The 70,581-nt window shown below is 43.5% G+C and overlaps 2 protein-coding genes across 3 annotated transcripts; both read right to left on the reverse strand.

Annotated features, from left to right (window-relative positions):
- Positions 1-16,678: 16,678 nt before the first annotated feature.
- MXD1 (MAX dimerization protein 1) lies at positions 16,679-34,883 on the reverse strand. Of its 2 annotated transcripts, none has more exons than XM_075273060.1 (6): positions 34,599-34,883; positions 31,223-31,319; positions 20,292-20,321; positions 18,046-18,160; positions 17,798-17,957; positions 16,679-17,446 (listed from the first exon to the last, which is right to left on the reverse strand). In XM_075273060.1, the coding sequence occupies exons 1-6, from the start codon at positions 34,669-34,671 to the stop codon at positions 17,256-17,258; spliced, it is 666 nt and encodes a 221-aa protein (XP_075129161.1). In that variant the 5' UTR covers positions 34,672-34,883; the 3' UTR covers positions 16,679-17,255. The 2 variants fall into 2 exon arrangements, with proteins under 2 accessions (XP_075129161.1, XP_075129160.1); XM_075273059.1 differs by having other exon boundaries at positions 16,679-17,449.
- Positions 34,884-45,938: 11,055 nt separating this feature from the next.
- SNRNP27 (small nuclear ribonucleoprotein U4/U6.U5 subunit 27) lies at positions 45,939-54,825 on the reverse strand. Its single transcript, XM_075273069.1, has 6 exons — positions 54,715-54,825; positions 52,481-52,595; positions 51,032-51,147; positions 50,856-50,935; positions 50,001-50,065; positions 45,939-46,392 (listed from the first exon to the last, which is right to left on the reverse strand). Exons 1-6 carry the CDS (start codon positions 54,752-54,754, stop codon positions 46,338-46,340), a joined length of 471 nt encoding a protein of 156 aa, XP_075129170.1. The 5' UTR covers positions 54,755-54,825; the 3' UTR covers positions 45,939-46,337.
- Positions 54,826-70,581: the final 15,756 nt, after the last annotated feature.

A 70,581-nucleotide genomic window follows, 5' to 3' on the forward strand; every position in this document is an offset into this window, starting at 1 on the left:
CTTGCCGTATACGCCGGCACTCCCCATTCACTTCAATGGGACTGCACGGAGTGAAAGAAGCAGCCCATTCATTTCTATGGGGAGCGCTCGTATCCCCGCTCCCATAGAAATGAATGGAGCTGCTTTAGACGCCGCTTATTCTGAACGTGTTTTACGTTCAGAATAAGCTAGCGTTTACTCAGTGTGAATTCACCCTTACATTGACTTCAATGGCTGAGTTCACACAGTTTTTTGATCAGGAATTTGGTCAGGAATCTGCCTCAAAATCAAGCCCCCCAATAGAGGCTTTTTGGAGGCTGATTTTGAGGCTGATTCCTGATCAAAAAACTCTGTGTGAACTCAGCCCAATGGGTTCCTTTTACTTCTAGCGGAGAAAGGAACCCATTGAAGCTTTTTTTTTTAGCACTGAAATTCCGCACTAAATTCCTCACCATTTTCCACCATGTGAACAGACCCTTAAGCTGAGTTTACATGGAGTTTTTTGGACCGGATTTTGATGCAGAATCCGGCTCCAAAAAACACCTCCCATTGACTTCAATGGGAGCCATGCACGTCTTTGATCTGCTAGCTTTTTTTTTTTTTTTCCTATCAGTATTTCTTTGTAGAATGGGAGGAAATCCACGCAAACATGAGGAGAACATACAAAATCCTTGCAAATGTTGTTCCTGGTGGGATTCAAACTCAGGACTCCAGCGCTGCAAGGCTGCAGTGCTAACCACTGAGCCACCACGTTGACCTTAGCTACAGTTTTTGTCCCATGGAAGACATAAGCGAGCTGCCCTATCTTGCCACTGATTCCACGGCACAACACTCCCTCCCAACTAGGCCAATTCATTTGGGCCTAATCCGGAGTGGAATGCCACGACTGGATGCTGGTGCAGTGCAGCTGCGGGAGGTGTTTTTTGGAGCCGGATTCTGAAGCGGCTGCCGTGTCAAAATCTGGTCCAAAAAAACTCTGTGTGATCTCAGCTTTAGGTCTGTGTAATTATGTAGATGCTACATCAATTCTTACCAGTAAAAATAAGCAAACCTGTTTGCAATGAGCCAGTTTCTGAATTTTCCCCAAATTTCAGGTTGGCCTGAAATTGCACTATTGTACTCCCTTCAGCCTTCTAAGCATAATAATTGGAGGCTTCTTGTTGTCTTCTTCTGACCTCTTCCAGGCTTCTGGCTGACCTCGGAGACCCCAATGAAGTCTGTAATTGTGTCAAAGTGTCATGACATTTGCACTTCCCAATTGACCTCCGAGGCCAGTGATTAGATCCCTCAAGGCATGTGACCTCCCTCAGGAGGCCAGACGATAAACATAGTGGACCACAATGGAGTGCCGAAAGCTGCAAGGGGAAGATGAGTATCAGTGTTTATTATGTTTCTGTATCTCCCCTAGGCCTCTGCTTATGTACTGCAGGGTCTCAATGAAATATTTGCAAAACAAGTCTTGTGAGGTTCGTTTATCTCTTCCTACCACCTACCCAAAGACCCTTCATGACAATGATATCCCCATGACAGTGGCCTCTTTCAGCAGGATACTGTGTCCTGCCACACTGCAAACATGACAAAGGGATCGGTACATTGTCTTAGCCTCCAAATTTCCCAGATCGCAATCCTATCAAGCTTCTGTGGGATCTGTTGGACAACCAAATCCAATCCATGGAATCCCACCTTGTAGCCTACAGGATTCATAGGATCTGCTGGGTGCCAGATATTACAGGACACCTTCTAAAGCCTTATAGAGTCCATGGCTGGATGGGTGCGAGCTAGTTGGTGGTATGAAGGAGACCTACACAATATTAGATTTAATGTTACGGCTGATCGGTGTGTGTATTTTTGTTACTTCATAGCAACAGCAAACATTAGACGTCTTGTGATAAGGAGACGCACATGCTGAAAATACATAGGTCAACAGACGTCTCTTATTACAGCAGGTAGGAAAGGCCAGACTGGGTGGGACAAGTTTGTTTTTCATCTATGCATACGTTTCATAATGGAAAAAAGATCTGTCCATATGCGGGGGAAGGAATTTGCCTGTCTCCTTCACCTTATATTACCTGACGTGCATATTTTTCACTTGTGACAGGTGTTATATAGATGTGTCACACAAGGCCAGATAAAGGAGGTGGTAAACAAGTGAAATATGGATTATATGACCACAGGAACCAAAGAAACATATGCACAATATAGGAGGAAGTAAAATAAAAAGAGAATATATAAAGTACTATGCTTGTGCCTATGGGGCCCACTAGTAAAGTATACCAAATCAGAGATCATCATATTGTACAGTATAAGGATATATAGGCATACAGTATGTATATATAATACTACAAGGTTTATAGAAGGTCTACGAACTGGTGCTGATCAGGACCTAATATTCTTAAAGGGTATGTCCACTGCTTTGTGTCTACAGCTCCTATGCAGAGTTAGGAGTCTCCCTGGTTGCATGATACAAACCAACCTTGTATACCGTAGTTTGTAGACTTGTACCCCATTATGATATAGGGTACAGTTGGAGGGGTAGTATAAGAAGCCAATAGACTCAAGTATAAGCCGAATTTTTCAGCACAGTTTTTGTGCTGAAAAAGCCCCCATCGGCTTACACGAGTCAGCAAAAAAAAAAAAAAAATTTGGGGGGGGGGGGGGGGGGTGGGAGTCTGTGACCAGCCACAATCTCCCATAAAATTGTGCAAAAAAAAAAAAAAAAAAAAAAATTAAAGAAAATAAAAGTTGTAAATCCCTCCTTTCCCTAGAATACATATAAAAGTAGAAAATTACTGTGAAACACATACACATTAGGTATCCCTGTGTCTGAAAGTGCCCGGTCTACTGAATATAGGGTATCTGCAGTGCTCCTGTTCCGTCGGGAAGGGGTTAATAGGAGCAGTGCAGATCCCCTATATTGAGCCAGACTGAATTCCAAGTGGGGGGAAAAAACCCAGTCCTCAAGCTCAGGGAAGGGGTAGACAGACAACCAAAACACCCCCTCCCCTTCCCCAGCACCTACTGCACCCAAAAACGCCGACCATTTTAATTTTTGAAATTTTCCAGTAGCTGCTGCATTCCCCCCCTCCTAGGCTTATACTCGAGTCAATAAGTTTCCCAGTTTTTTGTGGTAAAATTAGGGGCCTCGGCTTATATTCGGGTCGGCTTATACTTGAGTATATACGGTACTTCCTTTCTGAATAGCAGCAAAGTATGGGAAAAGAAATCATGCCAACCTTTCTAAATTTACCCCCCTGATATGTGCTGAGGTACAGGGGTGTTGTATGATATAAAAAGTAGCCACATCTACCTCTATCTTTTTGTCAGAGCACCTTGGAAGAGGTGGTAGAACTGATCATTGTGGGTTTGTATCCCCCCAAATATGATTCTTTTCCCTATCTGATTGGCGAGTGGGCTCCCATCTGCAGATAGTATATGGTATACGTACCTGTGATTAAGATATATGTCTAGGGTTAACATGGTATAGTTGGTAGATGGGCACTATTTATTTGCAGATCGATGGATGCCTCCATTTAGTGGTATTTATTTTTGTATTTTATGGTGTAAGAAAAAAGATATGTTCTGCGTTAGTTGATAAAATGGCTACCGTCATAATTCAATCCTGCGCATGTGTCTGAATATTCAGTGTATCAGTTGGTTAATGGAGACATCTCAGTCAAGGTATAAGTAATATTTGCATTGACCAGTAAGACATTCTTGGGAATTCTGTATATAGACTGTGAATTTGCAGTCTTGCACTATACATTTCCCCAGTATGCTAGTCCAGATTCTTTTTAGACATGACAGGAGGTGTGTTGGGCCTGACCCTACTTCACCTTCTTATTCTAGGGGTAGACCTTGACTAGTTGCTGACGGAAGACATATAGAAAGCAGACAGATCTAAACATAGCCTGTGTAACTTATCTGGCATGGTCTACAGGGGATACACGTAACACATCCTCACCATCCATAACTATCATAACAAGGGTCATAAACCCATCAAGGCTGTGAGTCTAACACGCCAATGACTCAGCCCCCCCGACAAGACTGTAAAAACTAGTGATTAACTGTATCTACTATCCGCCCACCATAGAAATAAAGGAGAGGTGTGTAGAGGACTTGTCTTATGTGGAGAGATTATGCAAGACAAACATTACTACACGCCATAAATGCAAAAAAACACAAGAGAATCCAGGTGCTTAAGACGACCATGAACTTCCTGGTGTGAGCAAGCTCAGCCAATGACTTATCAAGGGGTTTCCCTTCATCTGAAAACACCTATGCCCTAGGAGGAATCTACAGGGAATTGCCTGGGCAGCGCTCCATGGGTAATATAATTATGGGAAAAGTAAAAGTATCACATGTAATAGATATAAACGTGTAAAGATATAAATCTTGCAACAAAACAAGTTTGGTTTCATATTGGAGTTGTCATTTCCAGTTCCCTGTTCCATCATTTTAGCAGAAACAGAATATGATGGAGAGCCAAATCTATCACATGATGGTCACCAAAGACGCCGAACAGATCCCAGTGACTTATACTGGAACCCCTAAGGCTATAGGGTCTGTAATTTTACTAGAGAGCATGGCTGCAAATATGATGAAACCTGCAATAGCGGCGGTGAGCTTGGATTGAAACAGGCCAACAGGACAAGGGCATGAGTCTTGTGTTTCCATGAAGCTCTGTGACATTCGAGGAACACCAGTCATTTAAAGATTTATCCCTACGCTATAAACAAACACACCTTGAGGGTAAGTTTAGACAGGGTTTTTTGGACTGCCTCAGGTTCCGGTCAAAAGACTGATAGCCGCGGCTGAATGGCACTGCACGGCATCGGCATCCAGTCGTGCGCTCCGCTCCGGATTAGGCCGAATCAATGGGCCTGGTCAGGAGGAGGGAGTGTCTTCAGGCCGAATGGCGAGGCGAAACAGCCTGAAGAATGAGCATCTCGCTTCTTTTTCCGAGAGTTGGAACAAGCCGGCTCCCATAAAAAACACCTGAACGGCTCCCGTTGATTTCAATGGGAGCCGTCTTTTTGGTCAGGATTTTGAGGCGAATATGGCCTCAAAATCCTGACCAAAAATCTCCGTGTGAACTTACCCTTAGGCAGGGGTGAACCTAGCCTTTCTACTACCTGAGGCAAACTACAAAAAGGCAAAGGCTTGTATCAATATGGACATCATGGAGTCCTGCATGGCTAGCATTAATGGACAAAACCAGCCCAGGACAATCATGCTTCTCCAAGACATCACTGATGGAAAGATGCAGCCCATTAAATGTTATTTCAGGGTGAGAATACCCTAAAACAGGGGTAGGGAACCTTCGGCTCTCCAGCTGTTGTGAAACTGCAACTCCCAGCATGCTCCATTCACTGCCATAGGAGTTCCAAGAACAGCAGAGCAAGTGTGCATGCTGGGAGTTGTAGTTGTGTAACAGCTGGAGAGTCGAAGGTTCCCTACCCCTGCCCTAAAAGAAGGCTGAGAAGATTACTAGTTGCAACTCTTTCTTCCACGTGAATTGATAATTATGTATAATTAAGTTAGCCACATATATGAACATAAAAGATGTTGTCCAATTGTGGACACACTCACTATACTGTTGGGTACCCCAGCAATAAGCAGAATTGGGGACTTAAAGTCCACACATGCCTCCTCCTTGTGAATGGAGTACAGGTAAGCTTACATGATCGGCGCTCCATTTGCTACACTCTCCGGCCGCCCCATAGCAGTGAATGGAGTGCTGGTCATACAAGCGCACTGGCACGCCATTCAAAAGGAGGAGGCATAGAGGTCATCTAATTAACAATCTGACACCTATTCAATATCCTGTGGATAGGGAATAAGTGCCCTTAATAGAACATTCCCTTTAACCTTCCCATATACATAAGTGGTTACTAGACCAACAGCTTTCCTGCCCGACACTCCCATACACATCAACCCTCAGTCATGTCAAGTGCATGGGTAGTTAAGTCCCTAAGAACAAAAGGCACGTTGAAATACCACTGTCTGATCCTTGGATCTCCCAACAAGTGGAGAGGATCAGAAAACCCCCATAAAACATTCGATAGTGTGCTTAACCCATCTGGGTTTGGAAGATACAAATCTAATGTGGAAGGGCTGCTTTAGGGTGCCTTCACACGGCGTAGCACGCCGCTCCTTTAGACACTTATACACGTGTCCGAGCGCAACAAAACAGAGCAAAACAATGGGCTCTGTTTTGAAGCGCCGCGCTCGGACACGTGTATATGTGTCTAAAGGAGCGGCGCGCTACACTGTGTGAAGGCACCCTTACTCAGAAATATATGAGATCTGGCTTTTTTGGCCACATAGCTGGAAGCTTCAATTGTTTTATACAAAAAAATAAAATAAAAAATACTGCACATAAAGAGCGATAGCATAACTGAGGGTCCATTCAGAAATCTGAGAAACTATGAGCACCATGGCTGGATTGGTTGGAGAAGAGGTTTTGTATGTGCAAAGATTTTAAATGAAAACAATTTTAATTTAAAAAATAAATAAATAAAAAAATACTGATAGCAGAAGTTTGCAGACACCTATTCGCCACAACTTCCCTAATAGCCATCCTTTTGCAACAGGACATTAGTCGGAAGGGCTCACGTAGACTACACTCAAGTTACAGTATTTGGCCAATTGCCAAATATTACTGCAATGATTACAAAATGTGTAGTTGCCCATACTCTTCAGATAGCCATCAGCCTGCCTGTGTTCTTACTAGGGGAGAAAGCAGCTGCTGGACACCTCTGATGGCGGTATAGTTTACCAGAGGACAATCCTTGGCATGTGCCCTTGAGATTAAAGTAAGGACACCACCATACACATTCGATGCTTGGTCTGTCATGATGAATTTGGTCGGTTGAGCTAACATTTATCTATCATGTGTATGGACAGTCTCAAAACCGAGGAAGACACTTAGGTCAAGGACAGAACTTATGGGCACACATTAGCAATAATCTAAAATATCACGTCCACTTCTATAAAGGGGCAGCATCTGCCATCACTTTCTAATCAATGGGGGTCCAACTTCCAGGACTACAGACCTATTCTAGCACAGGTTTGTAGAATTTCAAAGAGGATTGCCTCGGAATTTACAGCCAATTGACAACCCTGTTCTAGCCCTGAGGCCATTCTGTACATTACCGCTCCTTGGCTATATTCAGTGAACGACAACATAGCTTCATTTACAAAAACTTGGATGTGCCACGTTATCCTTTACAAATGGTGGTGCCAATGTGTGGAGGAAAAAAAAATAAAATAAATTGTAGCTTTTAAAAACTGGCACTACAGCCTTCTGGGACACCCATCTATCTGCAGGTATTTATCCTAGTGATACATTGTCATTTAAAAAAAAAAAAAAAAAAAAAAAAAAAAAACAAACTTTAACGGAGGAGCCTTCACATGGAGTTTACGCTCCACTCATTCTGAACGTAAACTCGTTCAGAGTGAGTGGCGTAAAAAACAGATCCCATTGACTTCAATGAGTGCCGGCATACGTGCACTCCCCATTGAAATGAATGGGAGGCTTTTTTTTACCTATTGCTTTCAATGTGATACGTGCATATGCCAGCACCCATAGAAGTCAATGGGATCTGTTTTTTACGCCGCTCACTCTGAACGAGTTCACCTTCAGAATGAGCGAGCGTATACTCTGTGTGAAGGCTCCCTAAGGCTAAGACCCCATGTTGCTGAAACACAGCTCTTTTGTTGTTGCAGATTTTGTTGAAACAGTAACATTTAAAAAAATAAATAAACCGCCCCTTTTTCACAATGTGTGACCTCAGACTCTGCATAGACATCAGATAGCCGTCAGCTGAGGAAGTCTTTGACTATCTGCCATGTCTCCATACTCAGCTGTGTTGGTGGAGAAACAGTGAGAGATGAAGTTGTTGTTAGGCTGCGTTCACACAGAGTTTTTTTGGTCAGGAATAATCCAGCTCAGGAAAATTCTTGAGGCCTTTCCTGAAGTTTTTTTTTTTTTTTTTTTTTTTTTTAAAGAGGACCTTTCACCATTTTGCCCACAGGCAGTTCTATATACTGCCGGAAAGCTGACAGTGCGCTGAATTCAGTGCACTGTTGGCTTTCACGATTTGTGCCCGGTGTGAAGAGCTTACGGTCCGGTACCGTAGCTCTTCTATGGTCAGAAGGGCGTTTCTGACAGTTAGCCAGAGACGTCCTTCTTCACAGCACAGCCAATCGCGCTGTGCTGTGAGAGCACACTGTACCGCGCACACTGTACAGCGCGATTGGCTGTGCTGTGAAGAAGGACGTGTTTTGGGGTTTTTTCAGGCGTTTTTTGCCAAAAAAACGCCAGGTGTTTTTTTCCTCCTTCCATTGACTTGCATTGAATTTTTCAGGCGGAAAACGCCTGAAGAATGGACATGTTGCTTCTTTTTTTCCAGCTAGCAAAAAAAAAAAAAAAAAAAAGGTCGGTCACATCGGACCGCATGGGGAGGCGTTTTTGAAGGAGGATTTTGAGGCGGATCCCTGACCACATAACTCCGTGTGAAGGTAGCCTTTCACAAGGGGTTTTTAGGTCAGGATTTTGAGGCCGCATCCGCCTCAAAATCCTGACCTAAAAGACAGCTCCCATTGAAATCAATGAGAGCCGGAACAAACTGCTCCCGGAAAAGAAGGAACATGCTCATTCTTCCAGGCGGATTCGCCTCACGACATCCACCTGAAGACACTCCCTCCCAACTACGTCCATTCATTTGGGCCTAATCCGGAGTGGAGTGTACTGCACTGGCATCCAGTTGCAGCTACCCGTATTTTGGGCCAGAACCTGAGGCGACCTCCTCCTCAGGTTCCGGTCCAAAAAAATCCGGTGTGAACTTACCCTCAGACTCTATAGCAGTGGCTTAAACTTCTAGAGAACAAAAGGATGGGACATGACAAAATCTAAGTGCCTGATCCTTCTCTCTGCCAACCTTTTTCAGTCACTGGAGCGTCAAGTGGTCGCCTTACACATTTGATAGCGGGTCCCACCAAAATTGTCGTCATGTTCAACTGACTTACCGGTACATCCAATGTCTATAGCCAGCTTGAGCTACGTTTGGTATGGTTTCAGATGAATAAAAGGCACACAAAGCCTGGTGTCAGGACTAGAACCTCCTGTGAGCTACTGGGAATTCTAGATGATATGGTTTCCGATGATCATAGAGATGTTCACACAGAACTACATGACAAGACATGTCCAGTTCCTGATAATGTAAAACACACACGCACCTAAAAACCATAAAACTGTAGCATCACAAGAGTCACCGTAGTAATTAAATATTTTTATTTCATTTTTGAACAGTTTAACAGTACAGAAGTATTTCCATATACACAGCAAGTTTTTATGTATTTTTTCTTTTTATCTTCTAAAACGTAGATTCTAAAAATGAATGTGCTGAATGCAGTAAAAAGCACCATAATGTGATCTCAACACAGCGCTCAAAATAAAAACAGAAAAAAAAAATAAAACCAAAAGAGGAACAAAAAAGAAAAGGATTAATACAGACATGTGGGAAACAACCAAAGGAGATTCTCTATACGCTTATTCCTGTGCCTGCTGCTTCTTGAAACGTGCAAGTTGTTGGAAGACTGGCGAAACGACTGTGAAGGTGACGTTTTGTAGGTAGGATAGAGGAGCGGATAATAAATATGGCGGCCTAACAAAGTGAGTGAACATGGCAAATAAATATTTGGATCTAGCGAGCTGCAGAATTCACACGACTGTCACTTTTTCATAGCCTACTGGTAGGACATTCGGCAACCTGTTCTACAACCCCGGAACAGATTACGGTCTACTACGGATATAATATTGCACTGCTTTCTTGGACAACAGAACGTTTCAATACAGGGACGATTACGGTAATACCGCCTAAAACATAGTATACTGCTATAGAAATGCATTCATTATATATACAGTTTTTTTCCCTTTTTTTTTTTTTTTTTTTTTTTTTTTTTAAAACCCTCCGAACGCTTTAAAATCTCTATAAAAAGGGTTTCATAAATCTTTGCGTACACAGAATAAGCAGCAATGGATTTCCACCAATACATTGAGCATACAGGAATAGGCAACCCATGGTTACAAGCTAGTTGGACTAGAACATGAAGAACCACCGGTATATCTATACCAGCCATTTAGACTCAATGGGGCAGATTTATGAAGTCCGTCTTGGTTTTCATAAATCTGCCCCAATATAGGGTCTAGAGGGGGTGGGGGTGGGGGGTGGGGGTCTGGAATTTGATTGCATTTATTGAGAAGCTTGCTCTACCACCCAGGCACGGCAATTCACATTTATTCATGGAGAACAGCTTTGCAGAGGTCATCACAAACTTTGTGTTTCAAGAAATACGTTTTGGTAGAAAATGCGCTTTTTATCGAGACGTTTAGAAATTTATTATGCAATAATATCATTGCAGGCACTTGCCTCAACTGAAAACTGATCCGATACAATATAGATTTCATTTCATCTGAATACAACATAGATAACACATTCACAAAATGGGGAATTACAAAAAAAAGGAGGGGGGAAAAGAACATAGAAAGGACAAAGCTATAAATACATCAGATAACGCGCCATCAGAAGTGCCATATTGTTGTATACCAATCCTAAGTGTTAAAATTTAGGCTAAAGTGGGAACCTTGTCCCTAGCTGCCCGAACGCCGCTTTAAAACAGAAGGATGGTAATGACCGGACGATGATCTGCAATCAGTCGGAGCTTATAAGGCAGAGAAAGGAATAGGTATGCGGGTAATGTAGTGGCCAACGAAACAAAACCACAACTGAAAAGCCATATAGGTAAAAGGACGCCTCCCTGTCCGATGTGACCTCTGTCTAAAAATAGTGTGCAACAACATTTCATAGGTTTAATAAACTCCCCAAATTCCCCTCTTCCATTGTGCAAATAGTTGTGATGGTTCAGTATAAACCCAACCCGAAAAGTCCCAATAGGTTTGGTTCTAAGGTAAATCGTTCCTGTCAATTGTCACAACCAAATGTCATGAGGACTTTGGGTCAACTTAAAAAAAATGGCCATAAAAATGGGACAAATCCTAATGGTTTGTATTACTGAGCCAATAGGCGAAAAGCTGCGTATGATCCTATTTCGATACAGCAGCTATCCTTTATAATTACGTACGGGGCCGAGAAGCCCCTTTAATAAAAAAAACAAAAACAAAAAAAAAACAAAAAAAAAAAAAAACACGCCACTATAGAAAAAAAAAAGATCTGATGGATTCCTCCATATTTGTGCACATAAACCAAGTTACTTCATCATCATAGCACAGAAATACACGCGCTCCTTTGGCAGGTAATAGTCTAAATATCCCTATTACAACATAAGAGAGGCCCGGCAGGATTTAAGACATTCTGAGTGGCATGAAGGGAAGGAAATAAATGCCACATATTAAAGATTCACAGGTTCCCTGTCGTGATCTGTTGGAGAACTCATTCCACCGTGAGACACGATGTGTGTACGTGAAGAGCATGCGGCAGAGATAAAATTATTGCAGGTCTTCTGAGCTTGTCGACATACTGATCTTGTAAGAGGAAAGGACATTGGCCAAGAAGTACTTAGTGATGCTGCTGGGTACATTACAGGAAAAAAAGATGTCCTCTGGTCATGGGGAAGGAGCAGTTGTTGCGTAAAGTTAATATTAATTTCCTTTCTTTGACAATGCTAAAGTGGTGTGGAGTGTGAAGGCCTCGGGCTTGGTAGCTTTTAAGGAGAACATCCATTAACGTGAAAGCTTAGAGCTCATTGTAAGTATAGGGGTTTGGAGATTCGATAGGAATCGCAAGACCCACGGAAGGCCTCCATGTAATAGGGAACTGGTTTTTGAGGATATATGTAGAGATCTGATACATCCCACCAAAAAAAACAGAGTGATGTGGGATAAAAATGGCGCCTCATGGTAAGTGACATACAATGCTGATGGATTTTTGGTAGCTGTACAGAACCCTAGGCTCATTGGGGTATCCCGAAATTCAGTATATTATGATGCCAATTCAATGTACAAGCCTGCTAAGAGCAGGAGAGTTCACTGGTGACTAGAATATTGGTTTTGTACACAACATGGCTGCCGGTAATGAGCAGACTTTTCTATACTGACTCCACTATGAACGGAAATAAGTCAGTGCAAATACATAGTCCTGATGTTCTTTTGTCATGGGGAGGGGGAAGGATTGGACATGTTGAATTTCAACACCCCCAATCTATTATTCTCAAAAGGAGGTATATGTCGGCAGCAGCTTAGGGTAAATTCACACAGGGTTTTTTGGTCAGGATTTTGAGGCCGTATTCACCTCAAAATCCTGACCAAAAAGACGGCTCCTATTGAAATCAATGTTAGCCGGTCAGTTCTTTTTTTCGGGAGAAGTTTATTCTGGCTCCTGGAAAAAGAAGCGACACTCTCTTTCAGGCGGATTCGCCTCGTGACATCCACCTGAAGACTCTCCCTCCTCCGTACTAGGCCTATTCATTTGGGCCTAATACGGAGCGGAGTGCGCGACTGGATGCCGATGCACAGCTACCTGTATCTTGGACTGGAAACTGAGGCGGCCTCCGCCTCAGGTTCCAGGCCAAAAAACCCTTTGTGAACTTACCCTTACCCCATTCAGGACACAGACACTTAACCAAACCAAGTGTGTTTGTGTACAGGGGGCTGAAGAGGAATAGCAGCTCTTAGCTATTGGATATATCTGGCCAGCTTTAGTTTCAAGTTTGTTTTTGTCAATCCATTGGTTATCAAGCTTACCCTAAAGAGAACGGTCAGCCAATTCCCCCACAAATAAGAATATTAAACACAACTAGTGACTATTCACTGAGAAAATTTGGATAAAATTGCCAAATGAGAAAATGGGCCACTGTAAAGTTGTGCAAGGTAAAAACATATTTGGAGTAGGATTCCTTTTATCTTGTAAGCCTCACGTTCTTGTGCACATCCCCTATTATACATAAAGGGTCAGGCGCATTGTGTCACCTACAAACACTGTTTGATGCCGAGACATGATACAAATGGACCCTGTATGCCGCAGGTTTTTCTGCAATTTTTTGGAGTAAATAATTCAAATATCTTCAAACAGAAGGAATAACCAAAAAAAAAAAAAATAAAATTCAACCTTGGAGGGTTATTGCACTATGAGAGGCACATAGCGGGGTAGGTTTTACCATGAATACCCTGGACAGTGGGGGGGGAAATCTCTGCATCACCGCTGCAGAAAATTGGAGGATGGGACTTGAAATCAAAGGGTGGTAGCATTGACTCACCGACCCAAATACCCATCTCCAAATCCGTAGCTACCCCAAGTTTCTGCCACACACGGCAACTAGCAAATATTAACCCCTACAAAACAAAGTCCTGTTGTCCCTGAGAATGATTCGTGTCTAGTAATTTTGGTAAAAACTGAAATTTTTAAAGGAATAGCCAAACAAAAGGTATTTTTTTTTTTCATTCAGATGGTCATTAGCAACTTTAGTCACTTTGCAGATGCCTAATGTTCACCTAGCACCCAATGCCATAAATTGTGACTATCCTCCTTCCTCTGCGGTTATCCGCGGTTTAGTTTTTTTTTTTTTTTTTAACAAACTCACACAACGAAACACAATACATAGATGTAAAGAATATAAAGAAAATAAGAAAAACTATTGCCATTTCATACTGGTCCTCTACATACAGCAGAGGCGGCCATATTGTAGAAGACCAAACCAATACTCCGTCTATCAATTCAATATAAAATGAGCGATACCATCCATTGAAATGATAAGCTGCATTCACGAGAATATCGACTGGGCTCACAGAATGGCTGCGACCACCCTATACAGGACAAAGTAGTTTAATCTCAAAAGGAAACGCCTCAACCCCCCCCTCCCGTAGCCGGATTGGATATGGTGTAGTGTTTCTTTTTTTTTTTGGATGGACAATTGGCACAGTGCTGGCACCGTCACCCCTGAGGCGTTTAATGCTGTATCAGTGTCTCATGGGAGGCATTGTCTTTGCCGAAAGTAGACAGTGCTGATAAACTTAACACAGGATAGCAGCAACGAGAGACATTTATGGTACTGGTAACGCTAAGCTTTCCCAATTCAGCCTGGCAGAGGAGGCCAAAAATTATTCTACAAGGCCTTGTCAAGTGAATGGTCTCCGGACCATGTCACCATCGTTTAGGATAATGCTACAGAGTAGGTAAAAGGTGTGCTAAAGTCCGGTGTGTAAGAGAACACACTCTTCGAATTTGCAGATAGAGATCTCTATTATATATTTATATACATACAAAAAGGTTTGGAGAACATTTATAAAAGCACAAAGTCATAAGAATCTCTAATACATTAGCTATACAAAACATGAATAAATAGATTTAATGTGATTTATATACAACTAGGTGTGCTTTTTTTTTTTTCTTTTAGTAGCATAACTTAAACGTGTTCCTAGAAACGTAGAAAACTCAAGCAGAGTGGATAATATGAGAGGCTCGAGGGGTAGGCAAGCAGAAAAGAGACAGAGCCATCCATTGTGGACGCGTCAGACCTGAACTAGGTTACATGGCCTGTCCCTGCACTGGTGTACAAATATTCATAGAATACTTAAGTCTGGAATTACGTCAGCCCTGCTTTGTTAGTTAGGCGAATGTTCCCGTAAGCCCTTTAGCGCTGACCGTTGTGACGGCCCAATTCTGGTTTAGTTGTGGTTGACTGGAACTTAGTCATTGGGTGCAGCAGAGATTGGGGGAAAGGATTGGGATATCTGCATTGCTGGTTAATCTCAAATGGGGTATTTAGGTTTGAGATTGTAGAAGGTTAAAAAAAATAAATAAAAATGAGAGAGGGACATGAAATACTATTGTTAATACGATAGGCTAATGAATGGTATGACATGGCGGTAAGAACCAAGTATCCCATTAGCGGGTGAATGAAAAGTTAATAATTACTCTATTATTGCTCCAGTGTGTGTGCATGCCCATTATATAAGGCCTAATATCAAGAGGGGCACTAGCAACACACTGTAACTTAGTCCTAGACTGGAAGCCAGGGGCAGTATTTCAAGAAAATCTCCACAATAAAAAAAAATAAAAATCTGATTACTAATGCGGTTCGAGCAAATCTTAGGCAGGCCATAGACCTTAGATTTATGTTGGATCGAGGTAGTTAAAATATATCTGATCCTTTTGATCTCAGAGGAGACAAGCTGCTATCGGAGGAATCGGGAAGCGGCTTACTACCCTCTCCTCAAAGACGACACATGCACACTCAGCCTGGCTGAGTATGTATGTGTATTGGGAGATTAGCGTTGGCCAAACAACTAAAGTATATGGCAAGGGCCCCACGCTGTAGGACACTGCGTTTTACAGTAGCAGGAAAGTGAATGAGATTGTGGTTAATCTCAGGAAAAATGCGGTGGAATCGCGAGCATTTTACCTATACATTTAATAGGAGAATGAAAAAAAAACAAAAAAAAACCTCAATGCATTTTTAGTTGTATTTTGCTGGATAGGATCTTAGCACCTGTCTGACAATGCCATTTAGAAGGCTGTATGACAGTGTATCTATAGCAAAAAGTTTGCCTTAGATGTCTCAGCTGTCAAAGTTGGACTGTCACTACAGAAGATCACATGCAGTTTGGTAGAAGTCATTCCCCCATTTGTCCCTGCATTAGTAATCAGATTTTTCTGGAGATACATTTAGAAGGAGAACACCTTAAAGATGTGGTCAGACAAAACACAAAACCCAATACTACCGCACCTAACCATTAAAAGTCACATACACATGTTCCCCCCACGGTTCCCCTGTTTTATCCACTGCTGGCGTAGGGGCACACATTCCAGGTTTGGTTATATAAGAAGGGGAGTAAAAAGCAAGACATTTTGATATTCTGCACTCAAAGGACTGAGCAAATCTTGTTCATCTTTCCATGAGGTAGAAAATAACAAAAAATGTCCCAACAGAAAGAAAAGAAAATTCTGCTTGGGTTAAATCTACGCAGCGGCACATGCTGGGAGTTGTAGATGTCCAGCCTAGCTAAAGAGCTTTTTTGCAAAGTGGTTGTAAAAGCTGTGTCCAAAGCACTGCGTGTTCTACAAACAGACTGAACAAGGCTGCCATTGTCTTTGTAAGGAGCACTCTCTAAACAGATGCAAGTCTTCTGGGGTTAGATTTAGGAAAGACACCAAAAAAATAAAAAATAGAATATATTGAGGGCCTATATTGAAAATGCACAGCTAGCGACCAGGTGCCCACCCTCAGGATCAACCTAAGCAATGCGTGGATCTCCAGATGTTTCGAATGACATATCCCAACCCATCTTGGACAGTCAAAGACATGATGGGACTTTTGGTTCTCCCACAACTGGACAGCCACCTATTGCCAGAACTGGGAACAGCAACTAAATAATACACCAATATTAAGCTAGAAACAAGGACTCCATGACCCATACACCGCTAGCAGACAAGACTCCATTATCAGAGCCAAGACAGACACCAACAACCTAAATCAAAAAGAACAGTGGCTTTATAGATCTCCCTAAAAAGCCAGAAAGTATCCAGCTTTGTGTTTCTTTAGAGTGTTGCTGGGTTCAGTGCAACATTAGGTGCACAAATGTGTGAAAATAAAATATATATATATCTCTAGATATAGATCTGTATTAGCAGCATTCTCACTGTTTGGAGCCAGAATGACGGAATAGAGACAACACGTCCCTTCTTCTGTAGCCTCCTGGCAGCTTCGGATTGGATAGTAGAATAGCTGTAAACTAAAGCAAGATGCTTTTGACATAAATCCTTCATACCGCTCCCAGATGTGTATTCCAGGTGATGCAAGAAATTTTCCGTGTTGCAGGGAGATAGCAGAAACTGTGTGCTTGGTCAAATCTAGTGGGTGGAGATGACGGGTGCAGAAGGCGAGCGGCACACACTCGCAGTCACAATCTTGACCACTTGCTTGTTGCACCTCTCGTACATATACTTGTTTCTATTTGAGTGCTTCGTCTGATTTCTGGAATGTAGTCTCCTGGAGGACAATGGCTGATGGGATAGCGTGTGATCTAAAATGTAAACTGACACCCATGTACCTCTCAGGAGCTCTAGGGAAGGGAAGCAACAAACAGAGCCGGGAGTCTCAGTGGGCGTTTTGTTTTTTTTTGTTACGTGCAAGAATATGGTGTTGAATGCAGTCACTAGATAAGACAGTCTCTGATGGAGGAGCACTGGGAAGGAGGGTGAAGAATTGCTGGGACACTTGAAAGCTCTCCCCCCTCCCCTCACCTTCTTACTGTTGGTTTATAGGGTAACACTGGCTTTGGGATTGTCTTGTAGTTCTATCCTTTTAATTCCGGCGCTGGAATAGCCTTCATCACTGCAAATGCTTTGCAGGCTTCCCCGTTCGTCCAAGTCACTGGCACTGCTGCTACTACTGCTCCAGTCCAGATCTGCTGTTAAATAGTCTGTGCTCTCGACATCTACATCGATCTCTTCTGTGGGAACACACAAAATAAATGTATATGGTGAGTAGAGGATTCCAAACTTCATACACCCTTCAGCTGCATCCCCCTCCTCCCCCATCTAGACTGATTTCTAAGTAGATTTCCACATAGCCTGTGTTACAGAAAGGGGAACTATCGGTTGCCATAAGGTGAGAAAGATGCCACTTCCCCCTAATAAGATATATTTCACGTATACATGTGTTACATATTTCTATAAAGTACTAACGACAGGTACGCTTCTCTTTTCTATGAGCGAGAACACGCACTTGTAACTCTGATGTAAGGAGATATACATGATGCAAGTAAGGAGGGGGAAGAGGACTGAGGAGAAGCACTCACCCCGATCAGAATCCGATCGCTCAGATGACACCGCTGACCCTATACTGTCCATTCTTATTCTTTCTACCCCAAATTTTTCTAGCTGCCTTTTTAAGTGCCGCTGCTCACGCTGTAGCTGCTCTATTTGGTGCTGTGACTTTCTGTCACAATCTTCAAGTTTCTATAGAAGATAAAGAAAGGAAGCAAAATTAGACCGTGTAAAGTGACTTTACATGGGACAAATTGGTCTCACCTGTATTAGCACTCACCTTTATGTGCAATTTTGCTCTTGTTAAGAGACTTAGTGTGGTATGCCTGTTAGATTCAGGACCTAACGGTACCAATACTTTTAGCTTTTCCAGACATAGCCGCAAATGCGCCCGCCTAGGAGAGAAAAGAGATTACAGCTCAACTAATAGGGAGACGGTCATATGCATGGTCTATATAGGTGATCAGACATTGCTATGCCCCAATTATTAACGGTTGCAATGAGCAATCGAGATCAGTTTGTTAACCCTCAGCAGACTAAAAAGGTACTTGACCCCAAGTACAGCTTTATGTAACATGTGTAGGGCTAGTTATTGCCTAAACAATAAGAAAGGCAAGAAGATGCCAGCTATACAGTCACACTATCCTTAGAGTCCTCAAATTGTTTAAGGGGTTAAGCCATGAAAATTATTTATCCCGTATCCATGTGGATAGGTGGGGATCCGACCACTGAGACCCCTAACAATCATGAGAAGGAAGTAGTGTTTTACTCCCACCATTGAGAATGTAGTGGTGGACACATTGGAAGTACCAGAGATTGTCAAGCCCTGTAATTCAGCTATTTCTGGTGCTCTCATAGAAATGAATGGAGAGGAAAGGTGGATGCGTCCACCGCAGCTACGTACTCAATGGGAGTAAATCACAACCTTGTTCTTGGGATTTGTGGAGTATCAGTGGTTGGAGCCCCACAAGTCAGCAACCTATCCATTGCATAGACCAGGGGTTGGCAACCATCGGCACTCCGGCCGTTGTAAAACTACAACTCCCAGCATGCATTCTTACTCTGCTGTTCTTGAAACTCCCATGGAAGTGAATGGAGCATGTTGGGAGTTGTAGTTTCACAGCAGCCGGAGCGCCGAAGGTTGCTGACCCATTGCATAGACAATGAGGTAAATTATAATAGGAGAACTAAAAAGGGAATCTGTCAACAGATTTGACCTTGCAGAACTGCTCACAGTATTAGACAGAAGTCCTGGCGACCCATTTGAACATACCTTTGTGTATGGTTTTAGTATCAGCAGACACAGCAGGTACACGCTGGGTATTTCTTCATGCTGAAGTGGTCCACAAATACTGCCCACTTGAGCGATGGCTCTAGCACCAATCCAAGAGCCAAAAGAGCTTAGGAGAGGGCTGCGGAGCATTTACTGCAGACACTCAAGAGCACTTCCACATTAAGGAACGCCCAGATTGCACTTGCTGTACCTCCTTACTAAGAGCATGCACAGAATATATGCTTAAGTTGCACCTTCAGAAGAAATAGTATTATAATGTTGGTACTGTCACAAGAATCAAGTTGCCAAATGACTGTATTATGCAATTCTGCTATTAGCTTGCAGCATGTAGAGGCTGAAACTCGTGCAGCTGTCTAGCAAGTGTCCTGCTGTAGTTAGACTATATCTTCAGCACCATGGAGACTCTATAGCACCAGGTGCCGGGCTCAAGACAATAACCGGATCAGACACCGTACAGTATAATGCAGGAGGCTGCAGGGACTTCGGAGAGACCAAGTTGCATCTTAACACAAAAAATGGTTTATACAGTGATCTCAGGATAGCCCTGCACTATATTCCTTTCCTTGTGAAACTAGAAGTATGTGTTAAATGGGTCTCCAAGTCTCCTATCTGGCACTGTCAATGATTTTGCAGGGTCTGACTGAGCATACTATTCATACACAAATATTAAAGGGGAATATCCACATTTATTACCTTCTTACAAGATAGTATAAGTCATTCATCACCTGAGACCCCCACTGACTACGAGACCCCCATTCCCATTAACTGTTGCAACGGCCATGCATGTACAAAACTGCTGCATTCAAAGTCTATGGGTCTGACCATGACGGCCGAGCCAATAGACTTCAACCTTACTACTAATATCATAATACATTTACAATATCCAATACAAATCTACTACGTGAATAAAATGTGCTACAGCAGAAACCGGACCCTGTAGATCCACTTTAGTGAAGTAGGGAAATATGACACAAGTCTACCCAATAATTATGGCAATTACCAGGGTGGGGCAGAATTGGGAAAAGAAGAAAAACAAAAACATCAATACGGACGCAAAAAATAGATCCCTCATGACTCAAAGAGAGAATGGGGTGACAAGTGACACGCTGTGGTCCGGCTCAAAAGCCACCGCTGAGGCCTTCGCATGACAGGGAGGAAGAGGTAATGACAGGGGATTCTTCCAGGAAGAAGTGTCTGGATGAATAAACAACGTGTAAGGAGACTGGACGTACCTGTTCTTCTCCATTTCATTATGGGTTGATCTGAAATGCAAAAATAACCAATGAATTAGTCACATCCTCTCTAATATTAGGCTTACAATTACAGCGCCACTTATATATTAGAAACGTGGCCTTGTTAAAAGCGGGGCCGGATTAATGTCAGATGTGTGGGTGAACCTGTTACCAGAGGAGGACAGAACGTGGTGTGTCTAGGTGGGATCATAAATGTAATCCATACGGAGCAAAGACGGGTGATAGACTACGGTCTTCTTCAAGAATAATCTTAATACATTATTATGTAGTCCCAACATATTCCACAGCACTTTATAGATCAGTAATACAATACGGTGATCAAATCAGGTATGGGATATATGATGGTGGATAAGACCAGGTCCGAGGCTTGCAGATGTACAACCTAATACCTCCAGATTTAGCAATAAAGGTGATGCTACATATATTGGGGCATCATTCAGCTGATCAGCGGGAATCTTAGAGGGTTGAGCCTCCATCGATGAACCATCAATGGTTTATTATAAGGATAGGGCATCAAGGTTAAAGCCCCACAAAGCCTCTTTAATGAGGAACTAGAAATTCATTAACAGCTCCCCCCCCCCCAACTAATGCTTACACGGTACATATTGCATTGTATGAGAATTATAGTCTATTATAAACCTTCTAAGATAAGAAACTGAAAAAAAAAAAATTCTCAAATAGATTCTTAAAATCGGAAGTGTTCAGTATTCGTAAAATGTCATCTCTTCCCTCTTTGCACCAAAATGAATGAGAAGTAGGTTTGGCACAGCAAACCACCAGATGGATTCGACTAAAACATTCAGTAGTGGCAGTGTACTACTATAGTAAAATGCTAACAAGGTGAACACAATGTATAGATGTAAACCATAGTACAGAAGGCGGCAGTACCAGCCAGCAAAGGTTTAATGCCAAGCAAATGTAATGTGAATGGCGGGTGATAACATTGCCATGCGTTCTGCAAGACAAATGTAAGCTAATAGATGTAACAGAAGAAACTGGACCTAATAAAGCAAATGGTGTCAAAGTAAGATCTTATGGACGTCATAATTCCATGTATACACGTGTGTCATATGGTGTGTCTTTGGGTCTGTCTTACGGACATGCCACGTGGCATGATCTGCATGGCATCATATCTCCATAATATGCATGTATGCCCAGGGTCCATAAAATATGTGCATGATGCAGAATACAACTAGTTGCTATGAGCCATAGAGGCCACATTTTCATTACTTTGAGACCTATAGCCTATCAGTATGGCTGTGACAAAATAAAGTAACAAAAAAAATTAAAAATAAATAAATAAAAAAAAAATGCAAAAATACAATAGGTAACATGTTTTTGCTGGGAATAAAGGCAGGTTACCCATTCAAAAGACCCTCCTCCCAGCCCCCTCCCCAGATTATCATATGAATGACCATTTAATGATGGCGTTTTTTAGATCAATAGCCCTCAAGGCTGATACAAATGGCAACAAAGAAAATCCAACCCCAACAAGACCCTTTTTGTGCAGCCAGCACTCACAGGGCTCAAACCTGTTAGATATGGTTGTGTTTTGTCATGTTAATAACATCTGCAATGGTGCAGAAAATGTGACAGACACCAGAACAGGTGAAGCTTGTATAGACAGACAAACCGTGCACCATCGCACAATGGCTTCTTATCCCAACAGATCCTTTCACCCCGTCCATATTTTCTCATGTCACGGATGACCCTCCCTGTCAATGTTATCAGAAAACATGTCAAGCAATTCCTATATACAGCACAATGATCTGTCGTGGAGGAGCATCACTAGTCAATATATACACAATATCATATCTATTTCCAGTAACTAAGCCTTGTGCTTCTGATGTAGCAATCTGGACTGGAAAATATAAAGAAATGGCATAATAGTGATAAGGCCATGTTCACATTTGCATCGAGACTCTATGGCACTGTCAATCTGAAATCGGTGGATGAAAAATTCCTGCACGCATGTCTTTTACGTCTACTGCATTCAGCTTATAAACTAGATCCCATTATAGTCAATAGGGTTAGTCAGGCTCGGTAAGTCACCACTATTTTAGCAGTCTGCCTGTCTATTGTTCTGGTCCTCTGATGGTCAAAAGACAAGGCAACCTACGCCAATGTGAGCTTAGTGTAATACTTGTGATGACTGTGACTCTTCACAGCAGACACAAATATACAGTCCAATGGATGACCATGTGAATACATTCTGGGGTCCGATGGCCTCCTTCATATAATTTTTTATTCTGACTCTCCACAGGGACTTATGTTATGTGATGTGTTCTGATATTACATTATGATCATTCTTTCTGAATCTTAGGAGAGGAGCCTGAAAAATCAACGGAATTGTGATATAGCATAATATTGCAACGGCAAAAGTTTTTAAGAAAACCGTATGAAAGCAAACATTCATATCTGTAATTTTTTTTTTTTTTTTTAATCCAAATTAAAATTCTTGTAACTTATTGAGTTTTAGCATCCATCTCCTTTATTTATTAATATAACCGTGGCTCATGGCATACGGGTTTGTGCCCAGTACTGCAGCTCATTCCTATCACCAAAGGGCCCGTTCACACGGGCACAGAGGGGGCAGATTATGGCGCGGAATCCAAGTCATAATACGCGCCCTCACAATGGTGGTCTATGGAGACCGCTAGCGTTCTGTTTTCCGCTAGCGAAAAAAGAAGCGACATGACCTTGCTTGAGATGGATTCCGCCTCAGGAAGGCAATAAAAGTGAATGGGAGGCGGAAACCGTTTCGCGATTTTTTGCCAAAAACAGTCCATCCACTTTTCAGGAGGGGAAACCGCCTGTAGTTTTCAAAAGTGTTTTTTTTTTTTTTTACCAAAAACTGCTCCAAAAAACGTCTCAAGGTCCAAAATTACGCCACAGGTAATTCACATGTGAACTTAACTGGACAGACCAAACTACTCCCATATCTAATAATATTCATTTTACCAGACCAACTAATGACATGTTGCCCCCCAAAAAAGTGATCGGCCTAGATGGCTGAAACTACATGTTAGGAATGAATGGCTTTTTTTTTTTTTTTTTTCCCTTCTGAAAACGGACTCCATGATTGTCAAATTAGTCCTGAAGTACTACCTGGTGTGCCCTATGGCAGCATTTGGACACTCATTTGCAAATTTGTTAATAATAAAAAAAAAAAAACACATGACAAAAGAACAGACCTGTGTGAACAGTGCTACAGTACTTATGGGAGGATTTATCTTGATATTTCCTGCAATGCTGGAGGATTTGCCTGAGGCCTTATCATATATCAGGCGCATCCTGGTAGGCACTGTGCCCGAAAGGTGCGCCATTTTATCATTGGCGTACATTTCATGCATCACCTATGCCAGAAAAATTTTTGTGAAAATTCTGGTGGGGGACTTAGTGACTTTTTCACCCCACAAAAATGTCGTAGGGACTTGATAAATGTGTCCATATAGGTTTACTTTATAACTGATGTTTCTTCTGACAGACCCGAGAATCCTTCTATTGATTCCATTTCATTATGGAAAACGAGAATCATTCTGACTGGATTTTCCTTTACATCATTAAGTTCTATGAGACAAAACATCAGCGAAAAACACAACTAATGTCCCCCATGACCTGCCAAGGTGTTTCCTCAAATACCGAAATCCACAACTTGACAGCAATTATTAGTAAGCCGCTGGTGACACGTGAGCAAACTTGAAAAACATGGCTAGCAGAAAGAAGTAGGTGTTACTATAAAGGGCTGGTGTTTCGATGGAGTGATTCACATATTTACTAAAGACAGAACCTATGGAAGACATTGCTGAAAAACAAGACAGACGGCCGTGCGTCAAGCTTACAGCTTCATAATCTCTCATTCCTGAGAGATTAGAATTATGCCCAGAGGTGGAAGATTACATTCAGATGTCATTTTTACAGGATTGTATGAAAATGACACTTATTACATAGTTGTTATCATCGCGAAACCAACAACAAGGAAAGAATTGGTCACAACTCTCTGACTAACTCCTAAATGCTATTCTTGGAACAGGCCGTGACAACCTGAAGAAGTCAATGGTTGTAGATTTCTATGGTGATTACCAACCTGACTAGTATACTGTATCTACCAGCTATATGTATATAAGTGTGTGTGAATATATTAAAATATATATTTTTTTTAATTTTAGGACGCCGAAGGCCCTGGAGGGAAACCTGCCATTGTCACATAGGTCATACAGAGTCTTACAGTATGCGCTACATTTGCCACCATATGGTGCATGACATACTGTATGTGGCTATCGTCACACAACAGACATAGTCAGCCATCACATTCCCATTTTAAAAACCACAAAATTTAACCTTTATATTCGCATGTCTGTTTTTTTTGATGAACAGTTTCACAGGTCTGCCCCCCCAAAAAATTTACATATTCTATCGTCGTCACTCGATCCACATTGATGTGAATGGATCCGTTTTTAATAGCCCTCAAAAAGGATTTGGATCTGAGTGATGGCTGTTAAAAACAGATCAGTGGGTTTGGTCAAAAATAAAAATAAATACATTAAAAAAAATAAATAAAAAAAGCCACAATAAGATCATCCATTTTAGTAATAACCTGCTAAAACTGGATGCAAAACGGATTACGTTTGGATATCCTTGCTCATGTTGCTAGCCACTGAGCTTCCATGCTGCCCAATAGCCGACACATATTGCACTGACCTATACTATAGCCATGTGCACGAGGCTTTATTGTAGCTGCAACAAAGTCATAAAACACTGAGCCCAGTAGGAGACTCGTGAATGGATTCTGAAAGCCAAACAACATGGGGTGGAATAAAAAGAAAAATCCATAGAGATTGTATGGTGTGCGGCATAGTCACAGCATGCTCTATACGGTGCACAATTCACCAAGGGGCATATCAGCAGAACGCCAGCATCAAAGTCTGCAGGAGGCCTGTAGTATTTCTATTTCTGGCCCTGATTTGCTTATATTCCTTTAAAAAGAACCTTTAGGAGGGAGCAGTCACCACAGATTATTTGCAAATCTAGTACATGCTACTTCCGTGTAGAAGACTATTGATGCATTATAGTTTGATATAGTGAGTAAATAGAGAAGTTGTTTTATTATTGGGATTACTACACTACTGAAGTAGAGGCTGATATATGTATAACATACTTACGTTATTTTGTCATTGGCATAAATTAAGGTAATGTCCAAGATATAGGGGCTTGCATATAGGGGCTTCTCTCTTGTGACCTTCTCAATATTCACTATCTCTACTAGTCACAAAGCAGAGGTTGACCTGCGCATTGAGGAGAGATGTAGAAATGTCGCTCTTTTCAGAGCAATGACATGTCAGTCACCGTATGGTCATCTGAAATCAATACTTTAAGGCCAACTTAACAGCTATTCTAGATTGCAGATAGCTGGATCACAGAAGATCCATTGTAACACATCATGTCAATTTAGATTGTAGCGCACCACTATACAGACGGACCCTACAGAACAGCTCAGCCCGATGAACATGATGCCAGCCCTACAGAACGGATATGTGGCTGGACTGTCAGGGCAGAAGGAGCAAAGGAAAGGATACTTTGCATATTATATATTATTTCCAGAGTCGGGTGATAAACCTTGTACTGGTCGAATTGATAAGGGTGTGCATGAATCCATTTTGCACACAGGCAGATGTATAACAGGTTTTCCAATTTACTGCCCAAATTTTATGGCTACAGGGACCCTGCGGTGTTCAGCATCCAGTAGGCACATATTAATCTGCCACTGATAAATACCCAAAGGCACTTTACAGCCATCATGAAATCCCACAGGGATTGCCATCAATGAAGACACAGATCGGAAGCAAATAGGATCTTAGTCAATTTCCCCTATTGACAAACTCCTGCTGATTAAATAGTTAAGCCGGAGATTTAGGTGGTGACCCTTGTCTTTTCTCATCACGTGTGTAACTGCCATGATCCTTACAATGGAAGCTACACACTGAATGGGTGTGTGTGTTGCAAAAAACCTTGCAGACATCATGGTATTATTCTATGTATTATAATTTTAGGTGACCATGTCTGGAACCTGCTATGTAGACGTTTGTGCTTGGCAGATGAATGTGAAAGAACTGTGGTCAGTCCTGTTTCTTTCTTAAAAGTAATCTGCCACCAGAACCCAGCAAGAAGCGCACCATCATTGCTCCAAAAAGGTAAGCGGCATTATAGGCATTGCCCTTGTTGCTCCACAGAGCTCATTGACGTATTGCCAAAAAGGTGATATTTGTGCCAAGGAGGCAGCAATTTACCAGGGAAAACACGGTTTGATACAGGTGACCCTAATGTATTGATCCACTTGGCTGGGTTCTGGTGACAGACTCACTTTAAAGGGATGATCCACATGGACGCAATACAGGAGGGTAACCGGCAGGGCGGTGGAGTCAGTATGCCAAATCACCGACTGACTCCCATGGTAGGACACATGCAGGAAGGATCCTCTAGAGAAGGAAGAGTCCTATGAAAGTGAATATGTAACAAGCTATACATCTAATTATAGACTAGTAATAGCTTTATTTTTAATTAATAGAGTTTAATTATAATCATCATTTTATTTATAAACTGGAGTAGGTAACTTTCTTCCCACTCCACCCAAAAGGAGTCCAAACTCTGACTCCAAATCTACAGCCCTGGAGACCTGTTCAGAAGCCCTGTCTATGAGCCAGTGGGGAGTTAATATGTACGAGGTTGTCACTTTGGAGAGACCTGGCCTGTCATTGCGTTACATAATTGACCATTTACTCGAAAGGCCAGGTTGTAGTACTACATTTCCCCTGTAGTGGCCGCTGGTTGTTTTGATAAAACAGACCAGACGAATTAGAGGACCATGGGCCAGAGTCTGCTCAGGAAGGGGTTTAGTGGACATCATGGGCCCCCTGTACAGAACCTGTCCTCACCTGACAAATAAGGTCCTGCCCCAGCTTTTATTATTGGGTCTGAAAACCATACTGTTGCCCATTTACTAAGGACCGTCCTCGCTGACAACATTTCTACACATAATGATTAAGGACCTATAATGTGCGCCGCCATACTCTGCCCTGAAGTGTATCCTCTCGGGGTCCCCTATAAAGCAGGTGGTGCTGCGCTACCGCTATTAACCCATTTTATTGTTTTGTGCAAATGATATATATGGTTTCTATGGTAACTGTCAGCTGCGATTTGTGTCACTGCAGCAGTAGTCGGTGACTAGAATCGGCCCATGTTGGAAAAATGAGGATTTATATCTGGAATTATATTGTATGAACCAGTGAATACATTAGCCGCGCCATTTCCATAATCTTGTCATGTCAATGGTTTTCACACAACCAATTTGGTGGTGACAGTTTTCACCAGGAATGCCCCATTAGACCCGAACTCTGGGTGACCTTGTCATCTGTCACCTCAAGACATCCGCTGTATAATCAGCCCCTCTAACAGGCCCGGCGACGACGCACATGGTCGGGACGGCCACAACACGGCTGCCTCTTCCTGTCTCATATTGCTGTGGTTACAGCTGAGCCATTCTCTATTTCCATATACTGTATAGAATCCTTAGGGGAAGCCAGTAAAGGAGAATATGCTGAACACGTGTGTGCAAGTGTAAGTGTGTCTGTCTGTATGTGTGTGATTATATATAAATTATATACACACACACACTATATATATATATATATATATATATATATATATATATATATATATATATATATATACACATACACACACACACACACAACAATACCAAACAATATAATATACAAAAAGATAACGTTGAAATTTAGAACAGTTGGATAATGGACATATTGGATGAAAGTGCCAGAAACCAGTTTATGTGTGTGTATATATAATTTCATTTTTTCCTCTACATAGATATTTTTTTTTTTTTGGGGGGGGGAAGGTTTGTTAATAAATTACATTAAAAAAAATAAAATAAAAAAATCTGGTAAAGGCAACAGGTGTCTGGTCTGCTGTTGACATCCCGTAGAATACCAAAAAACGGTGGACACGCTGCAATAAATACCATGTTGCAAGTTAAAAAACCTCAGCACAGGACACTTTTGGCTGCAGGTTTTTTCTGCAAAGTATGAATGTGATTTGCTTACCGTATATACTCGAGTATAAGCCGACCCGAATATAAGCTGACCCCCCTAATTTTACCACAAAAAACTGGGAAAACTTATTGACTCGAGTATAAGCCTAGGGGGGAAAAGCAGCAGCTGCTGGAAAATTTTCAAAAATTAAAATGGCTGGAGTTTTTGGGTGCAGTAGACCCTGGGGAAGGGGAGGGGGTGTTTTGGTTGTCTGTCTGCCCCTTCCCTAAGCTTGAGGACTTCCCCCCCCTCACCCCCCACTTGGAATTCAGCCTGGCTGCATATAGGCTATTCTGCAGTGTTCCTATTAACCCCTACCCGATGGAATAGAAGCACTGCAGATCCCCTATATTCAGTAGACCGGGTACTTTCAGACACAGGGATACCTAATGTGTATGTGTGTCACAGTCATTTTTCTACTTTTGTATGTATTCTAGGAGTGTTTCAGAACTTTTATTTTTAATTTTTTTTTTTAAATCTTCCTTTTTTTTTTTGCACTATTTTATGGGAGATTCTATACATTGATATTGTGGTTGGTCATAGACCCCCCCCCCTCCAAAAAAAAAATTTTTTTTTTTTTTTGCTGACTCGAGTATAAGCCGAGGGGGACTTTTTCAGCACAAAAACTGGGCTGAAAAATTCGGCTTATACTCGAGTATATACGGTATATACTATCCAATACACTTCTACTGTACAGCATAGTGGGTTCGCTGCCGACATTTTCACAGCTACTAATTTGCTGCGAATATATAATGTGTGTCCCGGGCCTAAGGTTGTATTCACACTATGTGGCTATATTGCAGTTTTTTTGGCAGATCAAGACATCAAGGTGTTTCGAAAAAAATATGACATGACAACCCCGATCAGAGGTGAACGCAACAAACATGAACTTTAAACAAAAAAATGGGTCGAAACTAGCAGCCATAATATATTCGGCACTGTGGCCACGTGAAAAAACCCCAAAAAACAGAGTGCTGGACAGGTTTAGGTTATCACAGGGAAAAAAATTCGCTAATGACTGTCTATTATCAATGAAAACATCTCTTTGAGGCTGTAGGACTGAGGCACAGTCCCCAGATAGTTTGTCCTCTGCTCGGCCTCATTTATGAAACTGGCCCTTTAAGAAAAAAAAAAATAGCCCTTGCAACCAATCACAATACAGGTTTCGTTTTCCAAGAACACTTTATAAAACGAAAGCTACATAGCAATCGTTGCCACAGCAACCAAAGCCAGAAAGTTTCACGCACTGAGGCCTAGTGAGGTGAAGGGTCCCCACCTTAACAGCGAAGAGGCCTACACAACCAATGTTTTACCCAGAGACCCCCCACCATAGCTGACAATGGCGGTCTGTTTCCTGCTCATCGCTTTACTATGCCCACAATCAGAAAAAGGTTGAACAAGTATAAAAGTTGCAACAACACCAGGCGGCCATATTTACATATGTAAACTTCTCATTTTCTAATATACATAGATGTTCCCCGCTGCGAGATCCTACGTTATCCTATGAGGAGATAGGCCATGTGACCTCCTCTTCTTTATACACCATTGTGAACCTGAAACAACTCAACATTATACCCCAAATTTGCTGGGGTTATCCAAAACAATCCTGGCTTGTTTGGTCCCGAAAAAGTGCAAATTTCACACATAAATAGGGATACACATTCAGATTCCTGTCTTACATATAAAGCCTTATTGACATTTTTTTTATTTTTTATTGTGACTTATGTCACACCATCCTTGCCACTTTCCCTATAGGCAGATGTGGTGTGGTCTTGACCACCGGTCCCATCAGATTTAAGACTAAAGTCTATGCCAGATATGAGCTGGTGTAGATTTCAGCACAGGCACACGGCCCTGCAGAGGATGCGCCCGATTTAGGACAAGGTGCGCTCCTCGTCATAAATGAGGCCCATCTTCTGGTGGCCTAGACAGACATCTGTCGTCAGAAATCTCCCCCCATTGATTTCAATGTCATTATTTACATGTCTGGTTTTATTTATGGACCACGAGTCTGTAAAAAATACAAAGAGGGACATTCTGCATTTTCATCCGTTTTAGGAATCACTCAATAATAAGTCTATGGGTCAATAGAAAAGCAAAAAATTAAACAAAAAATAAAAAATTGTCATCTGAGTTCATGGATCAAACTCAATATAAAGTATAGATTTATTTTTTTCTAAAAAAAAGCAGGTAAATCTGTTTTTTACTTGATATTCCACAACACAACCATAAAATCAAAACATGCTTTCAACACATACGTGATGTGAATAAGGGCCTATCGTTGAGTTTTGAAAACTCAAAAATGCCCCTATAAGAACCCATAATGAATAAAGTGCGAGTAATAATCCTGACCCAACGACAGCGTTATCAAAGCTCAGGGCAGATGTAAAATGTCTGTGCACATTTAGCGTAGCCTGCACCTAGAGCGCTATTACATAAACGCACTGCAGCCCTGAAGATCCGTTACATGTAGTTTAGGCCCTCATTTATTAGGTGTAATCCCATTTAATATTTTATCCCTGCTTTCATATACACACTTTGCCAGCCGCGCCATCCTCACGCTATACCTGAGACATGTCACCTCGCATTCTCCTCACTTGCCAGGCCAATCTGCTTCTCATTCTCACTGCTTTAACAGCTCAGACACATTTTTCACAGGAAAACAAGAGCAGGAATCACAAGAGGTTTCTCAATGAAGGCAGGAATCCACGGGGGTGTGCAGTCTGCCAAATGTCACATGTGGATTGCATGAGAGCTTTGAGCAAAACTCCTAGCGACTGTAGCGCATGACAGGGCCGAGCTTACCTGCTACTGCTGCTTTTTTTCGATTTGCTTTTCCTCTTCAAGCTGTCTCTCTCCTTGCTATTGTAAGGCAACATGGAAGCATAACCATGCTCGGCTTCTGCGTATGACACGAGACATACAACCGTTAACCCGGTAACATGTGAAATCCATGCACAAGTGACACAATAACATGGCTTTCCACAACCCCATCACAGTACATGCAAAACAAATGCTCAAACAGAAACGTACAATAAAATCTATCAAATACAACAAGACATTGCAAATTATCATAACAAAACACTGGAGGATTACAAGATGCCATAAACAGTCATTAGATTATGATGGTGCTTGCAGGGAAGAAGCCTTGGCCCACACCAGGGTACAATGGCTATATGATCGGGATATTAGGAAATTGCTATTTATGCAGTTCCCTAATATAATTGTAAATGCGTCCAAAATGAAAATCTACAGGACCTTTTAGCAACAAACGGGATGGCTTCGACATAGATCCCTTTATGCAACAACTTCTGCAAGGCAAAGAGGACAATGACAAACATTTATAATGAACCTTTTTTTCACGGGGACCAAAAAAAAGCACACAGGGCATTTTGGAGTAAGGGAGTAAGTGGCTGTCATACAGGCGCTCATCCCCAACACCCACAAAGGTCAGATGTTTGACAGGAAGCCAATTTACCCATCAGTATATTTTAGGCATGTGGGAGAAAACCATATTACCCAGAGGAAACCCACACAAACAAGGGAAGAACATAGAAACTTGATGTGATTCGAACCCAGGACTGTAAGCAGTGGCATAACTAAAGTCTTGTGGGCCCCGATGCAATCTGTTGTCTTGGGTCCCCTGACCTCTTCCCTATAGTGAATTCTTGATAGTGATGGTTACGGGTGCTAAGGAGTTTAATCCCCCTTAGTGTGGTTCGGGTAATCTGTGGCTCTCCTTGGTTTATGGGCCAGATGGAAGCTGCAATCTCAATACCGATGCCAATGCTTATGGACCTCTAAAGCTCCTGGGCCCCAATGCAAATGCACCCTCTGCATCCCCGACTGTAAGATAATAGTGCTAGCTAACCCCATAGTCACCATGTTGCCTCAGCGGTTAGGACTGATATCTGGCTGCACTGGGGTTACAGCTAAGACTACACGATGACTTTGGTTATGTTGAATCTAATGTAGGTTAATTGGGTGACATTGCAACCTACGAGGCATAAAAAATCCAAATATGTGGTCACAAATCACATACAACTTTGCCATAATAGGTTGGTAACCAACTGGCACATTGTGACCTATGTTATATTACGGAAAAAGATAAAGTAGATGATAATAGATAAGATGGTGAGGTGCACTCACGGGCTTCTCATATTGTGATGCTCGGATACTAGGAAGCCGATGAGCATGTGCAGCAGTCATCCTTTATGCACACTGTATATATGTTAAATATAAATCTCTATAGAAATATTATATAAAATACTGCTGAGGCCGAATACATGCACTAATACATATGACAACCAGAAATGCTCATTAGCCATGTGCCCAGGAATCTGCAGAAGCACGTTCGTACCCTGAAGCATTGTGGGCATTTTAGAAGCACGTTTTTATTTTAATTCATATCATACACATATATATATAATAAACCCAATCTCCTCCTGCTCGCACAGCATTATCATTACCCCCTCCCCCTGGAATCTGTTGACCGAGAGTAACATGCACACGTAATGACTCCTGACTATGTACAGCCCCTGCACCCCACACCGCAGACCTCCACCTCTAGGAAGAGGACACTTTTTTTTCCCTTTTAATGCAAATCTTCTCTATTTTTAGCAGGAGCTTCTATATGTCAGAGCATAGATAAAGAAAAAAAAAAAAAAAAAGAGGCCGGCTCCATTTTCATGCAGCACACTGCTGCATGACGTGAATTATTCAATATATTAACATAATAATAGGCAGCCAGTACAAGAGAAAAAATATTTGGAGGATAATTAACAAGTATTATGGAGAGCCGCTGCCTGGTAATTACTGCTTTCACACTAATGCCAGCGCCTGGCAATGCCAAGTCTAGATGGGATTAGGACTGGCTCTCTACAGGTTTATGGAGACGACATTAGCACACAGTGGAGCTGCATTCGATATGTACTACAGATGCCAGGGATCATGTGCTGCGAGGGGCACCTCATCTGACTGACACATCCTGGCATCCCCAATGAATCAGAGCAGGCCTGAGCAGCTGTAATATTAACAATGTGATTAACAGGGCATGTAAATGGGATCACTCATATGTGCACTCATGGCCGTGCATGTGGAGCTCAGCAGTGGGGGATCTGCACGTAAATAATACTGCTCCTGCATGCATCATACACTGAGCAATATGGAGGAAATGACTGCATAATATTTACTACTGTGTAGTCACAAATATGCACACAAAGACTCACTCTGCATCGTGTGTGTAATAAATATATACATATATATTATGTAAACATGCACAGGTATATACAACATCTATGCTAGGCAACAGAATAGACTTCACATATATATGTCAGGTATGTGCACACTCATGATATCAACCAGCATACACATGGGTGTCATGTATAGAGATAATATGCAGGTGTGTCAGGTATTGCTACACACAATAATTTTCATCGTAGATGTGGGTATCATGTATATGCCACGCACGTGTGAGATCTCGCTCAGCGCATACATGGGTATGACGCATGTATGTATTATACACGTGTAATAACCATTATTCACATGGGAGCCATGCATGTGGCATGCACATGTGTGATCACTGCCGTCATACACGTGGGTATCATGTAGAGTGATGATGTTCACATGTTGGACCAAATAATACATGTATGCACGAGAATGATCACAAGGAGACATACAAATATGCACACGACTAATATATATATATGATATATATCTCTATCAGCTGGCTAGAAGGCTCGGAACACACATGTATATACACAAACATACATCATACATGTATGCATGTGCTATATAGACATATATAACAGATCCTCACATACACACATATAATCACACATCCTCTCCCTCACTATATTATATATGACAGATCCTTGCACACAGTGTCATATATACTGTATATTCCATATATAAAACACACACAGGTGTTTGTCCTCTGCACGCATCTCACAGTACGTGTCTTAGTAGTATACCAGACACACACCTATATGCATATACAATGTATACATGGATGTGGGCCATCTATACTCTCCTCCACCTATAGCTATGTATATACAGGATGATCAGAGGGGTCCATGCCATCATTCAGGCTGCTGTACAGGCAGTATCATGGGGCAGGTGCCTTCTTGTGGCCGCTCCACATACAGGACAGACACAGGAGTGTACACAGATCCCCTCTCACCTCTCTCCCTCCGCTCCAGATACTCCGCCGCCTCCAGAAGCATCTGGATGTTGACACAGACCGAGGCCGCCATTTTCCAGCACCAGGGAGGAGGAGAGAGAAGTGGTGGTGACAGGGCACGGAGTAGCGGTGGAGGTGGTAACAGATGGCTGGCTGAGGCTAGGACTGCGTGTGCCGGGCTGCTCACTCACTGTCCTCAGCCTGGTACCGGTGTCTAAGTAACCAAGTCTATGGGGGAAGTGCCGGGATTGTTGTTTATCTGCTCCTGCAAAACACGCCCCTTGCTCGCCTGCGCAGGCACGCCCACTGGCACAGTGGCGGGGTCTGATTGGTCACGTTTCCACGGCACAGAGCCCTCCCCTCGCTTTCTATTGGTCTTGATGACACATGGGGCAGACCAATGGAGCATCTGAAGGGAGGGGCAGGAATTGCTGTCAAGCGACTTGGCCTGTAATTGGACGGTGGATTGCCGGTGACACACCCATGTAGGAATGGACACGCCCACTCAGCTGTTCGCTCAGCTGATTGGGCCGCTCCTGAAAAATGTGTCCCATCCGTGGAGGTAGTGACGTCATCACCAGGCTAGATAGCTAAATATGTAGTTATGGTTAACCGGGCGATAACAGTGATACGTGTCTGTGTACATGTCTGCAAGGGCCTGGGCTGCTACCCATGCAAACAAGTGCATATCATATGTGTGCTAGTGCAATGTAACATGCATGCCTTACATATGTGTTATTTCATTTCCTGGTGAGACTATCTATGTGTATGCTCTGGTGCATGGATGGCATCCTGCTCCGTATGGGTGCGATGACGTCACTGGCGGAGCGCAGCTGTCACTCACAGCAGGGACCCCCTCTGTGACGTAGTGCTGTATTGTCTCTGGAAATAGAACGCATTACGTAATGTGGTTGGCTGACAGATCACGTGACGCGGGGGGACTTCACTGGGGTGCCACGTGACTGTGAACATTGCTGCAGTGCAAAATCCCAGGGAGCAGGTCATGGCTATAGCGCTGTCAGTCTAGCTGATATAGGGCTCTGTACAGACTTGTCACTTACCCAATGCACATGGTATAGGAAAGGGATCAATGAGCAGAGGGCAGCTGGAAAAGAAAATGTGAGCGAGCACAGCTCAGCTGGAAGTATGCCCTTAAAGGAGCAGTACACCAGATTAGCAAGCATCCTCATGTAGTATGTGCAGGGGTTCTGGAGGGCCCCAGGCCATGGCATTATGACATGGATACATGGTGGCATTTATATACTGGAGTCTTATATAAATAGAAAGAAAGGCCCACTTTAGTCCATCAGAGAATGCGCCCCCACAGTATCTCTTATCTTGTACAAGAAGCCTCAGTACCTACACTGTGTGCATATGGCCTAAATAGCTCCTTCAATGGCTAAAGGGGATTTTCCATCAAAGCAAGTTATCTGCTATCCATAGGATAGGGGGTAACCTGCAGATCAGTGAGGATTCGACAGCTCAGACCCCCGCTGATTAGGCGAATGGGAGATTTTTTGAGCATACTGGTTGTTTTAGTAGAGCACACATGGACCTATTTATTTCAATGGAAGCACCAGAGATAGCACAGTGCTGTACTATGACTATCTCCAGCACTCCTAGTGAAGTAAATGTAGTGGTCAATGTGCTGCCCACCCACCACTCTATTTTATTGGACCCTCACTGATCTATAAGTTTTGAAGGGAAAACTCCTTGAGGCCGAGGCTCCATGGGCCGGAAATGCTGCAATTTGCCGGCGGAGGAAACACCGTGGGAAAAAGCAAGGCGTTATGCAGTATCTGCAAAGTGGATTGGATCCATGCAAATCCCATGCCCACTTTGCGATTGAAAACGCTGCGATTTCCAAAACAGGCGCGGTTTTGGAAATCGCAGCATGTCAATTATATCTACGGAAATGCCAGCGGCTTTCCCGTAGATATAATGGTAACAGAAAGTCCACGGAGGAAAGCTCTGTGAACTTTCTGTTAAAAGCGCTGTGGAAAGAACCGTGATGCATTCCTGCCGCGGTTTTTCCCACAGCACTTTAGCGCTGCATTTCCAGTCCGTGGGGCCTTAGCCTTAAAGGGGTTTTCTGAAAGGTGGGAGAGGGATGTTGGTGTTAGCCCTGACCCCTATACTGTCCACTAGTGAAGAGCAGATATTGTCTCATATTTATCTCTTGCATAAGGTCCCATGGTAAAGTCCCATGGGGTCTTAGGCTGAGGCCCCACATTGAGGAAAAGCAGATTTTTATTGCACATTTTGCTGCGGTCTTTTGAGCCAAAGCCAGAAGTACAAAAGGTAGAAGTAGAAATACTTCCTCTATACTTCCCATTCCCTTTGTAGCCATTCTGTGCTTTGGCCAAAAAAAACACGCAGCAAAATCTGCAACAAAAAAAGCAGCTTTTCTGCAACGTGGGGCCTCAGTGTAAGGCTAAGGCCCCACGTAGCATCCCACAGTAAAAAAGCATTATGGGAAAAACCGTGGTGGCAACAAATCATGATTCTTCCTGCAATTCTTTAGACAGAAAGTTTGTGCCGTTTTTTGAATTTGTGGCGTGTCCGCAGCACAGTGGGCATAGGGACCACTAGAATCCCATCCACTTTGCTGTGACTAACTGTAAAATTCTGTGAGTTTTTCTGTGGCGTTTCTGCAGCAGGCAAATTGCAGCATTTACGCCACATGGGGCCCCGGGCTAAAGGGGTTTTCTGGTCCAAAATGCATTCTTAATACTGATGACCTTATCCACAGGATAGGTCATAAGTATCTGATCTGTGAGGGTCCAACACCTGGATCCTATACAGGTACACTGATCTGCAAGCCTCTAGGTACCAGAAGCTATGGAAATGGACAGGGCTACTTTAATAGCAGCCGACCTGCTTCCACTCCCTGTCCACTGCTTAGCTTCAAATTCTAAGAGGCTGGAAGGTCACCCGATCTGTTTGGGGTCCATTTGACGGCCCCCCACGAATCACATTCTGATGACCTATCTTGTAGACAGGTCATCAGTATCAAAAATCATTTGTGGCTGGAAAACCCCTTCAAAGCTGAATTGTCTGTAGTATAATAGAAGTGTGGTGTACAGCTTGGGTCTCCAACCTGGAATGTGCCAGTTTTTGATAACACTACAACTTCAAGCATGTGCTGACAGATGAAGACTGGAGTGGCATGCTGGCAGTTATGGTGTTTTTAACAGCTGAAGAGTGACAGGTTGGCGATCACTGTTATATAGGTATATATTTATATAGCAGTGAATACTTATTTAATACAGATTCCATCCAGTTGTCCTCTTGTTCTTCTCTCTTCTGTCCTGGTCGTCTTCCAGGTTCTATGAAGTGGTGTGACTAATAGTGTCTGAATACTACGAAGCCATGAAAAACTGACCATGGCACCTTCATGCCATAGGAAGAAGTAGGTCCTGTCTGGGGGGCTGTAATATAGGAGGAGGTGCAGTGTAAACATATTGGGGAAAATCTGGAGGTATCATACTGGGTACGGAGTAAGGGGAGGGTTAGAAAATAAAAAAGCACTGATACTAAAGTACCTGCTTCTTTCCTTCTATTCCTGCACTGAGCTGGTGCTGGCTGTCACCTCTGAGGCTACAGCAGTGAAGTCATGTCAGTGGGAACATTGTATTCAGTCAATGCTCTCTCAGATTTCATATGCCCTGTATGCCATTTTTTTGGCATATAAGGCATAAAAAGTTGCAATTTTTGTGCAAAAAATTGTGACTGATTAATATTATTATTATTATTTATTTATATAGCACCATTAATTCCATGGTGCTTTACATTTGTGGGTTACATACAATACACAAAATATACAGGTAGATATAATACTAACAATGACCGACTGGCACAGTGGGGTAGAGGGCCCTGCCCGCGAGGGCTTACAATCTATGAGGGAAGGGGGTAGAGACAGAAGGAGAGGGGGAAGAGACAGAATATATGCACCATCCTGGCCACTCTCCTGAAAAGGGAACAGAACCATCAGCCTAAATGATGGGGGATATAGACGGCTGGCGTACGGTGCACCTCCTATTTGAGGTCCTGGCTCCATAGCTATGAAGACTGGTGTTGCTGTCCCACAGTGTTTATTATTTTAAGGCTCGCTAGGGAGTAAAAAAACAAAACAAACAAAAACAAAAAACCTTTAATAGGGTGGAGTCTCTGCCACCAGTGCTCACAGTAATAAGACCAGTGCACTATGTGGTATTACACAGTCCAGTCATATTAATGTGACCACTGCCTACGTTAAATAACCAATCGCAGAAGGCACGTGTCATCAGCCATCTGGGTGTACTCATCATTGTGGAAGGCATGATGGATCAACACAAGTATGCATCTATCCTTGCGGACCATGTTCACCTCTACATGTGAAATGTTTTTCCTCAGGATGATGGCATCCACCAGCAGGACAATGCAATGTGTCATAAAGCTCGCAGTGTACGTGCGTGGTTCAAGGAGCACCAGGATGAGTTTACCGTACTCCCTTGGCCAGCAAATTTCCCAGACTTGAACCCAATCGAGAATCTGTGGGACCACCTCGATCGGGTTGTTCGCGTCATGGATGCTCAAATGTGTAACCTAGCGCAGCTGGCCACGGCACTGGAGTCGGCATGGCTCAACATCCCAGTGAACATAATCACAACATCCCCTCTCTTCCTGCACGTCTTGTAGCGGTCCAATCTGCCAAAGGTGGTTATTCTGGATTTTGACAGGTGGTCACGTGAATGTGACTGGACTTTGTATTTTTTTGGTTGCTGTACGGTGGTTTTGTTTGGGACAGTATGGAAAGAATCTCTAAGTTTGGGTCACATTGGGCATACTTGTGGTTATCTACTGCATACATTCCACATAGAAATTCAGCAGCATGTCCTCCCCATGTATCCTTAGCTAAAATGTTTTGCGAGCAGTTTCTAGAGATCTTGATCCAGTGCCAACACAGGCAATACCATATACAATATCCTCTTCTCTGCATATATCGAATGTCAGGTTTTCCACTTGTTCAATGATCATTTTCATTGAAATATCTCGACAAATGCAAATAAAGTTGATCTGTTGGTGATTTCCTTGGATACTCTATCTCCATGATGGCTCTTGGGTAACAAATCATTGAACATGCCCTCATTTGGTAACATGTTTCTAGTTACATTCTGTCCCTGTCAGTTAAGTTTCTGAAGGACGCTACGATTCACTACATTACAAAGCAATCCTTTCCCATGCCCCAGTGCAGAATGGGTTAAGCCTAACATGAGCTGACGGAAGCTGAACTGGAAGACACCCATGTGTGTGGGCTGCATTTGACAAACATGGTAAAAGTAGTGTGTGTGGAGTTTATTCATGTGCTGCATGAGTAACGTGTGAAATCCTGCACTGTATATGTCTGCCGAATAGACCAAGTGAACGTTAAGGTCTCATGCACACAGCAGGAATGTTACAAAGGCATCCGTCCTGGCCTATGGAGGTATAGTGTAGGCCCATAGATTTCAATGGGTAGCATATTATAGATGCATAGCATTAACACAATGTATTATCTAAAAATTTTAATCTACTAATATCCGAGGTTAGGCCTTAGATATCTGAACGATGAGGAAATGACAAGTAGCCTCAGCAAGGGTCAGTGCGGTGGGGCCTATTCCAAACACTACACTGTGCCCTATGTATATCTGAGGGTTTCGACAACCTCCTGCTTTCCCCTACCACCATGATGCTGTTGCATGGAGCAGATTTGTTGATATGGCAGCCGGTGGTCTTGTAAAGGCTCACTGTACTGATGCTATTAAGTCTAGCCTCTGAGTTAAAGGGATCCTATCATTGGATACCCTCTTTTTCTGACTAACATGTAGGAATAGTCTACCTTTAGATGTCTTTGCGCCGCCGTTCAGTAGAAATCCCGTTTTTCTTCGGTATGCAAATAAGTTCTCTTGCAGCACTGAGGGTGTCCCCAAAGCTGCGAGAGAAATCTCAAGCGATGCCTCTATCTTCTTCTGGAATGGCCTCTCCCCGTGTTTTCTTCCGTCCTGGCTTTCAATCTTCTAGGCCTCGGGCAGAGCCGACTACGCATGCCCAGGCCACAAGAAAATGGCTGTTTACACAGTAAGCTGGTGTAAGTGGCCATTTTCTTGTGGCCCAGGCATGCGCAGTCGGCTCTGCCCGAAGGCCAAGAAGATTGAAAGCCAGGACGGAAGAAGACACAGGGAGAGGCTGTTCCAGGCGAAGATAGAGGCATTGCTGGACAGTTCTCTCGCAGCATTGGGGACACCCCCAGTGCTACGAGAGAACTCATTTGCATACAGAAGAAAACTGGTATTTCTACTGAACGGCAGCGCGGAGAAGACATCTGAAGGTAGGAGAAGAATAGCCTTTCTTAAGGCTATTCCTATGTGTTAGTCAGAAAAAAAGGGTATCCAATGATAGAATCCCTTGAAAGGGGTTGAACTAGGATAAGAAAAAACATGGTCCGCTCCTGTTGGAATTTATTCTTGTCCCACAATTCCCGAACCATCAGTATAGTTAGTTTTAGTGCCCCGTATGTCATTTAGATTCTCTACTGTTAAGTAGAAGCAAGCAGTGCACCGATTCACACTCCTTGCCTGCCCCTGCTTGACTCCACCCACTTGACAGTAGAGAGTCTATCATATCAGACAAAGAAACTAGTTGCACTGATTGATTGGGAATGGTGGGAAAAATTCCTTGTGTATCAGGATCAGTGGATGCAAATGTGGATCAAAAATGGTGAAGGGGCCTCTTTAAATAGTGCCATTAAAAACTACAAGTACAAATATCAAGCTCACATATGGCTATGTTGATGGGAAAATAAAAAACTATAAAAATCTCCCGGATGTGCGCCTTTACTATCGTGCCTCGGTTTTGCTTCGTCTGTTCGATTGGCAGTTCCGTCGCCATGATAAGCAGTGGGTTTCCATCGAATTTGATCTGATTTCGTCTTCGCTTTCCTCTTGGCCATGGATCTCTCCGCACTTTCGTCCTAAATCCCCTGGCCTCTACGTTCTCCCTTCGCATTTTCTGAAAGTATGGGATCTGGTCTGTTCTTCTGGCCGCTTGGCCCGTGTCCCGGGCCCTTTGACTCCCCTCTTCGACAACCCTATGTTCCCTCCTGGTTGCTCGGTTGACCGGTTCCTCTGCTGGGACCGAGCGGATTCTACTTGTCTTCAGGAGGTGGCGGGTGATTCTCCGCTCCTTCCGTTCGCCCAGCTGTGTAGTTCTCATCCTGATCTGCGCCTCTCGTGGTTGGAGTACGCTCAACTCCAGTCCTTTCTGAAGCAGTTTTCGCTCACTCCTCGCCTCTCTTCTCCTCCATTAGCCCTTGAATCCTATGTCGGGCGTCAGACCTCCCCCTCTCGTGCCCTTTCGCTTCTGTATGATGTTCTCCTCTCGGATATCACTGCGGAACTCCCTCCCTACGTCGCCGCTTGGAACGCCGACCTTCCTGTGGGTTTGTCATCTGCGGATTGGGACCGGTCCTTTTTGCTCTCTCACAAGCTGGCCCTCCCTTGTAGTGCTCAGGAGAGGAATTATAAGATTCTGTCCCGGTGGTATAGGTGTCTAGTGCTTCTCCATAGGATTTTTCCCGCTGTTCCGGACTCATGTTGGCGCTGTGGCTCCGCTAGGGGTACTATGTTGCACATATGGTGGGACTGTGATGTTCTGCGCCCCTTCTGGGACGCGGTGTTTTCTTTGTATTCCAGGGTCAGTGGGCGCTCGGTGACTGTCTCTCCCCAGCTGGCACTTCTGTCGGTTATCCCTGGTAAGCTGTCGGAGATTAAGAAGGATCTCCTGGGGCACTTTCTCGTGGCCGCCAGGACCGTCATCCCCAGACACTGGCGCAGCCCTACCCCTCCCTCCTTGATTGAGTTCCTCCAGGAGTTCCTTCTTATTCAGCGGATGGAGACCTTGGTGGCGGAAGACTCCCCTGACTATTCCAAGTTTGAACTTCGTTGGCGTCCCTGGGTTATGTTCCAGGAGTCGTCTGCCTTCTCTTCTGCCTTTGCTTGAGTGTGACATGGCCGTCTGTTTTCTTCTCCTTTTCTTCTTTTGCTTCCGTTGTGGTTCTTTTAGTCTTCGTCTTGTGTTTGTTTGTTTCTTGTCTATTCCTTTTCCCTTTCTCGTTGGGCTGTATTTGATTTGTGCGGAGGGGGGTCTTTTTGGCCTCCCTGTCCGCGGACTGTTATGTTTTTTCATTATTGCTCGACTTCATGTTTGTTTGTTCTGTATTATTTTGAAAAATCTTTAATAAAACCCATTTAAGCAAAAAAACTATAAAAAAAGTTATGAGTCTTGGAAGGCCAGGAGGAAAGAAGAAAAACAAAAAAAGGCCAATCCAGAAATTCACAGCTGGCAGAACCTGTTGGTTTTGGCAAGTCCAGCCAAGTACGTGATGTGTAAGAGGTGTCCTGACTTCATCAATAGCAGATATCAGGGGGAGGAGGGGGAAGATCGGGTGTGTTAAGGTTACATTACATCATGTTCTCTGGTGAAATAAGCCATTACCAGTTGCGCCGGCCACAGGTCTACTCCTCTCTTCTCAGTGGCAAATTCAGTGTGCATAGTGTATATGAGGGGGTGGTCTAAAGCGCATGGTCAGAACCAAGTCCACTGCCTAAATTATAGAAGACAAGTATGTGCCATAGGTTGTGCAATGTTGCTGGTGCTTTCTCAATGTAATAAATGATAAGGGGTTTCATATAATAGGTTGCATCAGAAACCACCCCTTGCCCCCAGAAAAACTTACAAGCTTTCCCAAAAATAATCGTCTCTCATCACCTAGAACCCAATGTACAGGACTGGCACAGGGGAAGGTCCGCTGTAACATTGTAGTATGAACAAGTCCATACAGATTCTCTCCACAAGTGTGTTATTTATATGCAGGCTTGTTATAAAGACGTATAGCCGCAGACACTAAACCGACACTGACCTCTACAGGCAACTACAGCTACTGCATCTGATAAACCACCAACTAGGAGAAAAGCGATCAGCCAGAATTCACAAGGTGAGGGCCACCAAGACTTTTAGCTTTGTGACATGAACATGGGAGAGGTCGAGCGATCGGTCACGATCCTGGTTGCAACACAATCATAACAATGCAATCTCCTGTTACACAAACTAAATATCCCCCTAGTCATTAGATTGCCCTCCCATCAACCACCACCTGACCATTATATGTCACATAATGCTGAAATGGGTGTGGATGATATAAGTGGTAACTCTAACCTCTCATAAATATCCCCCCAAACTACTTTATCCATCTCTCATGCACTTTTCTGGGGTAAGAAAGTTGCAAATGTTTGCACAAGCGATATATTTAGCAGAAATTTGTGGCTTTTTTCCTAGATTCCTTCAGTCACTGCACTTTTCTATAATGTAGTGTGCACGGCCCCCAGTGACCTGACAAATTTGGTAGAATTACACCAGATACAGCACAACGCTACGCCAGCCTAGATGGGATTTTCTGGTACACGGGCAGAGATTGTGGGTCACACACTACATACAAACTTGCTCGAAGTGTGCACTTGGTGTAGCTGTAATGGAAATGGGTCCTCCTGTCTGTGTCCCTATATGTGCCCTTCAGGTCTGATTCCACCCTACAGACATGATCTTACACATGCTATATTCGTTCTATTACACTATACAGGCACAGCGTAAAAATCATGAACAACATTGGGACCAGGAATAGGAAACTCCTCCAGGCTATGTGACATAGTAAAGGTAAGGTTCACCACTTATATCCTACATGGGCATCTTCAAGATCAAATCTAATATCAGGTTCCCTTTAACCCTAATATAACATATGCCGAGACCACCGGTTACCTAGAGTATACAAACTACTAGACTCCCTCTGTCTAGGAGAATGGGGGGCTTTTGTCTGAATGGATGGGCAGCGTAGACGCCACTCCACTTGGAGATAGCCCAAGGTTGTTCCCATCTTCCTGATCAGTTGAACCCCATGACCTGCAGGTTTTCCCCTACCCTAAGGACATGTTATGGCTTTGCTTTTCTACATTCCTCGCGTGCTGCTAAATGAGTCCTTGATGCAGTAACTTCTATATCACATGCTCAACCTTATCTCCAGCCTTGAACAATGCGAGATCATAAACACGGGTACAGCCAAGGGTAGTGTATAGCTACTAGGCCACACCATTACTTGCAGAACAGCCAGTCACATGGGGATAAGCAACCTTTAGCTATTCCAAACTACACTTCCCATGGTGCACTATGCAGCAAGGCCTGACTCCTTACCAGACAGCCAGAGTCTGCACGTATGGAATTACAGTACGACCATGGATTATCCCTCGGCTCCACTTGCTATATCCCTTCCTCAGTATACAGCCCAGGTACCAGGTGAACTTTATGTCAATCCACTGCTGATCATCTTAAAATAGGTGCTGTAGTAGGTGTACTAAATAGCAAACCCCAATATACATAATCATCACCTATCTATCTATCTATCTATCTATCTATCTATCTATCTATCTATCTATCCTACTAATATTATAAATGTGAAAGTAGGCTACTTTGTATCCCGGTAAATGACACGGCTTCACAACATCCGACATCTGATTCCTCATATTCGGACATACAATTGGGTCTATTTGTTATACATTATTGTGTCGTTTGCAGTCACATTATTCGATCATTTTGTGTGGAACAGGGGCATCTGTCCAAAATTTGGTCGAATATGTGATTTAATCACAGTTTCTTTTTAAAGTTTTTTATTTAGGCAGTTTTTTTTTGTTATGTATGAGTTTTCTTGTTGTTTTTATTGTGTGTGGATTTGTAGAAATAATTTGGAGTCCGCCTATATTGTGGGAACGAACATTCTGTTTATTCTATTGGATTAATTAATGGGAGCACCTGGTTTAGGGTGTGCTTTGGGCCCATATTAGGGGGGGGGACTTGTATTTTCCGCTACGACCGGGCTGGAGTCAATTTTTATCTTATGGATTTGATATATATATATATATATATATATATATATATATATATATATATATATATATTATACAATGAGATGCCTCCCAGTGCATGCGCTGATCCACCAGAAACAGAGGCTTATCTGTGTTCATGCTAAAGGAGATTTCAGGGTTCACAATATCAATGGCTTATCCTTAGGAACTGTAGATGTAGGCTCGCTCCAATCCTTCTGTCCCTTAATATAATCCCAGACAGACTGGATGATGTTGGGATCAGAGCTCTGTGGGGGCCGTATCATCACTTTTAGGACGCCACCAAATACTGATGGGATTTTGCTTTTTCATTCATTCACTTTATTATTTTAATAATTGACAGAAATAAATTAAACACTTCTATTTCTGAAAGCATTCTTACTTTGCAACATTTTTTCTACACTCGCCTAAACCCTTTGCACAATACTGTATTTTGTAAGTCAATTTGTCACATAAACAATTGTTATGGGAAGGACAGCAGGACAGGATGGCATGAGAATAGATAAAGGGGTGGAAAGGATAGGACTTGTTACATAACAAAACTTTTATTATAGATCACCAAAAAGAAAACAAAACCATACAAATCCAACAAAGGGTTACAAAAAAAAAAATTAAAAAGTGATAATGGGCTTTAGACTGACCACTCGCAAGATCCTATGTGTAGTCGTGAGGACTGACAGGTACAACTACAGTGAAGGTTCCTGGTGGTGCCAAATCCAGCAGACGTCAAGTGTCCTGAATATATATATACTGTACATAGTGCTCGTACACATCATGCAATAAAGTCCAAAGGTCTGTTGAATCCTCCTTTTCTGTTCATGTACTGCCTGCATCATAGACACAAAAGGAACAATGTTAGAGCAGGTGCCATTATCTATCACCATCAATATGGATTCGTTTATGCCAAGGAAAGCTGGGTGATGCCCATAGGGAACTCCTTGGTAGAATAGTCAATGGTAAGGGATGGTTTACACAGGAAGTTGACGCTTAGGGTATGTTCACATGGCGGAATTTACACTCTGTTTGTGACCATTGTAGGAGGCCAGCCACGATGGGATGCCAGTGCAGTGCGGCATTCTGCTTCGGATTAGGCCCCAATGAATGGGCCCAATCGGGAGGGGGCCTCGCATCGGGGCAAGATAGGGCAGCTCACTTCTAGCTAGCTAGTGGAAAAAAGAAGGGAGCGGCTCCCATTGAAGTCAATGGGAGCCATTTTTGGCAGCGGATTTTGAGGCGGATTTTGCGTCAAAATCCGCTGCCAAAAAATTAAGTGTGAACAGACCCTTAAGCAGAAAATTTCTGCTTCAGGAATGTGAAGCAGATTTCTGCTCAACAAAAACCAACACAACATTTTCTCAACATTTAGATCTCACAATGTACATTTTTCCCCTATCAGTATGTCTTGTAGAATGGGAGGAAATCCACACAAACACGAGGAGGACATACAAACTCCTTGCAGATGTTGTCCTTGGCAGGATTCAAACCCAGGACTCCAGCGCTGCAAGGCTGCAGTACTAACCACTGAGCCACCGTGTCGCCCCAGATGCTGAATTAGAAAAGGAATTTGGAGAAGAGTACCACTGTCTTTTGCGTTTATTGGGCAAATTCCATGCTGACAGAAAAGGGGCATTTTCTGCCTCCCACTCATTTTAATGGAAGTTCTCAGGTGGAATCGGCCGGAAAAATAAGAAGGACACTTACATTTAACACTAGCTGGAAAAAAAAAGGAAACTATTGTCTCTTATAGAAATGAATGGGAGGGAGATTTTAGGTGGATTCTGCCTTAAATTTAGCATCCAATTCCTATGTGTGAACCACCCCTAAAGATGCCTAGTTATATAGATAAGACAAGGAAAGTCCAGTCCATTCACGAGTCTGATCTGGACAGCAGCAATGTCTATCAGGCTGAGGACACACAGGCAGTGCTCACAGCTGGTTAGCCACCACAAATGCCCTTGCGGCTATCCTGTTGTGCTCATACATTGTAAGTTCTTTTGAGCAGGACCCTTGCTTCTGTTGTTTGATATATTAGATATTATTTTCCTACATGGTGATGTCTGACATTATCTGTTCATGTACACTATGATTTGTGAAGTGTAGAATATATTTGTGTTATATAAATATGCAGATCATCATTGGCGTATTACTCTGTGTGATGTGGACAGTCCTAGCAGTGACCCACTCAGATGAATAGGGGAAACATAACTGCAGTAGAGATCATTCCTCCCTCTGTTTGCATTAGTCTGGGCAATCAGTTCAAAGCAAACAAAGGCCGATCAATGTGTTTCTCGTCAATTGGCACTTCAGGGGCCGAGATCTAGCTGAGGACTACAGATGACAACGAGTGCTCTGGCAGATGTGGCCAAAGGTGCACCAAGAGGCTCATTTGTATACATATTAGGGTGCATTCACACTGAGTAAACGCTAGCTTATTCTGAACGTAAAACACGTTCAGAATAAGCGGCGTCTAAAGCAGCTCCATTCATTTCTATGGGAGCGGGGATACGAGCGCTCCCCATAGAAATGAATGGGCTGCTTCTTTCACTCCGTGCAGTCCCATTGAAGTGAATGGGGAGTGCCGGCGTATACGGCAAGCTCTGCTCATGCCGAGCCGTACACGCCGGCACTCCTCATTCACTTCAATGGGACTGCACGGAGTGAAAGAAGCAGCCCATTCATTTCTATGGGGAGCGCTCGTATGCCGGCTCCCATAGAAATGAATGGAGCTGCTTTAGACGCCGCTTATTCTGAACGTGTTTTACGTTCAGAATAAGCTAGCGTTTACTCAGTGTGAATGCACCCTTAAAATGTATTTTCTCTGCATCAAGTTTGCACTTTGACACAAAAATGTATGTACCATATACCACTGACCACCCCCGTAAGAGCATATAAGTGGTTTACAACACCTTTTGATGGTGTCAGATTGCCTATTACAGGGTTTTACCAGGAAATCTAGACATGGCCCCTATTTATGACACTCAATGTTATCTCCGCTATACTGGTTTAGCCATTGTGACTTGGTCCTAAGCAATATTCTCACAATGACAGAATAATCCAATTGCCTCTGATCTTTTGTACATGTGCTTTCACTCATGTGTGCCTGACAGTGTTGCTTGGCAACCCCAGTGTAAGCGGGTGTGCAGGGCGGCCTCCATGTCATCTCAGCTATTATTTTCTGTGATTCCCACAGAGAGATGTTCCAGGGAATTGTATTAATATTCTCTAAGTAGCAGCTATACATTAAACATGGTCCTATTACTACAGGGCGTCATGTACAAGTAACAAAACGGGTTAAACTTAATCAAAGAAGCTGCTAATGAACTAATAGTACAAGCAAACCCAAAACAAACTATGTAGATGGGAATAATGGGAAAATCAGTCATTTTAAACCTAGCATAATAGAGAGAAATACGTGCTACGCCAAGCCTATTTGTTTGGGGCACAACATTTGTAAGGCACTGGTTTTAAAGGGAGTCTGTCAGCAGTTCCGATCCCTGCTAAAAAAACAAAAACAAGGAGAGCAATGAAAATATACCTGAGGTTCTGGATAAGCAGGTTGCATGACCAAGAAATCCTGCTTTCATGTCCCCAGGGCCATGATTTCCATTGCAGGGAGGGGCCCAGGGGTCTTGGTAGTGAAGGCATCCCTCCCTTCTAGCATCCCAAACACAAAACTTCTAGAACTGTACATGGATAATTACTTTGCCCTCCCAGTCAGAGACCTCTGTGCCCTGAACAAAAAGGGGGCACCTCCTGGATACGTGAAACCACAGGACCTGGGGTTTCTGTCACTTTATTGTTTATCACTAGAGATGAGCGAGTACTATTCGAAACGGCCGTTTCGAATAGTACACACCCATAGCAATGAATGGAGTCGGCCGGCACGCAGACGGGGCCGGCGTCCTGTTGCTTAACCAACCGCATGCCAACTGCCTCCATTCATTCCTATGGGTGCGTGCTATTCGAAACGGCCGTTTTGAATAGTACTCGCTCATCTCTATTTATCACCTAACCTTTGGATAGGTCATCAACAGCAGATTGGTGCGCCCCGAGAGCCCCCCATGCATACTCCATGTCCGCCTGGACCGAGGATCCATTCACGACTATTGGAGCCCTATACAAGTAAATGAAGTGCCAGACAAATATGCAAGATGCCCTTCAGTCACATGAAGGATGCAGAAGGGGACTCTGTGCATCTGCCTGTCTGATCCCTGCAATCTGATACTTACTCCCTATCCTATGCATAGTGGATAGATAGAAGTCTGTAATGACAAAACCTCTTTATGATGCAACACTGTGAGCCAGAATTCCTGCATATTTTTTTATGCAAACTAAGCCAACAAATATGTGGTTTGAAGTCAGAATAGATGGTCTAAGAAGCTTCAGCCATTGTTATACATGTAGTGTTAAACCCTGTACACATGCATGGCCTTACCTGTATTTTCTTTTCTGAGACACATTTATGGCATATGCATTAACAGATCCATCTACTTTTTTCCCCTGAGAAGAGAGAAAAGAAAATCAATCAATTAGCAATATGAAGAAAAGTTGCCTAAAATGGTTGTCTATCCACAGCAAGTTCCCCCTTTTCCAAAGGATTGGGGGTAACTTGCTGATCGGTAGGTGTCCCACTATTTTGATATTATTTGATACATCTTATACAGCAGTGAGTAAGAAGCTGTGTAGACTCCTTGCACATGGTTCAGCCGTATGCATCAGCAGTCAAAAACACATAACCACAATCTAAAGGCCGCTCAGTTAATGGATGTGAACTTGCTCACATTGTATATTTCCATTATTTCTCTTCCATGTCATCCTGTCTGTCATTGCCATTGGCTAAAAGATATGTCATTCACTATTGCTGACACATGAATAACCAAAATCAGATTCCGTGACATATAATTAGGGGGTATGGCCTGTAAAACAGCAGAGTTTCCTCAAATAATAGTTCATTAATCGTAAATCGAGGTAAAATGTTCAATTAACCGTGCTTTTGGTCCTAATCGTCCAGCCGTACTCGTACTCCAAATAGGATCATTCTGAGGCATCTTTCTTATAACTCTATGCTGTGTTATACCTACTAGGAATTTGTGATTAAACTGACAACTTAGGTTTACTATATTGTTAACGCCCAGCTGTCAACTTACTCATAAATTTCGGGTAGGAATGACAGAGGAATAATGCATCCCAAAGGTATGAGAAAATATACTCGACGCCATGTACTGTAACACAGTGGTAATGAAAAGTGTACACACTTCTAAGAAATGCTAAGAAAAAAAACCTGCCATACCTTTGTGGTGTCAAATGTGCTAAAACCCATCAACTTCATCATCTCAATCTCCTCTTCAGTCTTTCCTTCAAGATCCTCCGCTGTAGAAAAAGGTACACAATTCATCAACCAATACCATCAGAAGGATCCATACATATACATTTTATCATAAAATTCACTTTCTTCTTTGTGCTCACCTGCGATCTGCCGCTCCTTGACCACTTTTGAATCTTTACCATCTTTCTTGTCATCATCACGCCTCTCCTTAAGTCTACCAGGTGAAGGGGAGGAGGACCTGTGCCGGCGTGGTGACCTACAAACAAAAACTCTTAGCTCTCCAAAATATATTTTACTGCAAAATGCTACCTACATTCTAAGTGAGGTCTAGAAAATGATATGATTCCACTACACCATGGGTGATAACACCTGCTGTTCAGTTTCCATACTGATAGCACAGCATCATTAGTATACAGCTACATACCTACACAGTAATCTAGATTTATATGCATTAGTTATAAGTGAGATCAGCAAACAGTCTAAGTGTATGGAGGCCTCTACTGCCCCTCAAAATCTGTTACTACTGTGCATGCTGGATTTCACCAGGTCCAATTCCTTCTACCCCTGGGGAAAAAAGCATTGCCAATGGGGTCTGGAGGGGACAGAAGTGTCCAACAGCAGCGATCTAACTCTTTCTCCTAATGTAGAACACTTGTGGCCATTCATTCTAAGTGTACATCATTATGAGGTAGGTGGGGTGGGGGTTTTAGCTGTCAGCTGTATATTTGAGAGTTATATGAGGGTCTGGTTAGAATAAGTCTGAAATACCACATCTCTATCCACTCTGACTGGCTGCATTGTAGAAGTAAAATTTACAAGGTAATCTGGGTGTGCAGAGATGATTTCCTATACAGAAAAAAAACCAGATTACAGTCTAACAGCAATGCAGATTAATGGCAGGAAACCTCAGCCTAGGAAAGCCTTATTGCAAGTCTCATGGGAATCAATAGACAAGCTGACATCCTGTCCCAATAATGAGGATATGGGGGGATATTTATTTAGCTTGCTTATATAGCGCCATCTTACTAACATGCTAATGTAGCAGCGGCAGATCTGGACACGTGACCCTGATTTTCCCCTACAATGTACCACAACAGCAGTTTTTTCACCCCGCTTGCCACTTTGTAAGATGGAGCAGGGCCAAAATCTATGCTAGGCCAGAGATTCTCAATAATTATGGCACATTTAGTACCAGTGGGGGGACAGATTAAGGCTGATGTACAGAACGACAGTCTTAATAAATTCCCCCTCCTCACTTGTAATATTACCTTCCTTACAATTTATGTCATGTCTTTTTCTAATGGGCCTGAGAACAGCAACATTTTGTTTTGTGGGATAATAAAGCAGATGCAGTATTGGTATAGCAATGTAACCTCTTGTAAATTTTCCTTTCACAACAAAGCCCCCTGCTGAAACTACAGATCGGCAGCCAACCCCATTCCCTGCACAATGAATGGCCCAGGATATGGCTGTGCAGGGATCCTAGAAGTCAGACTGTCACCAATCATAAAGTGATAATGATATGGCACGACTTTATAAGATGGAGAAATCTTAGGCATCCACTCAAACAAACTAAACACAAACCATACCTGGAGCGGCGTCTATGAGGAGAACGCGACCGGCTTCTCCGTCTCTCCCGAGACCTGGAGCGCTCACGTCTCCTCCTTTCGCGTTCTCTAGAAGTGGATCTGGAACGTCTGCGTTCTAAGGGAACAAAAAAAATCAAACTCTTAACTACATAAAAAGTTACCATAGGACAGAGGGAGGGGGATATGCATGAGAGGGCTTAGTAATGGTAAGGGAATGGCTGCTATTCAACTTTCTAAACTGCCTCCATGGATTTAATGGCCCATTCACACATTTTGGATTGTCTGACAAGATCCTGCAGACAAGTCCTCATCAAATCTGCTGCCACTCAACATCCAATGCAAGTGAATGGGGCATTTATACTCTTTATAAGATGAGAATACACCTTTAACTAGGGCTGGACGATTATAACCTTAATTAAATTCCTGATTAATTGGGCATTTTACCTTGATTAAAATTAATGGCAAATTAGGTAACGCTCCCTTTTAAAACACGGCCCTTTTACAGTGGGAGTATGTGTTGGGTGAACCTCATGAGATTTGTCTTGCGAAGTTCAACCAGCAGTTTCATCTGGACATGGCCAAACTGCTATTATATCCTGGAGTCTCTTTAGACCCCAAAGTATAATGAGAGGAGGTCCAGGAGAGGCAACAAAAGGGCAAACCCTGGTTCACATCTGCGTTCGGTATTCCATTCCGGGAGTCCAATGGATGTGAAAGGTCCTTTTTAACTTTTTTTTTATATGGAAAAGTGAAGGGATTTATACTTTTATTACTTCAGTTCATGTATTTTTTGACCCCTAGGTGTACCAGGACGTACAGTTACTTCCTGGTGCACTGAAAAAACATGGCGGCCACTCTGAAACAGAGCGGCCGCACTAGCTGCCGTGTTTCATACAGCAGGGACCTGGCAACATTGCCCATGATCAAAGATGACTCTGATCACTGGCATTTAACCACTCAAATGCCGTGGTCAAATGCGACCACAGCATCAGAGTGGTTACTTTCACTTTCTCTTTTCTTCTTGGTAATGGGATGTCCCCCTGCGTCCCGTTTCCATAACAGCCTGGAGCCTTCTGAAGGATCTCAGCACTGCCATAGTAATGTAACTAATCTCCCGCTACCTGCCCACACGTAACTTCAGATCCTCCAATGACCTCCTACTCCGCACATAAGACTGACCCCCACAATCACAGGCTTCAAGAAGGCGCTGAAGACTCACCTATTCAGGAAGGCCTACAACCTCCAATAACACTATCACCGCACTGCCATTTGTACTGTCTCCCCCTCCCCTTCTGTCTCTACCCCCCTTCCCTCATAGATTGTAGGCCCTCTACCCCACTGTGCCAGTCGGTCACTGTTAGTATTATATCTACCTGTATATTCTGTGTATTGTATGTAACCCCCAAATGTAAAGCACCATGGAATTAATGGCGCTATATAAATAAACAATAATAATAATAATAATAATAATAATAACTAGTGAAGCATGCCTGCAGTTAAAAAAAATAAAATAAAAGTTTTTCCAATCCAAATATAAAAAAAACCCTAAAAGTTTAAATCGCCCCCCTTTCCTTAGATCACACATAACTATAAATAACTGTGGACATAACCACATTAAGCATCCCCAAGAACGAAAACGCCAAAACTATTAAAATATACGTAAACACCGTATCAGGAATAATAATCAAAATGGCATTTTTTCGCCAAATTACCATCCTAAAAAAACGCAATTAAAAGTGATCAAAACAAAATACATTCCCCATCATGGTACCAATAAAAACTACGTATCGTCCCGCAAAAAGAAGACGCCTTACACTGAAGTATAAAAAAGTTATAGGGGTCAGAATATGGTGATAGGAACTTTTTTTTTTTGTTTGTTTCTTCAAAATTTAGAATTTTTTTCTAAAATGATTAAAACATGATACAAATTTGGTATCGACGTGATTGAGATATTCCCACAACAGCATGGGCTAGATCTGCCCTGTACACGCGCAGTGGTCTTCACTGTAGTGTATGGGGGTTATAGACACAGCTACATCCTATCTGGAGCATGGCAGGGGTCTGATACCAATGTCTGCTCTTACAAGTCCAATCCCAAACACATCAGGAAATGGTTAAGTCAGCCAATGTCTTATAGACATCCTCGGAGTACAGCAGTCACCATATAGAGCCTATAACTATACTATATACAGCCAGTATATGTGATATAGAAGTATATAGCACCCGGCTCTCACCTCTCCTCCTGTCCGGGGACCTGCTCCGGCTACGACCCATCTTCTCACTACACCGGAACAACAATCTGGAAACTTCCAGGCACTGCGCACACACATAAGCTTCCGCCTCACAACAAGGCCGCAGCGCGAAGGTTCCGGCCGGAAGTCACAATCTGTAGTGCGAGTAGGCAGGCTGTCATGTGGTGTAGGATCCTGAAGGGGGCGCAGAGCATCACAGCTCTTTATATAACGTCGGCTGTAAGTAGCGTAAAGGGGGACAACTCTGCCTGGTGGTATACGGCACGGGATCTGGTTTTGTGTCTGTGTTTGTAGTCGGCTCGTTGGCATTAGTTTGCTGCAGCATATAGTAGCAGCAATACAGATGAGCGCATGCCATAAACTATACAATCCCACAATACACATTTACCTGTGCCGGGGGTTTGCACCTTGAAGCATAGCATCTTATGGCTTACTCACACAAATAAGCCTGTGCCTGTGAATAGTAGGATATGAGGTATTTTTTCACGAATCAGACTCTCAGGTCTGTTCCCTCAGACTATGTGCACACAGCTGGGTACATGTGCCAGGTCCAGGGTCGGACTGGCCCACCAGGGGACGGGGAATCCCAAACATTCACTATTAGTCCTCATTATGGGGGCCTTTATGGGACCCTACCGAACCTCCACTGCCTTTTTTTTTTTTTTCCATAGGCAGTGGAGGTTCGGTGAGGCCTCTACCCAGGGCCGGTGTCAGCAGTGAGATGCTAAAGAAAGGGCTGAAGGAAGATGCTCTTGGGCTTAAAGGGGTATTCCCACGTCGCATACTCACCAGTCTTCGCTGCAGTAAATTCTCCTTTCTTCCGGCTTTAATTGGTGGGCGGGGTTACATATGCAAAGCCAGCGGCAAGAAGTCGTCGCTTCTATATCGCTGGCCCTGCGTGTGCACTGCTGATGCACTAGGCATCGGACGTACAGCGTTCACAATGTAATACAGACCTGGCATCCGCTGTAATAGGGAGGCGGATGCCGGGGAGTGTAGACGCCGGCACAGATGAAGCCAGCAGCGGCAGGAGCGATTCTGCTATTCCGCTCCTCCGCCCACCAAGAAGGTGCCAACACGAGACTGAATGGACAATGGTGGTGGACAACAGGATGCTGAGGACAGGCGAGTATGTTTTTTTTTTTTATTGTAAAAATTGGGTTGCTCCAATTCCTGGACAACATCTTTAAAGGATTTATCCATGTTTCTAATATTTATGGCCTGTCCTTAGGATAGACCATCAATATTACATCTGTGATGATAAAACAGCCAGGACCTCTGCAGATCAGCTCTTCCAGGACAGCGTGGCTACAGGTAATGGTAACATTTCTAGGAGCCGCGCTGTTCACTTTCCATACAGAGTGTAGCAGTAGGTTTAGGTAGTATGTTGTTGCACATTGTATGGTAGGTGAGCAACATGGCTCCTGAGATGTTATTACCTTTAGCCGCCCTGTCTCGGTATCGCTGGTCTGTAGGGGTCTTGGTGATTGTCACGGGATGGTTAGAGTCCGGCAATAGGCAATGTGTAATATATATTTCATGTGGAATGTATTCTCTAACCTGTTGTAAACATCAGTGTGTAGTTGGCTGATTCGGGTCTAGTGTGTTAGCACATTGTATGCAAATACCTCTAACTAGTGAGGACAATGGGTGGAGATAATCTGATCAGTGTCTCCAAGAAGATGTTGGACGGTGCATTGTCCATAGTAGACAGGGAGTCTGCTCTCCTTGGTATAGGTGAGGGGGGAAGGATCTGTGACTCAGCCCTTCCCACCCACAGATAGAGGAAGTAACAGTTTAGTATATAGTTGTAGCTGGAGTTAGTATGTGTTAGCCGGCCTGTGCACAGCTCTGTAGAGAGCCAGAATTTAGTTACAGGACCAAGGAGCCAAAGCTATCATTGGATTGTGACTTCTGTGGACTTATTGTTGTTACGGTTGATGTGACCGCCGCCGGCTACTAACTTTGTGGATTACAATAAATTGCTGTTGTCTCCTGACCTCTTGCGTCCGTGTTGATTCAAAAGACCATCCGGAGGAAGACGTATACCTTTGCTCCGTGACAACTGGTTGGCAGCGGTGGGATCAACAGCGGACAGCGAGATGGACTACAGCAGCCCAGCGATTAATGGAGCCACAACCTCAGAATACAGGAACTGGACTATGGCAAGTCTACAAGTAAGGGCCCAGGAACTAAACCTGAGTTACCAGGGAAGAACGAAAGAGCAACTGATCGAGGCACTGGAGGAGATGACCCTGCAAAGCGACCATGAGGAGGGCTGCCCCCAGGAGACTGGAGAGATACGGGAGTGGCAGGTACAGACCCAAAAGAGCAGATGGGTTGTTTTGTATGAGGAGGAATTGGCAGTGCTGGGGCTAGAAGCAACTGCAGAGCAAAGGAGTAGAGCGTTACAGAGGGCTCAGGAAACGGAGAAGGAGGAACAGAGAATGGCGCATGAAAAGGAAAGAATGGCGCATGAAAGGCGAATGGCTGAGATAACTAAGAGGAATTATAATCAAACGTCGACCCCCAGCCCAACAGTGAGAGAACCACCATATGTCTCCCATAAACACTTCAAGACCTTTGATGAAGCGGCTGGGGATGTTGATGGATATTTTCAGGACTTCGAACACCAGTGCCACCTGATGGAAGTCCCAGAGAAGGATTGGGTCCGGTATCTGGTGGGGCACCTACGAGATGGGGCTGCGGAAGCTCTCAGAGCTATGGACCCTAGTGATCAGCGGGACTATGAGGCCATTAAAAGAGCGGTGCAGAAGTATTATGCAGTCACTCCAGAGACCTACCGAGTTCAGTTCCGCTCTTTGTCTTACAATGGGGGAAGCTCCTTCCACATGTTCGCCCACAAGTTGAAGCAAGCATGCAAGCGCTGGCTAGAAGGAGAGGAGGCTGTCACAGTCGATAAGATCCTCCAAGTCATACTTAAGGAACAGTTCTTTTCCCAGTGCCCCGCTGAGATCCGTGAGTGGGTGCTGGAACGGAACCCAGCCACAGTGGAGCAAGCTGCTTCTCTTGCAGATGAGGGCCTGACCATCAAGCCACAGTGGAAGAGGTTGTTTGCAGAGGAGCGGAAAACTACCACAGTCCGCCAGACACCCTTCAGCCAGCCACCCACCTTTCGTGTCCGGCCTCAGGATTACAATTCCCCCTCTACCCCTGCCCCAGCCCATCGGCCTCCAGCTATGAACAACCCTGTCCCTAGACAACGACCCACTGGAAGAATGCTAGAGCGCAGATGTTTTGGGTGCGGGCGGCCTGGACATTTGCAAGCTAGTTGCCCTGCTAACATGGGGGCACGGGCCACCGTGGCATCCCGGCCTATTCACTACCTGGGAACCACCCCTAGGACAGAAAGTTTGGCCCCATTTCCAGATGACTCCATGAATGACCCATCGGTTCCACCTCCAGGGGTCTATGGGATTCAGCCTTCCGCCACACATCCCGCAAACCTTCAGAGGAAGCACTTGCAGGAGGTCCTACTGGATGGCCGAACAGTTGTTGGATTCCGGGACTCGGGAGCTTTCCTAACGGTAGCGGACCCCCGAGTTGTGCGACCCGAGGCCCTAGAGGAGGGCCCTGGCATTTCTATCAAGTTGGCAGGGGGTACTCGGAGACGTATTCCTAAAGCTACCGTGGAACTCGACTATGGTTATGGACCAAAACGATGCACAATTGGTGTGATGAGCGGGCTGCCGGCCGATGTTCTGTTAGGCAACGATGTTGGAAATCTACAGTGCCACTTTGTGGGAGCAGTGACCCGAAGCCAAGCTCAGAGAGACGCCAACATGGATCGACCGGATTTTCTGCCAGATGCCAGCCCTTCAAACCTACAACTTTACCATTCAGTACCGCCGAGGGAACCAACACCAGAACGCAGATGGGTTATCCCGGCAGGAGGACATATGAGCTATAGAGACTGATGTGCATTCCCCAATTTACCTGTGTAGGCCAATTGTGTCATGCACATGTTTTGAGAGGGGGAGGGGTTGTCACGGGATGGTTAGAGTCCGGCAATAGGCAATGTGTAATATATATTTCATGTGGAATGTATTCTCTAACCTGTTGTAAACATCAGTGTGTAGTTGGCTGATTCGGGTCTAGTGTGTTAGCACATTGTATGCAAATACCTCTAACTAGTGAGGACAATGGGTGGAGATAATCTGATCAGTGTCTCCAAGAAGATGTTGGACGGTGCATTGTCCATAGTAGACAGGGAGTCTGCTCTCCTTGGTATAGGTGAGGGGGGAAGGATCTGTGACTCAGCCCTTCCCACCCACAGATAGAGGAAGTAACAGTTTAGTATATAGTTGTAGCTGGAGTTAGTATGTGTTAGCCGGCCTGTGCACAGCTCTGTAGAGAGCCAGAATTTAGTTACAGGACCAAGGAGCCAAAGCTATCATTGGATTGTGACTTCTGTGGACTTATTGTTGTTACGGTTGATGTGACCGCCGCCGGCTACTAACTTTGTGGATTACAATAAATTGCTGTTGTCTCCTGACCTCTTGCGTCCGTGTTGATTCAAAAGACCATCCGGAGGAAGACGTATACCTTTGCTCCGTGACAGTGATGAACCCCTAAAAACAATTCCACTGGTGGGCCCTAGACACCCCAGTCCGATCCTGCTGCTGGCATCGGTCCTAGGTAGAGGCTTTACCGAACCTCCACTGCCTAATGAAAAAAAGGCAGTGGAGGTCCGGTAGTTTCCCATAAAGGCCCCCATAATGAGGACTAATAGTGAAGACTTGGGGCCCACCGGGGGAATCCCCGATCCCCCGGTGGGCCAGTCTGACCTTGGGTGTATATTGTGAAGAGGTTTTTCTTTACTATGAAAAAATTTCTGCGAATATCCAGGACTTGGAGTCACCAATGTGCTTTATTTTTTTCTTTCCCTTCCAAGAACTGTTCATTTGGCCAAACTTGAATTTCTTTCCTTTTTTTCAGCCTAATGATGCTCTGCTTCACTTCCATTGAGAGGTCCTTTGATCACATGTTGTGGGTTCACCTCAACAGCTTCCAAATGGAAATGCCACACCGGAAATCATCTCCAGACCTTTTACCTGCTTGATTGATGATGGATTAAGAAGGTAATAGATCATGTAATCCATTAAATTTTCAGATAATTGTCCAATTACCTTTTGGTTCCTTGAAAGAGAAGCAGCTACATATTACAGAGCTGTAATTCCTAAACCTTTCCTTCAAATAGGATGTAAATTTCCCCAATTTAAAGCTGCGAGTCTACACTTATAATCAATATGGGCTTTAACTATATCTTGAATATGTTTTAGTAAGCAGCTAAAATACCAAAATTTGTCAGAGTCCAAATACTTCTAGACATAACTGTATAGATGTTGTGAGAAAGTGACAGGCAGAGTGCGGAAGTCCAGATATATCAGCCCCAGGTTTCTGACATGTGTGTGGTCCAGGGCGGGTAGACCCTTGGCTCATTACTGGGTCAGGGCTCGTTCACATCAGCGTTGTGAACTCCGTAGTTCAGGTTTCCGTTTCCTGCCTAAAACAGAGGCAGGAGACGGAAACCTTCAGGAGTCTCTCTCACCCATTCATTTGAATGGGTGAGAGAGATGTCCGGCCGTGAGCGGCGGTGAGCGTTTTATGCTCTCCGCCGCGAAACCGGGTTTTATAATCCGGACACAGAGTCGGACATGCAGTACTCTGTGTCCGGATAAAAAAATCCGGTTTCGCGGCGGAGAGCATAAAACGCTCACCGCCGCTCACGGCCGGACCCGGTCTGTGCTTTCCGTCTTCTGGCATGCAGAAGACGGAAAGCACAGAACGGAAAGAAGAACGCTGGTGTGAACCTAGCGTCAGAAAAAAGCTGCAGATCCTGCATTGTGTGCAGTTCCAAGGGGTGAAAGGAGGTGTATGGTTCTGTCTTGTAACCCTGAGTCCGATAAGACTATATTGCACCTGTTATGGTTAGGTTATCAGTTCTGTTTAGTTAGTGGCTCAGACGAGCAGCTCTTTCTTTTGTTTTTCCCTGAAGTTAAGGCTGTATTTTGTTTTGTCTATTTTGTGCCTAAAGTCAAAGTTTATGTATTTTCAAGGTTTTTTTCCTAAATAAACCAGTTTTTGCTGTATACTTTGTGTCCCTGTCTTGACTGCTAGGGTCCGCACCACTGCTTCTACCGAGCTAACTTCCTCACAGTGTGTAATTATATATATATACCGTATTTTTCGGACTATAAGACGCACCGGACCATAAGACGCAAGGTTTTAGAGGAGGAAAATAGGGAAAAAAATTTTTTTAAGGAAAAAAAATTGGTGAAATATTTAATAACCTAATAATATAATATTTCACCAATGTAAATAGAACCGGGGGCTTTCGGACACAGGGATACCAAATGTGTATTTGTTTCACAGTAATGTTTTTGTTTTATATGTATTCTAGGGATATGGGGGTGATTTGAACATATATCTCTATCTATCTATCTATCTATCTATCTATCTATCTATCTATGTATCTATCTATCCGTCTATCTGTCTGTCTGTGTCTGTCTGTCTTTCTGTCTATCTATCTATCTATCTATCTATCTATCTATCTATCTATCTATATCTAATCTATCTCATCCATGGATGGAAAGAGACACCCTGCAATGAAGCTATGCAAGAAGGGAAAAAGGGGCGGGCCAGCGGGTGAAGGAGGTGTGGTTTTCTAAGCAAACTTGAAAACATGCCTCTTTCACCCATCTGGCTCGTCCCTCCTTCACTGCCTCTCACATCTTGCTCCGGCAATGAAGCCACACAGACAGGGAAGTAGGGGCGGGCCAGACGGGTGAAGGAGGCGTGGTTTCAAGCTTGCCGAGAAAACCACGCCTCCTCCTCCCGTTTGGCCTGCCCCTCCTTCCCTGTCTGTGTGGCTTCATTGCCAGAGCCAGATCTGAGAGGCAGTGAAGGAGTAGCGGGCCAGACGGGAGAAGGAGGCGTGGTTTTCTCGGCAAGCTTGAAACCACGCTTCCTTCACCTGTCTGGCCCGCCCCTACTTCCCTGCCTCTCATATCTCGCTCCTGCAAAGACGCGACACAGACAGGGAAGGAGGGGCAGAGCAGGCAGGCACCGTGCTGCTCTCCTTTTGATTCACACAGACGGGACACAGACGCTGCACACGCTGCATTCGGACTATAAGACGCACACACATTTTCCTCCCATATTGGGAGGAAAAAAAGTGCGTCTTATAGTCCGAAAAATACGGTATATATATATATATATATATATATATATATATATATATATATATATATATATATATAATGTATGCATACACACTGCTCAAAAAATAAAGGGAACACTCAAATAACCTCCTAGATCTGAATGAATGAAATACTCTAATTGAATACTTTGTTCTGTTCCAAAATGGAGTCTAATTACAACAAAATCACACAAAAATCATCAATGGAAATCAAATTCATTAATCAATAGAGGCCTGGATTTGGAGTCACCTCCAAAACTAAAATGGAAAAACCCACCACAGGCTGATCCAACTGTGATGTAATGTCCTTAAAACATGTCAAAATGAAGCTGAGTAGTGTGTGTGGCCTCCACGTGCCTGTATGACCTCCCTACAATGCCTGGGCATGGTCCTGATGAGGAGTATAATGTCCCATTACTCATTATAATGCTCTATTGTGGCCCCTTTGCACAGAATAATGTCCCGTAGTGGCCCCTCCACACAATATAATGTCTCAGGGTAGCCCCTGCACACAGTATAATGTCTCATAGTGGTCCCTACACAGACTATAATGCCCTATCATGGCCCAGTATAATGTCCCATAGTAGCCCCTCCACATAGTATAATGTCCTATAGTGGCCCCTTCACATAGTAAAAGGTCCTGTTGTGGCCCCTCCACACCACATATTGTCTTATAGTGAACCCACCACTTAGTAAAATGTCCCATTTTGGCCCCTCCACACACTATAATGCCCTATAGTGGCCCCTCCACAAACTATAATGCACTATAATGGTCCCTCCACCCACTATAATGTCCTATAGTGGCCCATGCATTCTTTATGAATGTTCCAAAATTTCAGACGTTCACCCCAGATTTTTGTGGGTTCATCACCCATAACCCATCATTATACTCTGGGGTCTGTTTAGTGTTACCTACCCCTCCTGGCTCTGGGCTCCGTCTTCTGACATTTTCATGTCTTTGAAGCATCCTGAACGATGCCAATGTAATGCCATGTGGGTCACGTTAGTGTCTTTTGCGTCATGATGCCAGTGTGACTGCTGAGGCCCAATTGCAGGCCTTCGCAGTCTCTGATGTCTTTCGTGATCTCTCTAAGACCAGAAGAGGCCAGAAGACCCATATTGGAGCCCAGGAAACTGGGCCAGGCTGGCATCATGAAGCGCAATGACACCTGAATAACCCACATCTATGCCAAAATTGAAGAGGGCTGAAAACATCAGGGAGTGCGCTGGAGCTCAGGAAAGGTAAGTAATACTGAGGTTGGATAAAGACATTAGTCCATCAAGTCCAACCTATAACCCTACAGTGTTGATCCAGAGGAAGGCAAAAATCCCCATGAGGCTCATGCCAATTGCCCTATTTCAGGGGAAAAAATTCCTTCCTGACTCCAAATCTGGCAGTCAGTATAAAAACCCTGGATCAACGTGTCCTTAAAATCTAGAGTCCATAACCTGTAATATTTTCTCTTCAAGAAAGGCATCCAGGCCCACTTTGAACTTGAGTATATACGGTAAGTTATTTTTCTGGTTCTTCTTGTATATTTCCTGTATTTGGCTACATTGAGAATAATAATATTGTATATGGTTGAATGACAAGTAGGTTAAATAATGTTTCCTCTGGTTTTCTTGGAAGACATGAATTCATTATATTGGTTCCTCATGGAAATCAGATGTATAAACTGAGGAGAACACTCCCTTCGCTCCTGTCCTGCCCCTCTAACTGGCCCCCGCACAGCATAACGCACAATTTACACACACAATAATGCCCCAAACTGGCCTCCAGACAGGATTGTGTACTGACAGTATTGTGTCCCATAGTGGCCCCACCACATAGTATAATGTTCCATAGAGGCTCCTCTGCACAGTGTTATGTCCCACAGTGACCCCTCCACATAGCATCATGTCCCTTAGTGAACCCTCAATACAGTATAATGTCCCATGGTGGACCATCCACATAGTATTAGGCCCGAAGACTGCAGGGAGTCACACCGGAGCACAGGAGAGGTGAGTAACACTGATTTTTATGTTCGCTCATCTCCCTTGGCCCTCTGATCATTATACTCTGGGGTCTAAAGAGACCCAAATGTATAATAATAGCAGTATTTGTTGGCGTTTCACCCAAAAAATTCTCTGGCCGTGGGCCCGCAGTCTCACTCACTGATCCTACACACTTCTGCTTCTCCTTCTGCCTTTCAGGGGGCCCAAGCGACGTGATATGAGATGCAGAAGTGTGGATCGATAAGTAAATAGGGCCCGTCACCTGCTAGGGTTACTCAAACAGGTAATGGATATTTAAAAAAAAAACAAAAACCTGAGGTCCCGGGCCCTGTGGCAGCCGCTACTGCTTCTACCACGGTACTTACGCCACTGGCTTGTCTCCATACTATGCTGCCGCTAGGGACCATGAAAATGAGGGTTAGAACACATATGTGGATATCTGAATGTTAAAGTGTTGTTACTGGAGAAATAAAGGAGAGGACACAAAGTTACTGTCTAATAATAATAAGTCATTATTTATTTCTAACAATTAATATTATTGCAATCACAGGGAAAAATAACGCTAAACTAGATCCCTATTCCTAAAGCTGTTGATCCAGAAGAAGGCGAAAACCTCTGGACACGTTCAGCCAATTTGTGTCCCAGAGGGAAAATTCCTTCTTGACCCCGGGAAAAGGCGATCAGTCCGAGGACCCTGGATCAAAGCTGCTGAAGCCTATTGTCATTTATTACTATACTTAGTTATCCTACATACTGATATAATATGTTTGTTGCTTTTTTATATTATTCTTATTATTACATTGTACTATGGTTACTTTTATTACTATACTATTAGTACTCTTAGTATATTATCTTATGTATATATTTACTACTATTATATTATTATTATTACTAATATTTCTTTTATATATCTACTATGAACTCTAACCTATCCCTAAAGCTGTTGATCCAGAAGAAGGTGAAAACCTCTGGACACGTTCAGCCAATTTGTGTCTCAGGGGGAAAATTCCTTCTTGACCCCGGGAAAAGGCGATCAGTCCGAGGACCCCGGATCAAACCTGCTGAAGCCTATCTTTTTAGATTATTCTTTTTATTACATTGTACTATGGTTACTTTTATTACTATACTATTAGTACTCTTAGTATATTATCTTATGTATATATTTACTACTATTATATTATTATTATTATTACTAATATTTCTTTTATATATCTACTATGAACTCTAACCTATCCCTATTCCTAAAGCTGTTGATCCAGAAGAAGGCGAAAACCTCTGGACACGTTCAGCCAATTTGTGTCCCAGAGGGAAAATTCCTTCTTGACCCCGGGAAAAGGCGATCAGTCCGAGGACCCCGGATCAAAGCTGCTGACGTCTATTGTCATTTATTACTATACTTAGTTATCCTACATACTGATATACTGTAATATGTTTGTTGCTTTTTTAGATTATTCTTATTATTACATTGTATTATGGTTACTTTTATTACTATTCTATATGTACTCTTAGTATATTATCTTATGTATATATTTACTGCTATTATATTATTATTATTATTACTAATATTTATTTTATATATCTACTATGAACTCTAACCTATTCCTATCCCTAAAGCTGTTGATCCAGAAGAAGGCGAAAACCTCTGGACACATTCAGCCAATTCGTGTCACAGAGGGAAAATTCCTTCTTGACCCCGGGAAAAGGCGATCAGTCCTAGGACCCCGGATCAAACCTGCTGATTCCTATTAGAAATATACTATATATTATGTGTATTAGGCAAATTATAATTAATATTTTCTTATTAGTATTACTCTATCTATAATTTTTTGTGTGTTTTTTTGCTGTTATTATTTGACTACTTTTATAATATTACATTTATTATTGCTATTCTATTTCTTGGGATTTTAGTAAATTATTCCTCCTAAAGTTATTGGTTTTATTTCTATATTGCTCTAATAATACATTAAGTCCTAGCCCTAAAGCTGTTGATCCAGAAGAAAGCGAAAACCCCTGGACATATTCGGCCAATTCATGTCACAGGGGGAAAATTCTTTCTTGACCCCGGGAAAAGGCGATCAGCCCTAGGACCCCGGATCAAAGCTGTTATAGATAATATCTAATTAACCTTAATAATGATATTATTATATACTATTGTTTCTAAGATTATTATTATACTATTACTATTATTCCTATTCTATAATTGGGCCCTAATTACTATGACTATTAATGTGACTATAATTAATATTACTATAGGTGCTGGTGTTATTACATTTTGGTGGGATTATACATTACCTGCACCACTGATGGAAGAGAAGGTTCGCCATTATGTTCTTCTTTCCTCCGAGACTCCTGTGGATGTAGTGGAGGAGAGAATGGCGGTGAGTCCTTGGTCTTCTGTCCTCTCTCTGGTCTTGAGGTTTCTGGCTGGTCTCTCCCTCATTCCTTGTCTCTTCATCTTCCTCCTTCTTCCTATTCATCTCTTCTTCCTCTTCATTGGACTTCTTCGGGGTCTTCTCTTCTTTTTCTTCCCACTTCCTACTCACCTCACACTTTTGTTCCTCTAGTTGAATCCTTGTTGTCTCTTCCTTCTTCTGTTGGCGCAGCCCAGGCTCTTCCTCATCCAGTGGAAATGGCAGGTATTTCTCCTGGGCTTTGCGGTTTGTCGGCATGAGGCGCTCCTTCTTGTAGAGAGGTGACGGCAGGAACATCCTGGAGTAGGTGAGGATTTGTCTCTCTCTTTGAATCCTCTTCGTCTCTTCTTTCTCCTCTTGGCGCAGCTCAGGTTCTTCCTCCTCCAGTGGAAAGGGCAGGTATTCCTCCTGGGCTTGGCAGCTGGTTGGCATGAGGCGCTCCTTCTTGAAGAGAGGTGATGGGAGGAACTTCATGGCATAGATGAGGATTTGAAGATCTCTCTGCTCCATGTTGAAGGGATAAGCTGAAGAGAGAACAAAACCAGATAATGGGATCAGTCATAAGATATACAGTAACCTTTATGCACAAAAAAATTACAGCAAAATTACTTTAATCCACCATCAATGCAGCCTGCTAGGTGCTGGATTATCAGATATGCTGGGTTATTGGATTAGCATGAAAAACATATAAACAATCAGTTTCATCAATGACATTATGGAGCTAAAAATACTCACTTGAGAAGTGTCCCAGTCCATATACGCGCTCCTGGCGGCGGTAGATGTGCTAAGGAGAAGAGAATACAGTAAGTGTCATTTATCAGGGATCAGGGATGGAGCAGAGGACAATAGGACAAGGGATCAGGTTATAATGAAGACACTGACCTCCATATCTCTGCGATCCGTAACTGTCCAATCCGTAGCAAAATCTGTAACCTCAAACACAGACTTAGTCACAGATCTGATAAAGACTCAAACACTGACGTTTTCCTCATGTCCTGATAGGGGGTGTATGTCCCGGTGTCACCCCCTGTAATGAAACGTTGATATACTATTAATGCTCCTATGACACCTATTAATGCTCCTTAGTAGCCCCTAGACACCTAACAACGGCCCCCAATGGCACCTAGGCAATTAATAATGCTGCCCAATGGTTTTCACATTCCTAATAATGTTCCCCAGTGGCCCTCACACACCTAGCAATGGCCGCAGACACCCAGTACAGCTCCTCAGGGGCCCCCAGATAATGTTAGGACACAGATAATGTTGAATTAAGACATGCGGCCATCTTCCCACCAGGTTGCTGCGGCACTGTGTTTGGAATAATCTGATTTACCTCCATGTCACGGCAGAAGCCTAGTGTATGGTCTACTAGGATGGGAGCAATATCAGGACATATACAGCTAGCTCCCCCTAGTGGTGACGTATGTCATGTCCCATATATTAAAGCACTGAAGTCCTCATCAGGTTCCTGATAATGTGAATGAGGCCTCATGGGAGATAAATCCAGGCCCGTCCTATCAGACGATGGGGTGTCAGATCTTACCTGCGTCCGGCGTCTTCACCTGCGGTTGTCCTGTAATAGACTGAACGCAACTGGCAGTTGTTTTTTTTTCTAACTCTTGTCCAGCGATCCCATTGGCTGCTGACCAGTGATGTAAAGTTAACCCTTTCATGGCCAGACACTTTTCTAGCATTTCTCTGCACATGCTGGTTTATTGGCCCTTTCTTATTGCTTAGGCTAGCAGAATAATACTTGCATCGCTTTTTACGTGACAAATATCTTATTAAGATGATTATTTCTCTTTTGTTTTATTAGGGATTAACTGTAAACACGTTAGAAAGTCCATCATATGTGCTGTATAGTAAACCAAGACTGGCACTACAAATCCAGCCATATAGTATTATTCTGCCCTTAAACATTGTCGGTTCATACTTGGGTTGACCAAACCGATTTTATTTTACAGGCCTATCCTCCAGTCCCTGATGCTGAATTCCTCAGGACCAGCAAGCACCAGATCCCCGGTGGGCCCCGAGCCTTGATTATCAGTCCTCATTTTCCCAATGCAGATGCATTGTTCAGGGGCCCGATCGGGATTTTCAGGGGCTGGGTCGGGTCCCTGTCCAGTGCATTTGCATTGACAAAATGAGGACTGATAGTGGTCAGGGGCCAGATCGATAAGCTCGGGGGCCCCAGGCTGCCGGCAGCACTGTAATGATTAAAGATGGCTGGCCGCTGACAGTTTCCCAGGGCCCTGACACACACAGAGGCCTCCTGCCAGTGGTATACTATCCTTATTAATATAAGGAAAGTATATATCGGGAGGACTGAGGACACCGGGGGCAACAGCTTCACCTATCGCTGACATCTTATGAAGAACTTTCTGTGTAACCCGGACTCCCCCCATCCCCCCCAGCAGTGCGTCATCCCTTACATCGTACTGTGTGGGCACAGAGAGGAGTCTGCTGTTCCACTTTCTGCTTCATAAATGTGAGTGTATTGTTTTCTATTTTGGTAAAATGTAATATTTAATATGTAAATGTGTATATTTGTTTAACCCTTAAGTACAAGATACAAATGTGCTTTATTAGCATTACCAAAGAGTAAAACATTTGGTGTTGCCAAAGCAAAAAGGGAGGGGGGTGGGTACAGGATTTGTTGGTTGGGGGTTTGAGTGTCCTTAGGCTCTCATCATTCTTGTTTCAGGCGTGTGGGTATCGGTGCGTATGGGGTAGATGGGTGATGGGGGAGTTTAGTGGTCTTTTGGGGGAGGAGTTTAATAGTCTATGGGGGGGTGGGGGTTTGATAGTCCATGTGTCTCATCTTCCTCTTAGTTGGTGACAGCTGGACACGTATTGGGCAGCGATCTCCACAGTGGCCTCTTCTTCTCCTAGTAGGATGTAGAGTTTCCTCTTCTCGTCTGCAGATATGAAGTCTGGGATGTGGGCAGAGAGTCTTTGGTAGTAGACGGCGCTCACAGCTGAGTATTTGGTGCAGTGTAGCAGGAAGTGGGTCTCGCCTTCTAGGGCCCCTTGGTCGCACTGCTGGCACAGTCTGTTCTTCCGTGGCTTGTACGTCTGCCTGTGTCGGCCTGTTTCAATCTCTAGGTTGTGGGCGCTCAGTCTGTACTGGCTCAGGGTCTGTCTGTGCTTGGGGTGGCGTATTCTCTCCAGGTAGGTGGCCATGATGTAGTTCCTTTGCAGGGATTGGTACACAATGAGTTTCTTGGAGTTATTTATTTCGTTTCTCCATTCTTCTGTGTACCGCTCTCTGTTTGCCTCTGTGGTTGCCTTTATTTCAGCCTTGGTCATCATCTGTTGGTGTTTTTGGTTTGGGGGTTGGCTGTTGTTTGGTTGGGGGTGTCTGGTTTGCTCAGGTCTCTATGGCTCAGCCAGGCTTGGTGGTGGTAGGAGTCGGGGTTGCTGCCCTGAATGTGCGCATGGAAAGCTAGTGCTCTCTTCTGTATGGTGAGCCATAGGGGGAGTCTGCCTAGCTCTGCCCTGCAGGTCATGTTGGAGGTACTGCGGTGGACATGGAGCAGGTGTTTGCAGAACTCCAGGTGGAAGGTCTCTGTTGGGCTAGTGTCCCATTTTGTCTGGTCTGGGTAGGTGGCTGGGCCCCAAACCTCACTGCCATAGAGAAGGATCGGGGAGATGACAGCATCAAATATCTTCATCCAGACCCTCACCGGTGGTTTGAGGTGGTACAGTTGTCTCCTGATGGCGTAGAAGGTTCTGCAGGCTTTTGCTTTCAGGGTTTCTATTGGTGCTTTGAAGCTTCCTGATTGGCTGAGCTCCAGCCCCAGGTAGGTGTAGCTGTTGGTTTTCTCCAGTGTGGAGCCGTTCAGTGTGAATTGTGGGGTGAGGGCTTTGTTGTGGCCCTTCTTCTGAAATACCATGACTTTGGTTTTCTTGTGGTTGATGGGTAGAGCCCATGTGGTGCTGAATTTTTCCAGCACTGACAGGCTTTCTTGGAGGTCTTTCTCGGTGGGGGACAGGAGTAGGAGGTCGTCGGCATACAGCAGGAACTTCACCTAACGGTCATTCGGGGTGAGGCCTGGTGTTGGTGAGGCCTCCAGGGCTGTAGCCAGTTCATTGATATAGATGTTGAAGAGCGTTGGGCTCAGGCTACAGCCTTGTCTGACCCCTCGGGCCTGTTGGAAGTATGCTGTCCTTTTCCCATTCACCTTCACACTGCACTGGTTTCCGGTGTAGGAGCTCTTG

Source organism: Leptodactylus fuscus, chromosome 5 (genome assembly GCF_031893055.1).
Source record: "Leptodactylus fuscus isolate aLepFus1 chromosome 5, aLepFus1.hap2, whole genome shotgun sequence".
In the NCBI taxonomy this organism is placed as follows: Eukaryota; Metazoa; Chordata; class Amphibia; order Anura; family Leptodactylidae; genus Leptodactylus; species Leptodactylus fuscus.

Coding starts and splice junctions, on each gene's coding strand:
- MXD1 (XM_075273059.1), bottom strand. CDS start 34,671: ATGGCGGCCTCGGTCTGTGTCAACATCCAGATGCTTCTGGAGGCGGCG. Junction 31,320..34,598: donor TCTGGAGCGGAGGGAGAGAG/GTGAGAGGGGAT, acceptor TGTCATACGCAG/AAGCCGAGCATGGTTATGCT. Junction 18,161..20,291: donor AATGAAATGGAGAAGAACAG/GTACGTCCAGTC, acceptor TTTCTCTCCTAG/GCGGGCGCATTTGCGGCTAT.
- SNRNP27 (XM_075273069.1), bottom strand. CDS start 54,754: ATGGGTCGTAGCCGGAGCAGGTCCCCGGACAGGAGGAGAG. Junction 52,596..54,714: donor GTCCCCGGACAGGAGGAGAG/GTGAGAGCCGGG, acceptor TTGTTCCCTTAG/AACGCAGACGTTCCAGATCC. Junction 46,393..50,000: donor TCTCAGAAAAGAAAATACAG/GTAAGGCCATGC, acceptor TCTATGATGCAG/GCAGTACATGAACAGAAAAG.